At 37.0% G+C, this 72,089-nt stretch overlaps 1 protein-coding gene and 1 pseudogene across 1 annotated transcript; one reads left to right on the top strand and one right to left on the bottom strand.

Annotated features, from left to right (window-relative positions):
* The first annotated feature begins 29,185 nt into the window (after positions 1 to 29,185).
* Positions 29,186 to 37,395, top strand: LOC122041275 (polypyrimidine tract-binding protein homolog 1-like). Its single transcript, XM_042600909.1, has 10 exons — positions 29,186 to 29,505; positions 31,392 to 31,601; positions 32,328 to 32,390; positions 32,468 to 32,541; positions 32,616 to 32,711; positions 34,440 to 34,497; positions 34,572 to 34,676; positions 34,754 to 34,835; positions 36,467 to 36,579; positions 36,782 to 37,395. The coding sequence occupies exons 1-10, from the start codon at positions 29,320 to 29,322 to the stop codon at positions 37,103 to 37,105; spliced, it is 1,311 nt and encodes a 436-aa protein (XP_042456843.1). The 5' UTR covers positions 29,186 to 29,319; the 3' UTR covers positions 37,106 to 37,395.
* On the bottom strand, positions 33,827 to 34,002 carry LOC122044490 (annotated as a pseudogene).
* Positions 37,396 to 72,089: the final 34,694 nt, after the last annotated feature.

Raw genomic sequence — 72,089 nt, forward strand, 5'->3', positions numbered from 1 at the left:
CCGCCGAATCAATGCACCAAGCATTGGAACCTATCACAAGGCTCCCCCTACACCTAAGCTCCCCATTGAGCTAGGATTTTTCCACAGGGCTTTTTAAGAACCTATCCCAAGGCTCCCCCTACACCTATGCTCCCCAATGAGCTAGGATTTTTACAACGGGCTTTTTAAGAACCTATCCCAAGGCTCCCCCTACGCAAAGGCACTAAAGGTTTTCCCAACTAAACCTTAATTCTCCCCCTTTGCCTAACATCCAAAAAGTTCTCCAACAATATCCCAATTGTTGAAAACTTATCATCCAAACTGACCCTAAACTCATGTATTAATCCCCCTTGATCTCATACATCTAAGTGAGTTGACATGGTCATAAACCAATGCTGAAAACAGTTTCAGACTGGTATCAGTCGACTGCCCTAAGTTCCAGTCGACTGCTCCCTTCGACACAACCTTACAGAACCATTCTGTGGTCGGGTATCTGTACCAGTCGACTGGTACCCTATTTCTGAAAAAATCAGTCTTTTCAGGCCAACTTCAGAAATGCACCAGAAATTCCCTAGACCTCTAAAAATCTCCAAATTTTGTGGAGAGGTCTATTATACCCTTGTCTACTTGGGAAAAATACATTACAAAATGTATCTATCACCAATCCCAAGATTGACACAAAATCCAAAACTAGCTAAATGGTTCAATTGAACCTTGACCTAAAGTCCTAGTTTTGGCTTCCTCTTGATGTATTTGCCCATACCAACCCACAATGCATCCCTAGCATTGGTTTATATGGCATCTATACATCCAAAACCAATTATCATGCAAAATGACCCTTAATGTCATATTTCCTTGCATGAAACATAAACCATGTGTGCCAAATCCCTGGGTTTGAGACTCAAATCCATCTCCAAACCTTTTGGCACACTCCATGGCTCCTCTAGACTCCCAAGTAGTACCCACCTGAGATCCATTGGCCATGGATCCCAATTTGACTCTTAGAGCTCCCCCTAGAGCTCTTAACCTTAGCCACATCCCTAAGTGACTCATCCACAATGACTAGGCCACATCGGTGTACCTTCGGTGACACTTGGCCTACAAACGTAACTTTATTAACCTTGGACACCTTGTCCTTGGTTAATTTCTTCTTACCATTAAATGGCTTTCCCATGCCATTTATTGACTTCTCCTTGCCATAGTCATATGCAACCCTAGCATAAGACTTTCCCTTAGCCTTGGAGGACTCTCCCTTGCCATGATCATTTGTCACCCTAGCATATGATCTCTTATTAGTCTTGGAGGGACTAGATCGGTATCTCAAGCCCGATCTATCATTGTTGGGTCTTTGGCTACCCAACATCATCCTTAATTCCTTTGATCCAATATTGAATCTCTTAAGGAATTGTTCTAACTTATCAAGCTTTTCCCTTAAAGCTTGATTCTCCTTTTCTAGGTTCCTAACCCTAGAGTTAATTTGTCCATATTGGACATTCCTAGACCTACCCTTCCTAGGCATGTGTCTCCCCTTCTTGGGATTAATGCCTTGGTTCTCCTTAGGTCTACCATTTCTAGGTTTATCATGTATTGGTCTCCTAGGGTTTTGATCTACAATTACCCTACTCCTATCATGATATTTAAATCCAAAATTTTGCATGGGTAAATAATAAGAATTATTCCTAGCATGCATCGAGGAATTTAAATTTGACTTCAAATTTAAACTAGGGTTTACCTTACCCTTTACCTTTGGAGCTCCCCCTTGACTTGAGCTCCTCTTCTTCTTCTCCCATTTCTTTAAATATGCAAGCTTCTTGATTTCCCTCTTCTTGGGGCATTTGGTGTGGTAGTGTCCCTTCTCCCCACACGTGAAGCATGTAATGCACATTCTCCTCCTTTGGACTTCTTCATTCCTACAACCCATGTTAGTATTCAAAATAACTTGATTGGGTTTAGGAGTTACCTTCTTCTTACCCAATGGACACCTACTCTTGTAGTGTCCCTTCTCATTGCACCCGAAGCATACAATGTGGTCCTTTGACTTAGCTTCAGTGGAGGTGCTCACTAGGTTGACCTCCAAGACCTCTTCTTCATCCGTCTTGGATTCTTCTTCAACCCTTGAGGATGTTGATGATGCTTCATCTTCCTTCTCCTCCTCGGATGTTGAGCGTGACTCAACTTCCTTTTGCTCCACCTCTTCTTCTTGAGCTACTAAGCTCAACTCCTTGGGCTCCACATCCGATTGGTCCTTCTTCTCCTCTTGGACCACTTCATTACTTTCTTCGGATTTTTCTTCTTCTTCTTGTGTAGGCAAAAATTCCTCCCATGGAAATTTCTTCACTTTGCTCCACAAATCATGGGCGTTCTTATACTCACCTACACCATTTATCACATTAGGAGGCAATAAATCAATTAAAATTGCTATTACCTTTGAGTTTGCCTCCGATCGTGAGGTTTGCTCCTCCGTCCAATGTCGTGTTCGGAGCTTCTTTCCTTTCTTGTCTCTTGGGGCTTCAAATGGTTCTTCGACGACCATCATTGTGTCCCAATCCGTGTCGAGGAAGCTCTTCATCTTCACCATCCAAAAGGTGATGTCCCCAAGGCTTCCTCCTTCAAATTTTGGAGGGATAATAAACCCGGCCATCTTATGCTTCCTTGGCGGTTAGTCCAACGGAGAGCGTCCTCTCTCTGATACCACTTGTTAGAGGATCTATGGCCGGCTTGAAGGGGGGTTGGATAGACGGCACCCCCGAATCGTTGCTTCCTATGATGTTAGCACAGCGGAATACAAACAAACACAAATAGAAAGCTAAACACTAAATACAAGAATGGAAATGCAAACCGCTAACACGTTCGTTTACGTGGTTCAGAGATAACTTGCTCCTACTCCACGGCTGTTCGTAAGGTAGACGATCCCTCAATCCGTCGGTGGATTAGTCCCCGGAAACTCCGGCTAGCACAATCCTCCTTGTCGGTGGAGAAACCTCGCCACAACTCGATCAAGAACACTTGGATTGCTAGAGCACTAGATGACTACTAATTAGGCTTTAACCAAGTCTAATTTCGTCGCCTTGGCCGGCCATACCAAGTTCCTTCTTATAGAGCTTGGAACAAATCAGAACCTGATTTGCCCGTTACCAATCGACTGGTCCATGCACCAGTCGACTGATGCCAGCCCAATGGCTCTCCAACGGCTATCTACCAGTCGACTGGTCCCAGGACTAGTCAACTGATCCCAGCTATTTCGGGCACAGAACCTCTCTGTGCTCACCCCCAGTCGACTGGTTCCAGTACCAGTCGACTGGTACAACCCTAAACTTAGGGTTTCCCATCCCGAGTACATTTCTCTCGCACTCGAACCCTCACGCCTCACTTGACTCTTCTTTGCAGTCTTGACCTCTTGCCTTCAAGCCTACTTCCTTTGGCTCTCGTCCCTCGGATGCATCCAAGCCCGCGGCTCGTCCCCAATGCCATCCTTCGCGTATGCCTCGAAGTCGCTTCCCTCGGCCCTTGTCCTTGCTGCCTTGTCCACGGTCCCTCGGATGCTCCATCCTTCACCGGACCCGAAGCCGTCAACCTGAGTCACATGTGTCACCTGCAGTCCTGCACAACTCAAGTACACATATCAAATAACGAGGGCAATCCTAACTTAAACTTTTTGCCCAAACACCAAAACACATGGTCCCACGGACCATTGAGATTGCTCCAACAGTCACAACTAGTAGTCACAAGGTGATGTTGGATCTCAACATTCTTGTAACTTGGGTAGTAATGATGTGTTGCTAGATACCGCTCATTACTTATGCTCCTAAATGGGTTTAGGGGCATTGCCAACGTTACAAGAACCTATAGGGTCACACACTAAGGACAATTAGATGGAGATTAGGTTCATATGATGAACCAAGAGGACTTGATTCATTTGATGGATCCAATTGGATTAAGAGTAATCCAAATTGGGCTAATTGAGTTAGACTCAAGTTGATTCATGTATACAATGAGTCTAATTTAGATTATGACTCATTAGATCAATTTAATTTAATGAATTAGATTCATTATATTAAGTTGGCTTGAATCAAATGGTTAGATTAGATCAACCATAGAAGAGATTTGGTCAAGTTTGACTTGACTTGAGAGGAAGATGAAAAGTCAAGTTAGACTTGACTTTATGCCACCTCATTGGTGAGTTGGCATCGATGTGGACTAATGATGTTACTCCACATCATCATTGGGTGCCACCTCATGAAAGTTACAAAGTCATTCTCTTTAATGGCTTCACATTAATGACACTTAATGCATTAATGTGGAGAGTTACACACATGATGGTGGCCGGCCACTTGAATGAGAAGAATAACTTTTCATTTTTGAATATTATTCTCTCATTCATTCCTTCTTCTTCCTCCTTGAGTTCTTCTTGCTCTCTCCCTCTCCTCTTCTTGCCGTGGCCTATCAAGGTGCTAGCACACCTTTGTTTAGGTCTTCTCCACCTAAGTTGTCCGTGTGGATACTTCTAGAGGACCGTACGCTTGACGGTCTAGAGATCCGGCATTTTGGACGAGCGGGATTCGCGTAGGGCGCGCATCAAGAGTATATATACATCTTAACCTTTGTAGATTTAGTGTAAATCGAAGTTTACTAACTCGTACTCGAAATTTTTCGAATTTTTCCTTTGCACGGATCCGGTGGCATGGGTGATTCGGGGTTTTCGCGACGCGAAAAGCGGTTTTCGCGGCCGGAAAAACCCAACAGTGGTATCAGAGCCACGTGCAAAGCGAGTACGAGTTTCGTTTCATATTTTTATGAAAAATATAAATCTGTAAACTTTCTGTAAATTGATGTTTTTATAGTTTTAATGGGTTATTTTCTCGTAGTAACGAAGCACAAGTGTTTAGACACTTGTAGGCTTCGACTACCGAGAAGTTTTTCACGAAAAGGCGAAGTTTCGACCCCAAAACGTTTTGGGACAGCGGACTTAGGCGCTATTGGATCGCTTAGGAGCAACTCGCGATGGTTAGATCGTGGGTAGGGGTACTTCCCCTAACCCCGCAAGGGGATTTGCTCCGCGATTGCGCCCGAAATCGCTAATCGGGACCGCCGGGAAAAATTTACCCATAAAATTGTAAAATTATGAAAAATTACAGAAAATTATGAAAAATATATAATTTTGAATTATATATTAATTTTGTGATAGTCATGGCCCAAATGACCCAAATTATATTTGGAAATTGTGTTGTAATTTATAATACGACCTGCGCGCCGTCATTTATGTTTGCGTGTGCTGTATATCATTCGCGACCTGCGCGTCGTGCCACTCTTTTATATATTCTTATTGTAAATTAGATTTAGACTCGAATGTAACTCGAGTTTCAAAAATTGTAATGTACAAAATTGGAGCGGTGGAAGGTCCACTCGAGACGGAGTTACGAGGAGGGCGCGAGCAACACAAGGTGGTCAAAAGGAAAGCGCTTAAGAAGCTGTTGACCCTAGGTTGACCATCCGATCTTCTCATTGGCTTGAGAAGATCGTAGTAGGGCCATGACTAAATCACAAAAATTATTTAATTAATTGATTTTGTGTATGTGATGCATAATTTAGTAATTAATTAGTGCCTTATGATTAGATTAGATCTAAATCGTGCACAAGATGCACCCTTACGATTAGATTAGATCTACATCATGTACAAGATGCACTCTATCGAATAGATTAGATCTATCGTGTATTTGATACACATCGACGTTTAGATTAGATCTAAATTACGTCAACTCTAATGCCTACCATGCCGTGATACCTACCACTACCTCGATCGCATGCTGTTGTTGAATCTGCCAAAGCAGAGCAACACATACTATCTTGGTAGGGTACAGAGGGACAATCTTGGTCCCGCCTATCAACGCATGGGTGAATACAAACTCAATTAGATTGAGTATTCCTAGTTTACTCGGTTGGATCGAGTACAACTATAGGCATTCTTCTAATGGTTGGAAAGGTAGGACAAAATCACGTTTATATTGATTCTCGGGCGTATTAGCCAAAGCTAACTCGAGTTTTAATATAAATGCGGATTTTATCCTATAAATAAGAGTTGCATAGAGATGTAATTGGTAATCGTTACCTACCGATCATACTAAGTCTTGGGCGTATTAGCCAAACTAACTCAAGGATTAGTATGATATGGATCTTGTCCCACATGAATTATAGAATTCAGTGGGAGCATCATTTACTTAAAGGCCTAATTAAATGATTTAGAATATGGTATTTATTTCTTCTTTTATTTCTGTTGTAGATTACCATGACGTCGAATACGAACACCTTCTCTCTGTGATCTGTCCTTGAGAAGGACAAGCTCAACGGAGCAAACTTCCTGAACTGGTACAGGAACCTGAGAATAGTTCTCACTCAGGAACGTAAACTATACGTTCTGGAGCAGCCCATTCCGGAGGCTCCTCCTGCCAATGCCCCGCGAGCTGACAAAGATGCTTACAAGAAGCATCAAGATGACGCATTAGATGTGTCATGTCTAATGCTCGCGACCATGAACTCTAAGCTTCAGAAGCAACATGAGTTAATGGGCGCTTACGATATGGTTGAACATCTTCGTCAACTGTATCAAGGTCAAGCGAGGCATGAGAGATTTGAGATCTCAAGGGCACTGTTTCAATGCAAGATGTCAGACGGGGCCCTAGTAGGCCCATATGTACTCAAAATGATTGGGTACATTGAGAACCTACAAAGGTTAGGGTTCCCTCTTGGCCAAGAGCTGGCTACTGACCTGATCTTGCAATCCTTGCCGGATAGCTACAGTCAATTCATTCTAAACTACAATATGAACGAGATTGACAAGCCACTGCCCGAGCTGCTTAGCATGTTGAGAACTGCTGAGCTAAACCTTAAGAAGGCTAAGCCCAACACTGTTCTGATGGTTCAGAAACATAAGGGCAAGGGCAAGCCCAAAGGCAAGGGAAAGTCCCAAGCCAAGGACAAAGGCAAGGCACTGAAGCCTAAAGGAGGGGTCGCCAAGGATGCTACCTGCTTCCACTGCGGTCAGACCGGGCACTGGAAGAGGAACTGCAAGGTATACTTGGAGGATCTTAAGAAGAAGCGAAGTGAGACTTCCACTTCAGGTATATATATGTTATAGAAGTCAATCTATCTATTTCTACATCATGGGTATTAGATACTGGATGTGCTTCTCACATTTGTACTGATGTACAGGCGCTGAGAAATAGCAGGGCATTGACAAAGGGCGAGGTGGACCTACGAGTAGGCAATGGAGCACGGGTTGCTACTATTGCTGTAGGGACTTACTTTCTATCTCTGCCCTCTGGGCTTGTACTAGAGTTAGACAATTGTTGTTATGTGCCTGTATTAACTAAGAACATTATATCAGTTTCTTGTTTGGACAAGAAAGGTTTCTCGTTTACTATAAAGAACAAATGTTGTTCCGTCTATTTAAACGATATGTTCTATTGTAGTGCACCTCTGATAAACGGACTCTATATTCTAGACCTTGAGAGCCCTATCTATAACATAAATACAAAGAGGTTCAAGTCAAATGACATGAACCAAACTTACCTCTGGCACTGTCGCTTAGGTCATATAAGTGACAAGCGCTTATCCCAGCTCCATAAGGATGGTATGCTGGACTCATTTGATTTTGAATTATATGAGGTATACGAGTCATGCCTACGAGGCAAGATGACCAAGACTCCCTTTAGTGGGCACAGCGAGAGAGCGACTGATTTGTTAGGACTCATACATAGTGATGTATGTGGCCCTTTCAATGTTGCTGCTAGAGGCGGTTATAGGTACTTCATCACATTTACTGATGACTTCAGTAGATATGGTTATGTGTACTTGATGACACATAAGTCTGAATCCTTTGAAAAGTTCAAAGAATTCAAGAATGAAGTACAGAACCAGCTTGGCAAGAGTATTAAGATACTTCGATTTGATCGAGGTGGAGAATACCTTAGCCATGAGTTTCGTGACTATCTAGCTGAGTGTGGGATTCTATCCCAACTCACTCCTCCTGGAACACCACAGTGGAATGGTGTATCCGAAAGGAGGAATCATACCATATTAGATATAGTGCGATCTATGATGAGTCACACAGATCTTCCGACATACCTTTGGGGTTATGCTCTAGACACGGCAACTTTTATACTCAACCGAGTTCCATCCAAGGCCTTGATAAAGACACCATATAGGATATGGACTGGGAGAGATGCCCAGGTGTCTTTCATGAGGATTTGGGGTTGTGAGACTTACGTTCGATGTCAAGTCTCAGACAAGTTAGGACCCAAATCTGACAAGTGCTACTTTATTGGATATCCCAAGGAAACTAAGGGATATTACTTCTACATTCCCAGTCAGCACAAGGTAGTTGTGGCAAAGACTGGGGTCTTTCTAGAAAGGGACTTTGTTTCTAGAAAGACTAGTGGGAGCGCGTTCGATCTTGAAGAAGTTCAAGATGCGAACAATAGCACTGATGCCTCGATGGAAATTGAACTGGAACCACAAAGTGTTGTGGATGATGTTGTTCCACAAGGAGTTGAGGAACAACAACCAGTTCAAGTAGACATACCTCTTCGCAGGTCTGATAGGATACGTCGTAAGCCTGAGAGATACTCAATTCTCTTGTCTGACCATGATGACGTTGTGCTCATAGAGGATGAGCTTACCACCTATCAGGAAGCTGTGATGAGACCAGATTCCAAGTAATGGTTAGAGGCCATGAGATCCGAAATGGAATCTATGTACACCAACCAAGTATGGACTTTGGTTGATCCACCTGAAGGGGTAAAACCCATTGGGTGTAAGTGGGTCTTTAACAGAAAGAATGACATGGATGAACTTATCTATAAGGGTCTCTTGGTAGCTAAAGGTTTCAAGCATATTCATGGTATTGACTATGATGAAACCTTTTCTCCAATAGCGATGTTTAAGTCCATTCGGATCATGCATGCTATTGCAGCATACCATGACTATGAGATATGGAAGATGGATGTCAAAACCGCGTTTCTGAATGGAAACCTACTCGAGGATGTGTACATGACACAACCTGAGGGTTTTGTAGATCCACAGCATACTAGCAGAGTATGCAAGCTGCATAGGTCTATTTATGGACTAAAGCAAGCTTCTCGGAGCTAGAATCTTCGATTCGATGATGCAATCAAACAGTTTGGTTTCATCAAGAACGAAGATGAGCCTTGTGTCTACAAGAAGGTTGTAGGGGATATAGTTGTCTTCCTCATATTGTATGTGGATGACATACTACTCATTGGGAAGGGCATCCCTATGTCAAGACCTGGCTAGGGAGTTGCTTCTCAATGAAGGACTTAGGTGAGGCATCCCACATTCTAGGGATACAGATCTATAGAGATAGATCTAAGAGATTGCTTGGCCTAAGTCAGAGTACATACATTGACAAGGTACTCCTTCGGTTTGCCATGCAGAACTCCAAGAAGGGATTTCTGCCGATGTCACATGGCGTGAGTCTTTCGAAGACTCAAGGTCCCTCTTCTAGAGAGGAGAGAGACCGCATGGATCAGATCCCTTATGCCTCAGCCATAGGATCGATCATGTACGCCATGCTATGTACTCGACCTGATGTCTCGTATGCTTTGAGCATGACGAGCAGATACCAGTCAAATCCAGGTGAAAGTCACTGGATAGCGGTCAAGAATATTCTTAAGTACTTAAGAAGGACTAAAGAATATTTCTTGATATATGGAGGCAATGATAAGCTAGCTGTAAAGGGTTACAGTGATGCTAGCTTCCAGACCGACCAGGATGACTATAGATCGCAGTCGGGGTTCGTATTTTGCATTAATGGTGGTGCTGTGAGCTGGAAGAGTTCGAAGCAGGACACAATAGCTGATTCTACGACAGAGGCCGAGTATATTGCTGCATCAGAGGCAGCAAAGGAGGCAGTTTGGATTCGCAAGTTCATCACTGAACTTGGGGTGGTTCCTAGCATTGCTGACCCTATTGAGCTCTATTGTGACAACAATGGAGCTATAGCACAGGCGAAGGAACCTCGCTCACACCAGCGGACCAAACACATACTACGGCGCTTCCATCTCATTCGAGAGATCATCGAGAGGAGATGTGAAGATTTGCAGAGTACCTACAGAGGCTAACATCGCAGATCCCTTGACCAAGGCTTTGGCACAGAGGAAGCATGATGGTCACACTAGGTCATTTGGGCTTAGAGCCTACACTGATTGGCACTAGTGCTAGTGGGAGATTGTTAGCTAGAGCCCTAGAGTCAATCATTTGATGATTGTATTTTGGACTTGTTGTATCATATTCTATATAAATAAAGGCATTTGGTTTTTGGTTATTATACTTACTTGTATTGGTGCCAAATAAACTAAGTATAGTAACGTCCTTGAGTAGAAGGTTCTTACCTATATCAATCGGTTAGTTGAACCGATAGTGAGATGATATAGGGAACACTACTCTAAATCATTCCTAGTCGAGTATTAACATTCAGGGACAATGTTAATGCAATAAGACTAGCATGTAGGTCAACTCGATGACTTGATCTCACAAGTCATGGATATAGAGATATCAAGTTGACACATGGGTATGCATTAGAGAATGTATACTGAATGACCCGCCATGAGAAAGTATCATGGATCGTTATATGAGTGTCATATACTTTCTCATGTGGCTATTAGTATGACTACTAGTCCTTAGACCTGAAGTCACCATGGTTCCCTACATAAGGAGTTATGTACTTTAGTTTCGTCAAACGTCACCCGTAACTGGGTGGACTATAAAGGCGATTACTAGGTATGTAACAAATTATGCAGAGGGATGTGAGTGATGTAGATGGGATCTATCCCTCCTATATGACGGGAGTGACATCGGTATTCTTGATAGAGTGAGATCACGAAGTGCATGGCCATGTCCAAATGAGTCAATATATGATATTGAGCTCATTTGATTTAGTGAGTCTACTTGGAGTTCAAGATTTAGATTGGTCAGAGGATGACACGGTCTATGTCTCACATTGGCCAATCTAGATGTCTAGGATAGAAGGACACTTGTCATATATTGTGAGGAGTCACAACTAGTAGTCACAAGGTGATGTTGGATCTCAACATTCTTATAACTTGGGTAGTAATGATGTGTTGCTAGATACCGCTCGTTACTTATGCTCCTAAATGGGTTTAGGGGCATTGCCAACGTTACAAGAACCTATAGGGTCACACACTAAGGATAATTAGATGGAGATTAGGTTCATATGATGAACCAAGAGGACTTGATTCATTTGATGGATCCAATTGGATTAAGAGTAATCCAAATTGGGCTAATTGAGTTAGACTCAAGTTGATTCATGTATACAATGAGTCTAATTTAGATTATGACTCCTTAGATCAATTTAATTTAATGAATTAGATTCATTATATTAAGTTGGCTTGAATCAAATGGTGAGATTAGATCAACCATGGAAGAGATTTGGTCAAGTTTGACTTGACTTGAGAGGAAGATGAAAAGTCAAGTTAGACTTGACTTTATGCCACCTCATTGGTGAGTTGGCATTGATGTGGACTAATGATGTTACTCCACATCATCATTGGGTGTCACCTCATGGAAGTTACAAAGTCATTCTCTTTAATGGCTTCACATTAATGACACTTAATGCATTAATGTGGAGAGTTACACACATGATGGTGGCCGGCCACTTGAATGAGAAGAATAACTTTTCATTTTTGAATATTATTCTCTCATTCATTCCTTCTTCTTCCTCCTTGAGTTCTTCTTGCTCTCTCCCTCTCCTCTTCTTGCCGTGGCCTATCAAGGTGCTAGCACACCTTTGTTTAGGTCTTCTCCACCTAAGTTGTCCGTGTGGATACTTCTAGAGGACCGTACGCTTGACGATCTAGAGATCCGGCATTTTGGACGAGCGGGATTCGCGTAGGGCGCGCATCAAGGGTATATATACATCTTAACCTTTGTAGATTTAGTGTAAATCGAAGTTTACTAACTCGTACTCGAAATTTTTCGAATTTTTCCTTTGCACGGATCCGGTGGCATGGGTGATTCGGGGTTTCCGCGACGCGAAAAGCAGTTTTCGCGGCCCGAAAAACCCAACACCCTCTACGGGGAACGTGTCCTCACCTACTCCACTCAGGAGATTTACCTGTTGCCAGTGCGATCCTCCAGATCGGCTGGACTTTTGCTCGGTGCTCGATGCTTCCGGACTTTCTGCTGGACTTCCGCTTCCCAGCTGGTCTAGTCTTTCACCTGGTTCGCGACACCAGGACTTTCCACCTAGGGTTACCCCACCAGGACTTTTGGCTGAAGCACTCGACCCTCCAAGACTTTCCGCATAGGGTTACCGCCCCCTATGATATAGGGTTACCACCCCCTAGGGTTTTCACCTTGCCTAACCACAGTTAAGGCTTTTGCCTAAGTACACTTAGGACTTTCCTGCAATCTCATTTAGACCATTAGATCACCACACATCTTAACTTTGAATTCTTTGTCATTATCAAAACTTAGGTTTGATCGTCGGATGCTTCCCACACCAACAATTATTACACTGTCGCACCAATCCCAAATTACATTATGGGCTCCTTCTTATTATGAGTGTGTTAGTCTCCATGTGTTTAAGATATCGAATGCCCATTAATTTAATTGAGTTACTGACAACTTACTTTAATTAATGTCTTAGTCTAAGAGTAGTACCACTCAACCTTATCGTCATGTCGGACTAAGTCCACCTGCAAGGTTTAACATGACAATCCTTATGAGCTCCTCTTAGGGGCATTCTCAACATAGATAACTAAGACACAGTTTTCCTCTATAATCAATAACACACACTATAAGTAATATCATTTCCCAACTTATTGGGCCTATTGATTTATCGAGCTAAATCTCACCCTTTGATAAGTTAAAGAAATAAATACTAAATATATATGTTTGTTATTATATTAGGATTAAGAGCACACACTTCCATAATAACTAAGGTCTAGTTCTTTTATTAAGTCAGTATAAAAAGAACTTACTTAAAATGGTCCTACTTAATACACTTAGAGTGTACTAGTGTAATTTATTAGTCAAGATAAACTAATACCTAATTACACTACGACTATTCCAATGGTTTGTTCCTTTCCATCATAGTCGTGAGCAACTATTTATAATTTATAAAGAACTGATAACATGATCTTCTGTGTGTGACACCACACACCATGTTATCTACAATATAAATTAATTGAACAACCTTAACAAATAAATATAGACATTTGACCAATGTGATTCTTTTATTTCAAAAATAAATATTTACAAAAGCTAGGCTTTTAGTATACACTCTAACACTTCTGTTAATTGGTAAAGAGGTTAAATTTGGGTTGATTAATTGAACATGACCAAATATGGTTAAATGATCAGATTTATTCTATTGGGTCAGATTTGATCAAATGATTAGATTTGTTCTAATCGATCAGACTTAAATCAATGGATATTGGTTTGATCAAATGGACCTGAGTTTGATCAATAAATCTGAAATTGATAGAAATGGACTTAGATTAAATGGTAACAGAAAATACGTGCAAAAACCATGTCCAATTAGATTAGTTCTAATTAAGGACAATAGACCGAGTTTAAGATCTGGATCCCTAATCAACCGATCCAATGGGTCTGACCAATTAGATTAGTTCTTATTATTGACTTAGACTCCTGAAAATCGAGAAGATTTATTTTTCTTGATTTATTATGTTGGTACTATGCCTGTATAAATTGAATTACGCTGGTTTTGTATTGGTTAGTCAGTTTTGTACTGACTTATTTAATTTCAATTTTTCAGATGGCACGGATGATTACCACATTGACTTATCACGAAGTGCGACGAAATCAGCTCAGGGAGGATCTTCAGGAGATAGAGTATAACTCTATTTATGGAGTCGATGGACACATTGGACGACTTGATGATCTATTTTGGAAACTTGAGTGAGAAGAGTTTCCAGTCTTTGACAGTTATAGGATCTGGGCTTTGATATGTTCATTGCCAGAAAATCCGAGGATGATAGCAGACTATATTTGGGGGTGTCATCAAGGACACATCACATATTCAGTATTATGTGAGGAATTGCTTCACCATATGACTGAAGAGGATCCGGAAGAGTTCGAAGAGGACTCGAAAATGATTGAGGAGGATCCAGAAGAGGATCCAATTGAGGATCCGATAGAGAATCTTGAAGCTATCCTGCCTGAGATTACCCCAAATGACTCCAGGCTAAAAGGGATAATATTGGTCACTACACTAGTGTCTGTCCTAGTGGGAGTGGTAGTAGCCTATCTAGTTTACTAGAGTTCTATTATTGTTATTTTTCATTATGTGTGAACAATTTTAGTCCATTTCGTTCATGCCAGTCGGTTATATATTAACAATATGCAGCATAATTTTATATTAATGATATGTTCATTTATTTATGTTGTTTGCTTGACATGATGCATGATTAGTTCATGATATATTAAATGATTAGTTCATTTAATTAAATAAATCATGATATATTAAATGATTAGTTCATTTAATTAAAGAATTCATGATATTATAAGTGATTAGTTCATTTATTGGGATGTATGTAATAAAATTGATTAATATTGATTTGATTGGTCATACGAATGATGAGTGAAAACATGGTTGTCACTTGATTTTGTAAACTAACTCAAATTAGTATTGAGTCAATCATAAATTGCATGCATATGTATTATACTGAATACTAAATAATGTGTTTATTTATGATAGATTATGACAACCAAAAACATAATAGTTGAACTCAACAAGGGTGAAAAATTTAATGGGGATAACTATAAGATCTGACACCTCAGGATACAGTATATACTTGAGGAACAAGAATTTCTAGAGGCTGTAAATCAGGTTATGGAAGAACCTGTAGATGGTCCCACTACACAACACAGACGAGATCTTGATGCCTTTAAGGCATGGAAGAAAAAAGACTCCACTGCGAAGGGCATATTGATTAGTTCAATGGTAGATGACCTAGCTTTTGAGTATGAGTTGTATCTTTCAGCTCATGCAGTCTGGGTAGCCCTTAAAGAAAAATATAGTGGAGTAAGTCTGAGCAAGTTTCGACAACTAACAATCAAGTTTGACAGCTACAAGAAGCATCCGAATATATCAATGGTTTAACACCTCAGGGAGATGTCGAACATGATTCGGGAGCTTAAAACTGTTGGTCATGAGTTGACCGATGAACAACAGGTTCAAGTAGTTATTCGTTCACTTATAGATTCTTGGGAAACCATGAAGCAGACCTTAACTCACAGTGAAAGTATCAAGACTTTCACTGACGTCTCACGCCGTGTAGAATTGGAGGCGGAGAGAGTTGAATCCGCAAGGATTTCTGGACAAGCCTATGGGCTGCAGGTTCTGCTGGATCATTTGGATCCAAGAAAAAGAAATGGTTCAAGAAAGGGAAGGAAAAGAAGAGGGAAGCTGCTGCTGCTGTGGGACAGGGCCCAATCAAGAAGATAGTAAAGAAGACTGGAAAGAAACCTAAAATCAAGTTGACTTGTTTTAACTACGACAAGAAGGGTCACTTCGCTCAGGAATGCACTGAGCCGAAAAAAGGTAAATTTCAGCATGTCTTCTTTTTCTGAGCATTTTGTTGCTAGCTCAGTGTTGTTAGCTGATTTTTATCCTTTGTGGATTATAAATTTGGGAGCAACTAACCATGTAGCTCGAGAGCGAGTTACATTTGTAGAGTATCGTCGGGTACCAGCTGGCAACATGTGGATCTATGTGGGAAACAATGCAAGAGTTGAAGTCAAAGGAGTCGGCACTTGCAAACTCAACCTCCATGGTGGTAGAGTTTTGTTTCTACATGATATCCTGTATGCTCCTGAAATTCGACCGAATCTTATTTTCGTTATGTGTCTTCTTGATTTAGGGTATTATATTAATTTTTACAGTCGATGTGTTGAACTTAAGATTGACTCAGTGTCAATCAGACATGATTTTTTAACAAATGATTTTATGATTCTTGATATAGAACCATATGTCAATTATGCTATTGATGGTTGTTTTTTCAAACATTGATCTAACTAGTGATGCAAATTTAACTGATGAGGTTTGACATGCTAGATTAGGACACATAGGACAAGAATGTATGAATCGGTTGGCTAGAGAGGGTCTATTGGGCACTCGGGCTAAGATTCAATTGTCTATATGTGAGCATTGTCTTGCTGGAAAAGAAACTAGGAAATCATTTGGTAAGGCTATTAGATCTGAATCAGCATTGCAGTTAACTCATTCAGATATTTGTTGTCCAATGAATGTGAAGGCTAGACATGGAGCTTCCTATTTCATTACATTTATTAATGATTTCTCTAGGTTCGGTCATGTGTATTTGATTTCTCACAAATCTAAAGCATTGGATTGCTTCATTCGTTATATGAACGAAGTTAAGAATTAAATGGGACGTAAAGCTAAGACTTTACGCACTGACCATGGAGGGGAGTATTTGTCTGATATGTTCAAGACAATATGTTATGATAGAGGGATTATTAGACAGCTGACAATCCCTAGAGCTCCACAGCAAAATGGGGTAGCTAAAAGAAGAAATATGACTCTTCTTGAAATGGTTAGGTCTATGATAGTGCAAGCTAATTTGTCAATCTCCTATTGGGGAGATGCATTATTAACTCCAACCTATATACTTAATAAAGTACCTTCAAAATCAGTTTCATCTACCCCATATGAACGTTGGATAGGCAGAAAACCATATTTAAGTAATATGAGACCCTGAGGGTCAGCTGCTTATGTTCATGATAGTTCTCACAAGTATGGAAAACTATGACCTACGGGTAAGAAATGTATCTTTATAAGATATCATGAGACCTCCAAAGGTTATGTTTTCATAGGTGAGCAACTAGATAAAACTATCTCCGAAATAGACTCGAGAGATGCGACTTTTCTCTAAACAGAGTTCCCAATCAGAGGTGATATTGATAAAAATGTTCTTCTATTTGAAGAGGATGAGATATTATCAACAAGAGAGGTGTCAAAAGGGATACCTGAGTCTAGTCAACCAAGTGGGAGTGATATGCCGAGTCATGAGTTGACTTCTCAACAACCCAACTTATGACGAAGTGTTCATAAGATTAAACCTAAGAAGAGGTTTGATTTGAGAATGAGGCATTGATTACACTTCCAATTGACGACGACGAACCTCAATCCATTGAGGAAGCATTGGGATGTAAAGTTAGAGAAAAATGGAAAGCTGCAATGGTTGAAGAGATGGAGTCCATGATTCAGAATCATGTTTGGGACTTAGTCGATCTTCCTCCGGGCCGAAGGACTATTGAGAATAAATGGATTCTCAAAATAAAGAGGAAAGCTGATGGATCGATTAACAGATACAAAGCTCGCTTAGTTGCAAAAGGATATATCTAAATGGACGGTATTAACTTTGAAGAGACATTTTTTCCCATAGTGAAATTTGTGTCAATATGAGTTATTTTAGCCTTTGTGACACATTATGACTTGGAATTACATTAAATAGATGTAAAAATCATTTTCCTTAACGGTGATCTTGACGAAGAAATCTATATGGTTCAGCCAGAATGTTTCATTGCTGAAGGCCAAGAGCAGAAAGTATGTAGACTTAGAAAGTCTATATATCAGCTAAAGCAAGCGTCAAGACAATGGAACATAAGATTTAACGAAGTCGTTTTATCTTATGGTTTCGAAATGATCAATGAGGATCATTATGTTTTCTTGAAAAGGGAAAAAGGAAAGTATGTCATTTTATCATTATATGTTGATGATATGCTGATAGCTGGAAATAACATAGAATATATGAATGAAGTCAAGAAGTGGCTATCATCCCAATTTGATACAACGAATATGGGAGAAGCTGAATACATCTTAGGAGTGAAGATCATAAGAGATCGTCCTAAAAGACTTTTGGGTCTGTCATAAGAGTCTTATATAAATAAGATATTACATCATTTCAGCATGTCAAATTGAAATGTAGAGCATACACCTATTGTGAAAGGTATTATTTTGAGCAAAAATATGTGTCCTAAAACTCCAGAGGAAATAGCTGAGATGAATAAAAAATCATATGTCGGTGCTATTGGTAGTTTGATGTACACTATGTTGTGTACACGTCCCGATATTAGCTATGTTGTGGGCTTAGTCAATCGCTTCCAGTCAAATTCAGGATCGAGACACTGGAAGGCGATAAAAAGGATATTCAGATATCCGAAGGCGACAACAGATTATTGTCTCTGTTTTCAAGGATCATATATGAGTCTGAAAGGTTATTCAGATGCAGATTAGGTTGGGGACCTGGATGATAGAAAATCCACATCAGGCTATGCATTCTTGCTGAATGGTGGCGTCATCTCCTGGAACAGCAAAAATAAGCTTGTGTAGTTTTGTCGACTATGGAAGCTGAATATGTGGCATGTTCAGTGGCTGTGCAAGAAGCAGTCTGGTTGAGAAGGTTCCAAAAGCATCTGAAAATTACTGAGGATAGTGGGAGTCCAGTAACTATCTACTGTGACAGTCAAGCTGCAATAATTTTTTTCAAGGATCCCAAATATCATAGCAAAGGCACATATAGAAATTAAATATAATTTTATAAGGGATATTGTGGCTAAAAGAAAAGTAATTCTTGAGTATGTCCCTACACATGCTATGCTTGTAGATCTTTTTACTAAGCCAATGACTAAAGAGTCATTTAAAGAACATGTAAAGTCTTTGGGACTTCGTAGAATGTAATAATAGTGAAATAATAATCAAACTTTGTGATTTGATTGTGTCATTTGCCATAATTTATTCAGTGTATATGTTGTATTTGTTACATTCATATAAGATCTTGGTGAGCATGTTGGCAGGTGGAGATTGGTCCACTCACATGGACAATCATCTCTGTTTGTTAAGTACAAATAGGGGTAAGATCGTTACTTATGGAATAGCTTATGTACCTTTAATTAGAGACAGATCCATAAGTTGAGGTCACCTTGATAATTGTGTCAAGATGAGATCATTTATGTGTTAATAATGATCAAAGTAAATGAACTCACCATTTACTGAACCTGTTAAAGGCCAGATTAGAATTCATTTGTTGAATTCAGGATTAGACATTAGGTATGTCTAGATCAAAATCTGTACGATGTTAAATTTGAAGACAACATGCACTCTTTTTCGTAAAGAGAATAACATCGTAACATGTGATTCATACCACATGTGTTATTGCGACAATAAAGGTAGTAGGAGAATGGATCCCTGTTTCTCTATTATGTGAGACCTTTGAGATTATAAGTTAATCTCAGTTTTTACCTTAGTGACTATTTAGCTGTTTATTTGAAGTTTTAATCAGTATCTGCTACTTTAGCGTGTATCCTATGGCTATGGATGATTCGGTCTATGAAGCATAATTAGGAAAGCGACTGATTAAAATGAATAGATTCTACCTAAAAAGGAAGATTAAATATATATACATCTTTTGATATTATTCACTAGTCGACCCATTTCTGTTATGTATAGAAATGAATGTGAATATTGGATATGGAGCATGCTCTTGACATAATGGTCATTATAAGGAATTAGAGATGTTCATATTGATATAAATGAAAATTATATAATCTGGGTAAATAGCAAGACATGAATATTTCCAAAATAATAGTTGTGTGCCACTTGAAGATTGGATGGATCCTGGATAAAGACTATGTGCCACCAGGAAAAAAGCTATGTGTCATGAAAAGTATGTCTTTAATTTATTTGAGCAGCTAAGTGTAACAACTTTATTAGCATTGATTGCTCAAAGAGCGGCTAAGTAAAGGTATAACAATCTTCTTAGCAACTATTCTCAGTGTGTTTGCTGTCGCACGAACCATTTTCTCTAAGTATGGATTGGATGTTCTAATATGGTCTATGTGACCAAACTCTCAAATAGTCTATGTGACTTATTAAGTCTTTGTGACTTACCTGAATGAACTAGTCTTAGTGACTTACCTTGGATGAGTGGGAGATGTAGGAAATGGAGAAAGTGGGGGTGTGGGAACATGCTCACGTTCCCCACTACTCTTGATAGAAAAGACCATCATACCCCTAGGTCATTTCTATTTATAAATAGTACGTCCAAGGATCATCAGGGTGTGAGAAAGGAGAACATCTGAGGCGGTGGGATTTGGTTCATAGAATTGCGGAGGGCTTTCTGATCCTGTGATCGCTTTTCCGACAGTGAATCTTATTGACGGCAATTGTAGATCTGTCGGAGATCGATATAAACAATTTTTTCTTTATCTTATTAATTCATATCCATGCATTTAGAATAATCAACAAAGATATCATACCCCACAACCTATACTAATCTCCAACGGGGATAAATGCCTCTAAGATCCACTGTATTAAAAAAAATGAATGAGAAAATACATAGCTTAAAGAGAAATGCAAATAAAAAATCTTGTTTGCATTTAACAATTTACTAACCTATATGCAGAAGCATTGCAGTAAAGATGATGTGTCATTGCTTCCATAAGGAAAAGGGCAAGAATCTATTTTATGTAATACTAAATGGGTTATTTCTCAATTTAGTCCTTCGTTATTTAAGGCGGTGTTGATTTTGTCCCTAATTTTTTAATTGATCAAATTTAATCCTCCAATTTTCGAACATTTTCCCAAATTGATCCTTCTGTCTAAATCCCCGTTAAAATAAATGGGAAGACTTGTTTAACCGGTGGAAGTGACCGGGATAATTCCTAATTTTGTCCCTCATTATTTGACGTAGTCCCGATTTGGGAAAATGTTCAAAAATTGGAGGATTAAATTTGATTAATTTAAAAATTAGGGACGAAATCGGGACTACGTCAAATAATGAAGGACTAAATTAGGAATTATCCAGATCATTTCCACTGGTTAAACAAGTCTTCCCGTTTATTTTAACGGGGATTTAGATGGAAGGATCAATTTGCGAAAACGTTCGAAAATTAGAGGATTAAATTTAATCAATTGAAAAATTAGGGATGAAATCAGCACCACATTAAATAACGAGGGACTAAATTGAGAATTAACCCAATACTAAATTATTTGGCCAAGTGAGTAGTTCTTCTGGGGGATATCTATCTACAATCATAAATAGCAAGAAAAATTAGATAAATGAAGATAACCGTGTATGCTTTTGTTGAAAAGCAGCACTGTACAACTTTAGTTTTGTATCAAATATAAGGCAAGATAAATCAGGTATAGAGTCTTCACAATAGATAATTAAAATTTCAAATCAAATGTCCATTACAACAAACAATAACATTCACATATAGAGAAGATAAAATTTAACTTTTAGCAAACTTTCACAAACCTCAAATAGATAATGATAATAATTGCAAAGCAAATATGGAAAGCAAAAATACATCTCTCATATATATATATATATATATATATATATATATATTTTTATTGAGCCGAGAAAAGAGATAAATAAGGACTAAATAGATTAAGGAGCTAGAAAAATGAAATTACATACTTAATTTAACCTTATAAAGCTTACACAATTTTTAGACAAATAAGAAAGGAAACTGTGGAACATGGTGATAAAAATGATCAAGGTCAAGTGGCTCAATCACTCTGAGAAGAAAGCTATTTGGGAGATAGAGGAGGACATGAAAAGTCACTTCCCAATCTTGTTTGGTAAGTTTTAATTTCGATGATGAAATTTTATTTGGATTGCACGTATATGAATTAATACATAGGTATTAAATCATTTAATTATTGGACCTAACATTGGACCTAGTTTCAGAGTCATAAATAAATAAATTTGGTAATAAATCATTTAATTATTAGACCTAATCTTTATTAATAGGTGTTTGATAAATCTTTATTAATTGCACGTAAATTTACGATATCTTATAGGATTTAATATATTTGGTATTAAATAATTAGACCTAATCTTTGAGCCATAAATAAATAAATGTGGTAATAAATTATTTAATTATTGGATCTAGTCTTTATTAATAAATAAGTGTTTGATAAATCTTTATTGATTGCACCTAGATAATATATTTGATATTAAATCAGACCAAATCTCTGAGTCATAAATAAATAAATTTGGTAATAAATCATTTAAATATTGGACCTAGTTTTCGAGCAACCAATAAATAAGGCATAGGGAAAAAGAGAGTTGTCATCCCTACCCTATAGGAGAGAGAAACTGCCTTCCCCTATCCTAAAGGACAAAGAAGCCATGGGTTTTTGTAGTGAAAAATTGAAGGAAAAGTCATGTCCTGACCATACCCCTAATTATCTCGCGCCCCAAGTGGATTCTACGGGCATTTAGACACAAAAGACACATTCAATACCTCTTTATTTATTTGCTTAATGCATTATCCAGAATATATAGGGTGTAAATATCATGCTTAAAGAATACTTATGCATTGATCTTTTTATATTGTTTATGTACATGTTTCTTGATGCGTTATCTAGAACATTTACGCTCTGTTTACTTCAAGGTGTGAATTAAAAAAAGAAAGGAATCTATAGTGGAAAAAATTCTTTAGGGAAAAGGAAAAGAATTCTTTATTTGGTATGCTTATTTACTACAATTGGGGAAGAAGAATGAGAGGAATCCATTACCTCGTTTACTATAATAAAAAAAAGAAAACTAAATAATATATTACCCAAAACACCCTTTTTATTTTTTCCCATTTTTAGATAAAAATATAAAATTCTTTATTGAACTAAAAAAAATATAAAACGTATTTATAATTATGTTCTCAAAATCCAATGTTTTTATATTTATTTTTAATTTTTTATATATTGTCTTATAATTGTGAATTCAAATAATATATTTTTAACCTGATAAAAAGTTCCTATGAAAGAAATAGAAAAACACTGCATATAAGTAGAATAAAGTGTGAGGAAAATATTACATAGAAGAGGAATAAAATATTGATCAAGATAAAGCTAGATGTCATAAGAATGCTATCATATATTAAAATAAAAAAACTTATACCATTATCATATATTAAAATAAAAAATTATCAACAATAAACATTACCTAGAAATAATCCATAATTATTACAAAATTATTATCAACTAAAAAATTAAATTGACTTTCATATGCTAATAATTACTAATAAACCTATATAACCCTATACTCTCAATACCTATCCAAATCTTGCAGATTGCAATTATTCAAACAACACAATTCAAAATTAGAAAGAAAACATCTTCTTCAGAAGAGCAAGTCTCTTCTCCACTGGACATCCAATAACAAGCATCATCTTCTCCTTATTCTCTCCTAGGAATAGATAAACATTAGGTATATTTTCATCTGGAACACCAACAGAAACTAAATCTTTATAGAGTTTCTCATTTAACTTTTGTTGATGAAATGGCTTATTCTCGATAACTAGACTTGAACGGTCAATTGCAACAACTCCTTCCTTGATACTTAAGTCGAGGGCTAAACTTTTCTTATTGTCATAAGCATCAACAGATGTAATTTTTCTCTTCTTTAATCTTTCGACAAATGGTGAACTATCAAGGTCTACTTCAGAACTCACATGTATGTCATCTCTTTGTTCTTCCTCTTGAATAATTTCAACATTTCTTTCGGCGGCAGTGGAAGCTCCTTGACCATTCGATATGTCATAAGCAAATAACTCAAACAGCTTCTCATAATGAGGTGCAGGGGTATATCTCCACTTCTTAATTGATGGATTAGCCTAGATAAAAATAAAATTAATCATAAACATAATGGTTATATAAACTGACAAAATATAAAATGAAATATCTATCATTAATACTTACATCAATAAGTTGCTTCCAAACTTCTTCCTCGGCCTCAAATCTCTTACTCTCAGCATGCCATTGAACTCCACTTGCATTTTTAAACAAATCGTAACATGAATTAAAGTTAGTCTTCAATGTTTTCATTCTATTCTTCAAATGGTCCTTTGTCAATGAAATTTTAGTCTTCTCATGGCAAATGACAACCATTTCTTTGTATGCAGTAGACGTGAAAGTGCTACCTACTCGGTTGCCATTAACTTGTCGATCTAACATAACATCTATAAAAATTTTATCCATTTCATCAGTCCACTTAATCATATCCTTTTTGACTTGTTCGACCGTAGAACTCATTTCTACTAATACCTGCATCAAATTCACATGTGACCATGAAAAAATAAATAAATCTTATTCATAGTTATAAACTAGTAACATTCAACTATATAATATTGGATTAACAAACATAATCAATGCATAAAAATTCATATTCAATAATAGAACATCCAGTATTAAGATTTACCAATAGCATGTTCAAATCATCACATTGTTCAAATTAAGCATTATTAATTAGTATGCTACATCAAACCGCTCTCATAATTTTCTTAATAAAACCAAATAAATCTTCTTTAGTTATTATTGTAATCCGACCACATAACATTAGCTATGTTATCCCTAATCATATTATCTTGACTCCAATCATCATCTTATCTCTCATTGCAACTCACTTCATTGTCATAATTTACACTCAATTTATGATCCACTTCACTAATCAACCTCTCATCTGGATCCACACCCATTAAGAAATTATGAAGAATACAACATGCTAAGATACTGTCTGTGCGAATGTTAATTTCATAGTGAGGTTCTGTTCCGCTAGCAATAATGGAAAACCTCTTCTTTAGAACCCCAAAAGCTCTCTCGATTGCATTGCAAAGAGATGCATATCTAAGATTGAATAACTCTTTTGCATTTGTAGGGCCACATCTCGAGTATTCCTTTAAGTGATAACGAATTCCTCGATAAGGGGTAATTAAACCCCTCTTCAACATAAATCCAGAGCCAACTAAATAGTATTTACCTACAACAAACAAAGGATATAGTTTAATCGTATTTACTTCCAAACATTGCCCACCAATGAACATTAATTGTAAATTAAATATCATGAGGAATTAATAATTTATCACGTCTAGATAGAGCATTTTTGACGATTCGAGAATCAGATGCAGTTCCTTCCCACCCAGATAAAATATATGTGAACTTCAAGTCGAAGGAGCATGCCGCCAACACATTTGTAGTTGGCCAATCCTTTCTTCCTCGATATCTAGGTGCATCTTCATCAGATACCTTAACACGTATATGAATTCCATCTAATGCACCAACACAATCATACAATTAGGAGACAATGAGCATATTTAGCTACAAAGTACCTTACAAACCTTCTAAAATTCAAAATGAGTGTTATCTTGAAGTAAGGGTAGAATCTATTGCTACTCTGTATAAGTGGAGGGATTTCAGAACCATCTAGTTGCTTTATAAATTCAGCATGAAGTCCAATAATGCCTTTTAAGACTTCATGAAAATGATTATTAATAGTCCTTGTACTTTGACGGAAAAAAAAACTCAACTCTCGATGCTTGACATCATGACCAAGCAAATATAAAAACTTAGCAACCTTCTCTTCAATACTTGAATTCCTATTGGCTTTTACCCTTGTGTTGTGCTTTAATAGTTCACACAAGCGAACAAAGCCATCCACACTTACCCTAAGAATGCTACGACATATCTCATTAGATGTCATAAGGTTGTGCAACAAAATACGTCTTGCATCATCTTTTTGCTCATTATTCTCCATTAGATCTTTATCTATATACTTATTAATATTCTTCAACATCATCCCAAGAATAACTAAACAATTTCTATTTATGAAAACTTCATCATCTGAACTCTCATCTAGAGTATCATTATTCTCCTCATAATAATCATTAACATTCGGATAATCTCCTTCACCATTATCCCACTCGATCTCATCAAATCCATTGAAAGATAAATAATAAAAATAGATTATTATAATAAATTCAACAAGGTTGCTATCAAAAACGTTATATTTCATCTAAACAATAGAAATCAGTAAAATAAAGATAAAAATAAAAAAACGAAGATAAAAATTAAAATGAAGGCAGAAATCAGAGTTTTATTTCATCTAATAAGAGTTATAGAAATTAGGAAAATTATATTTCCTCTAATTAGAGTTTTCTAATTAGTGGTAAGATCAAAACGAAGATAGAAATGAGTAACTCAACAAGAAGATAGAGCAAACTTACTGCAATCACAAGAAGGAAAACTCAACACAAATCAGTCGCTAAGCAATCATAGAAGAAGAGCACTTACAACAGTTGTGAATCAATCTTAGCAACAATGTTGGAGCAACTGCAGCAATCTCGGAAGAGAAAAAGAGGGATCGACAAAGGAGTCAATGGGTGAGGAGGAAGAAGAAGAGTCCGCAAGTGAGAAGAAAGAAGAAATGAGTAAAATCAAACTTACTGCAATCACAAAGAAGGAAAACTCAACACAAAGCATCGGCTAAGCAATCGCAGAAGAAGAGCACTTACAACAATGTCGGAGCAACTACAGCAGTCTCGGAAGAGAAAAAGACGGACCGAAGGAGGAGTCGACGGGTGAGGACGAAGAAGAAGAGTCCGCAGGTGAGAAGGAAGAAGAAATCGACGATTTAGCGGAGGCATCGTTGGGTGTGGAGGCAGAAATCACCGTTGGGTGTGGAGGCAGAAATCGCCGTTGGGTGAGGAGGCAGAATCGCAGATTTGGTGGAAGATAAAAGGAAAGGTTAGGGATATTTATGCGATTTCATTTTATTTACTTTTCTTTCCTTTGTCTTTCCGTCTGATTTGGATGGGATAAATTTTCCTCAAAAATATATCCGCCGAAGGAATACAATTTCCATCCGCTTTAAATTTTAATCAAGTAAATAATAAAAAAATTTCTAGAAGGAAAACTTTTCTCTTATTTTAGTTTCCTTACCTCTAAGTAAACAGAGGCTTAGGGTGTAAATACCATGCTTAAAAAACACTTAATCTTTTTTATGTTGTTTAAGTACTTTTCTTGATGCATTATCTAGGCCATATAGTATATAAATACCATGTTTAAAGAGCATTTATACATTGTGGCTAGCACATGAGGTGTTGTCACCAATGAGGTCTGGGATTCGAATCTCGGCAAAGCCGAGGTAAATGCCTCCCTTATGTGTTAATCACTATTCCAAAGGTTAGTAGTCGTCCGTGATTTACCTCCTCCGTGTTGGCCCTGGGATAGGTTGGCGGGGGCGCTGGGGGCGAGCGTATTCGTCTTTTTTTTTTTTTTGCCACCAATTTATACATTGAACTTTTTATGTTGTTTAAGTACTTGGCAGTCACGACCAACATTTTGGATCTCGACCATATTTTAATGATTATGTATACTATGGATTTATGAAAAAGTTATATGCACATATGTATAAGGCTAGGAAATGTTCTTGAGGAATGCGATTTGAGTATGGCCAAACTATGCTTACGTATAGGTAAGGCATGAACCAGGGACTTAAGCCCAAGGAGCTTTCCAAATTATGGATGAGTTGTTATGAACCGGGGACCTAAACCTGGAGAGCTTATAAAATTATGTATGAGTTGAGTTATGAATCGAGGAGCTTGCCAAACTATGTATGGATAGTGATTTCGTTCCAAGGTTTGGATCCCTACCAACCTAGCGTTAAGGTAAATGTTTAATCAAATGGTTATGTTACGAGGTCACTTTCATTAAACTGAACTCTATTAAGGATGTTTATATTTATGTTTAGTTATACCACATTTATGTTAAACTCGATAGTAATATGATTTATTTTACATTTATGACATGACGCATTTATGTTAAACCCGTTAGTAATACAAGTGTTTTATATTTATGTTATGTCGTATTTATGTTAAACATGTTAGTAATATGATTTACTTTATGTTTATGTCATAAAGCATCTATATTAAACCCGTTAGTAATATGATTTTCTTTATGTCATGTACATTTTTATTAAATCTCTTAGTAATACGATTTATTTTATTTTTATGTCATGTCACATTTATGTTAAACTCATTAATAATATGATTTACTTTATGTTTATGTCATACAATATTTATGTTAAACTCGTAAGTAATATGATTTGTTTTATGTTTATGTCATGTCACATTTATGTTAAATCTGATAGTAATATGATTTATTTTATGTTTATTACATGTTATATTTATGTTAAACTTGTTAGTAATACGATTTATTTTATGTTTATGTTATAACACATTTATATTAAACCCGTTAGTAATATGATATACTTTATATTTATGTCATGCAACATTTATATTAAACTCGTTACTCATACGATCTACTTTGTATTTTACGTCATGCAAGTGTAGTTCAAACGTGTTGAGTCTTTGGACTCATTAGATCTAATTGGCGCAGAAGGTGAGAGTTGATATTGGAGACCTTGATAATTGAGAAAGCTCGAAATGCTAGCAATACGATCCAAAGGCTTTCCAATTTATGTTTCCACATTTATTCAGTTGTTTCTACTAGAAGATTAATTATTTATAAATTTGAAAAAAAAAAAGAAAAATTGACATTAATTATTCAAACGTAGATTTAGGGATCCTACAATTAGTAGAGGTAGAGTAAGGAGGAAGGAGTAACTAGCCCAGTAATAAATTACTGTAATAAACTCTCCCTCATAAAAAATTAATTTAATATTATAATTTATTTTAGCTAAAAAGTCGAGAAAGATATACTTTCTAACTGCCGACATAAGGTATTTATAGAAAGTTCTCCGTTCACAGTGTTACTAATTTTAAAATGTGAAATTAAAAAAAACTATGATACTAAGATAGTAAGATTTATTATTTTAAAAAGTAGGGTGTATGCTTTGATATTTGAAAAATTTTAGGTGCTTAATTGGGTAAATCTTTAAAATTTGGAGGAAATGGAATTTAGGCACGTTTGTATTCAAGTTTTAAATCCATATCTATTACCCCAGGGTGCATAGAAGGTCGATGCATGTCCCCAGGGCGTAGCACAGATGGGGAGTGCATGGTTCTGTGCTGAAAGGTCCAAGGGTCGATCCCCGGAGTATCCCTGCCTGGGGTTAACGTCTCCGCCATATACTTTCCATCTGTGTACCTGCATTTACCTCCCTTCATATCCGTGGGACCGGCTCTAGGGGGCCGTTGATGTGACGGTTCCACATTTTTTTTTTTTTATAGAAGGTCGACACATGATATTTCTGATGTAATGATTCCATCATACATATGACTTCTGCATATCCATATACCTAAAGCTGACATTAGGGGCCGTATAGCGGATATATATATATATATATATATATATATTTTAAAATCCCTATCTATCTCCGAGTCGAATCCAGAGCCCTTCGATCCTTCTTTCCCCAAATTACTGGATTTGATCTCATCAAACCACTTTTCCAGATTCTATCTTTATCGTCTCAGCTCGTTAAGTTGATCGTCGTAGATTGGGATCGGGACCCGTAGATGTCTTCTTCGTCGGGGCAGCAGCAGTTCCGGTACACGCAGACGCCGTCGAAGGTGCTTCACATCAGAAACCTACCATGGGAATGCACGGAGGAGGAGCTGATCGAACTCTGCAAGCCGTTCGGAAAAATCGTCAACACAAAATGTAACGTGGGGGCCAACCGCAACCAGTCTTTTGTCGAATTTGTAAGTTTTTTTTTTCCTGATATATTATGCTCCCGTGCATCTTTCTTCTAAGATGGTTGTGCGATTTGCCCGTTTGGATTTTCCATTTTGAAGAACGTACTTTAGATCTGTCAGGAAGATGAAAAATCTGTTTTTGATGCCTGAATTCGTCGAGTTCCATCGGAGAATCACTGTTTCCAACAACCTGTCAGAGGATTGCAGGAAAATTATTATAATTTTCCGCCCTAGAGCTTGGTGGTACCCTGCTGATTGTGGTGATCTACCAGTTTGAGATCGTTGCATCTTTTGTTTTCATGAATTCCCTGCATTTTGCAATTCTATGTATTTTTTCTTGGTTAGAGAATTCTGGCATTATGGGGTCTGCTCAAGAAGTACCTCAAATAATTTCTGCTATTTATCCATGTTAAACTTATAGCATTAACACATTCTTATACTTCCAAAAGTCAAGGTACTGCAATGGAAAGATTGTTTCAGCTGTTTGTGGAGTCTCTTACAATATGGATTCAGTTCTATGCCTGTGAAATACTGCCGGAGACTTCTATGTCTTAGCAAAATTCTTTTTGTCTGCCGTTTCAGCCTCTTGTATAAGATTTAACAAATATTGGATTAAATTGCAACTCTTGAGACCCAGTAACTGCTTTCAAAATGGCTTTTGCTGGGCACTTCAATCCACTTGTCTTTAGATTCTCTTTGCTACCTGTCTTTAGATTCTCTTGTTTTAATTAGGCATTTTGGCAGATTCAATTTTTATCTACCATCTGTGTGAATTGAATCAAATTAAATCAAATAGCCTGAGACGACCGAGTTTCTATTAGCATGGTAGATGAGTTGTTGTTATGCACTTGCTCCTGTAGGTATTATGTTTTTATCTGAACCGTGATTACTGATAACAGTGCACCTCATGATTCTTCACCTTCTGACCATCTTATTCTTTTGCATTCTATCTATGAAGATTATGATTTGCCTTTTTTAGACTTTTTCATTTTTGATTGTGCAGTCTTATCGTAGTATCTCCCAGGCTCTACATTGCATTTTTTATTGTTTTTAAGGCATAGTTTTTAAAATTTGTAATTGAGTGAAAGTTTATGGAAGCCGGAATGCATTGTGCTTGGGCTAGGGAAGAGAAGTTTATTAAAATTTGTAATTTTTTATTGTGCTTCACCATCGTATTTTAGGTGATATTTCTATGTCCTTGTTGACGATGTCAACTTGGCACCAACTAATTAGCAGATTAGCAATTTGAGAATTGAGAGCTGAGAGTGAGAGTGAGTGAGAGATGAGAATGAATGATGAAAAATGAAAATGAGATTTAAGGTGGGGGATATTGGAGAATGAGAGAATAAGAGAAGTCATGAAGATTTGATGGATGAGGGGTGGAGTGGAGGTATTTAAAGAGGGTTTTAAGAAATTTTTAATATTTGTTTTTGAGTTTTTTGGATTATTTGCTTATTTTAATAATAAAATGACCAAAATGCTTGTATTATTTAATTTTTAAATAGAAGATAAGGGTACCATTGGGAAATTTGGGGAAAAAGTGTTGGTTAGGCCTGGGCTAGCCAAGCACAACCTAATATAGGTCTGATAGCCCATCGAGCTGAAAATGGCCCAGGACAGGCTGGGCCACTCTTTGGTCAGGTCTAGCTGGAAATATTCTTCCTTGATTGTCATTTGAGAATGCTATGGAGGGATTGTGCTGTCCATAGATGTGTGTCTGGAAATTGGGATCTAAATCTCTCATTCTTTCCAGCTATTTTGTAGGAAGCTTTAAATAGTTCATTTTTGTTTGTTGTCTCTGAAAACTTGTTTGCCAATGTTGGATAACATTCTTTGTTGATTTTCTAAATCTTTGAAACAGAATAATCCAAACTCAGTTTTGATACCTACAGGTGGACCTTAATCAGGCTATCTCTATGATTTCATATTATGCCTCTTCATCTGAACCTGCACAAGTTCGTGGCAAAACAGTTTACCTCCAATATTCGAACAGGCAAGAAATTGTGAACAATAAGTCCACTGGAGAGGTTGCTGGAAATGTTTTGCTTGTAACCATAGAGGGAGTTGAAGCTGGTGATGTCAGTATAGACGTTATTCATTTGGTGAGTTGTTTAACAAAACCACTCATTTATACAATTTTTTATTACATTAACATGAGCCATTCTTGCTTTAAGTATTTGTGACAATGCAAATTGTCCTAAACTTGAGAGGTTGCAACGGAATTCTGATGTAATACCTGTATATCAAATTAGTCTTGTTTAAATTCTTTGACTTTTAGTAACATACTCTGAATGGGTTATCAGGTCCATGTTAACACGGAGTATATCTCGTTATCAGCATCTGCTTTCGGAGACATACCATGTTTGTTTTGCTCTCTCACCTTTTGCCTATTCTGTTGTGAGATTCTGAATCTTACTGTTGAATGAATGCCATTGCTAACTATTTTTTTTCACCATCCTTAAGTTGTAGGTTATACTCAACTTATATGAAGCCGTTTTTGGAGGTTATATCTCTAGGATCTTAATTTCCTATTCACAACTTTTTCTATGACTCCTCTAATTGATAGTTGGATATCCTAATTATTTTTCTAGCAACGTATCTGTTTAGGTTTTTTGCTAAAGGAGGATAATTCTGTGAGTTGTTACCTATCCATCATGTACATATTATTAAGGAAAAGTTTGCTTACATTATTTACATAGTCTTACAGGTGCAATTCTGCACATCAATGCAATCACATTATTGTTCTTTTTATGATCTTAAGTTATTTGTTGTTAGAGATTGATTACTTTTAACTACTAACAGTACTAACCCTTCTCCCTGTTTTTTAGGTCTTTTCTGCTTTTGGTTTTGTCCACAAAATTGCCACGTTTGAGAAGGCAGCTGGTTTTCAGGTTTCTTATATGCCAACTTTTTTGAATTATCAGTTTAGGAATGGAACTCAATTTAGTTGGCTGCATATCTTTTCTAGGCTTTGATCCAGTACACTGATGCAGCAACTGCTTCAGAAGCTAGAAATTCATTGGATGGAAGAAGCATCCCAAAGTGGACTTTATCTCAGTTTTCGTTGGGAATACTCAATGTTTTATCCTCTCACTGATTGTATGTATGATTTTCAGGTACCTGCTTCCAGAGCATATTACATCTTGCCACCTTCGAATTACTTTTTCAGCTCATACAGATTTGAATATCAAGTTTCAGTCTCACCGCAGCAGGTCTTTACATGCAATTCACACTTCTTGGTTGTTGGTTTAAAATTCTATTTTAGCCTTGAGCTTTTCTGAATGCAAGTTTCTTGCTCTCAAATATTTTTCAGTTGTATCTATTTAGCGAATAAGTCACCAACCTTGATATCTTCAACTAATTTCAGTCTATTAATCTAATAATTTTTCCCTCCATTGAATTAATAAGTTTCTTGCTCTCATAGTTTTAGCAAATAGGTCACCCTGTGCTAGAGCCTTATGGTCACTAACTCAAGAGGAAGTGTTGGAAGAGAATATTGAGGAGGAAGACACTCTGATTTCACTCATAAGAGGAGCGATGAATTGGAAGAATTGGTAGATGCCTTGGCTTCAATTGAGAGAAGACGAATGCTTTGCTTGTGAGGAGGAAGCTTCTTCAATCTTGAGCCAATAGAATTCATTATCAAATTAATAGTTAATAGAATATTAATGGTACTGATAAAATAGAGTAGACTCAATCCTTGCACCACCCGGAACCTTGCACCCCCTCAAAAGCAACTCTAATCTTTGGAGCAACTCCCATTCTCAGTAGTCAACATCCTTTTCATCATTAATTTTAATAAACAATAATATATTACACAATATAATTAGTGAGCGAGGATGTATAAATAAAGATAATTACTGAATGAAAAAAATAATTAATAAACAGGTTGGTATTTACAAAATCAAACATTTACTGGAAATTTTTGGCTTGAATCCACCTAATCCATTAATTCCTTTATATTGATATGTTTTACTAATAGTTAATATTAATTATTCCAGTAATAATTGCTAATAATTAAATAAGACATACAATAATTTAATTATCATTATACTAAAAATTAATAGTATATTGTTACACTAATATAATTGGTAATGCTACACTAGTATTAGGCTATCTGTAAGGCAAATTTATATTTGATATTAAATAATGACAAAAATAGGGGTAGAATGGGTGTGTATAATCTTTTACCTTTGTAATGCTTGGTAATTAATCTGCAATTTCTAGTTGTTGCCTTATCACAACTAGTCAGCGCGCTCACGTTGCATGTGTAATATAATACATGAATACGCGTAAATTAGTACCCAAACACGTAAATTGGACTTGGTAATGGTCCGCTAGGCCCATGCAGTAGTGCAATGCAAGAGCGATGCTCGAGAACCATAACAGCAAGAAACGGACTCTTCCTCATAAAAAAAAATTAATTTAATTTTTTATATCAGATATTAAACTGATAAGAACAGATACTACACTTTATTTTAACCAAAAGGCCGAGAAAGGTATGCTTTCTAACTTCGCCGACCCAAGGTATTTATAGAAGCTTTCTCACTTGCGGTGTTGCCAATCCTAAGAAATGAGACTAAAGAGAACCATGACAGGGCATATGTTCTTATATAAAACAATAGAAAATTACTAATAAGCCTTAAAATTATTTTCCAGTGTAAAAAAAGATATTAATGTAATTTAATTTTGTGTTTCACCAAAATTAGTTATTAAAGGGCCAGATTCTTAATAAAATAGTAAGATTTATCACAATCATACTCTTTGTGCAACATTAGAATTACAAAATGAATTCTTAAAATCTCGATGACTAATTTTCAGAAGGGTATCAGTTTTCCATACATTTAGTTCTTATTATCTTAATATTATTTGTTGTAATTATTTTTTTTACTTGCTGAATTGAGTATTTACTATGGTAATTGATGTCTGATGTCATGCAGAGATTACACTAATCCTTACCTTCCTGTCAATCCTTCGGCGATCGATGGTACTTTACAGGTTTGTTTTCTCATTGCAAAATCTTTGTTTTATTGTTCTAGTTAATTTTATTGACAGCAAGGATCTATCTTCAGCCTACAATTGGTCCTGATGGAAAAATAAAGGAACATGAGAGCAATGTGCTACTTGCGTCCATAGAGAATATGCAATATGCTGTCACAGTTGATGTTCTTCACACAGTGAGATATTTCTTCTATGCTCATGAGTTATACAATAACTTAAATTGTTGTTCTTAGCAAAACTTTTATTCATTTAGGTGTTCTCAGCATTTGGAACTGTACATAAAATTGCAATATTTGAGAAGAATGGTGGAACTCAGGCTTTAATCCAGTACCCAGGTCAGCTCTTTTTGCTTATGATATTTTTTGTTCATTTCTATTATTTCCTTTTGTATCAACATCATTTTTCTATTCATTTCCACTGATTGATTGAGGATGTGTATCTTATGATGTGCCTAGTTGAGTGATAAAGTTCTTAATGTCCACTTAGCTCTCCATTCCTTCACCCTCTTTCCCCTGTTCATTTAACTCGACTCCCCATCATATAGAAGTTGAAACAAAAATCCAACCTCTATTTTCTTATAGAATCAGATGTTGGGAATTTTGGAACAGATATGTATAATGGATTGCATTGGATGTTCAAGTTTAGAGTTTTATGTTGACTCTATTATCATTATCACTGAACTGTGTTTGCCCTAACTATTTGAGGTCAGCTGTCCAAATTTTATCATTCCATTATGTTAGATTTCTGCATACCATGTAATAGATCATTTACTAGAGCTAGAACTCTCTCAAGATTAGGTTTTCAGATTGCTGATTACATTGTGATAGTGAACCCGCCATATTTCTTCCCTAAGTTTTGCACATCCTCACCCTCTCTCAGTGATCTTCGTCCTTGATTCCTGCTTGCTGTGGGAGAAGGCTCCATGAATCAATGCCAAAGTCATTAATAGCATCATCAACAAGCATCGACTCCTACTCGGTATGGTCTCCACTGCCCCTTCCTCTCTTTCCTCTGTGCACAAATTGTGCCTCCTCCATGCAAAGCAAAGCAATCTGAGTTCCTCGTGCATGTGAGCAAACAATGGGAGATCATCAATCTTCCTTTTGCTGCACCTGTTCTCACTACCCATTTGTATCACCAGATTTTCTTATTTCCCTCCCGATACAGCACAAGGAACAGGAATCATGGAGAATAAAACTCATGAAGAGCATGTTGCTAAACTGAAGAAGATTAACATGAGGGATTTTATTTCCTTTGAAAGATTTCAACTCAAACTAATTGAAATTAAATTAAATATTGTAGAAAAAATAATCTTATGCCTAAAATGACTCAATCAAACATTGAATAAATCCCTTATTCTCTAACCATATAATCACCCAATCAAAAACTTTCCTAGTTAACTTATTATATCTTTTTTTATGGACACTTTTTCTAGTTTTTGTAATAAGCTGGACATAAATAATATTTATGGTTTAGCTCGAGGAATGGGTGCTGGAGTTATTAGGTCACCACTTTGGATGTTTCTAGGTTTAAGATTTCATGTCGAGTCCTATTAGGTGGCTGTTGATATTAATAACTCTTACAACATTATTTTCCCACTTCAAGGGTTTCATGATGCTTCATTTCTGGAATACACCACCAAAGGATGGATAGATTTTAAATTGTGTAATTCTTTGTAGAATCTTTTTCATCTGCTGAAATTTTTATCTACCTATTTTCTTTGCACTATTGGTTACTTAATCTCCTATCACAGTTTAACCAATAGTTATGGCAAATAAATTCACTTGATCTTTCACCCAAAGAAAAAACAATAAATTCACTTGGTCATTGACCAATAACTGTCTCAGCATATGGATATTGGTGGAGATTATCTTTTCGGTTAGCTATTGTTCTAGCAGTTTCTACAATCTTTTGTTCATGGCTGCTAAAAGATTTGATTTCTTTTTTGCTTTTCTTCCGTTGGTAGACATGACGACTGCAGCAGTTGCCAAAGAGGCTCTCGAGGGGCATTGCATTTATGATGGCGGCTATTGTAAGCTTCATCTGTCATACTCTCGTCACACCGACCTCAATGTAAAGGTATATATGTGGAATTTCTTGGATAAATTCTCTTATCCCTTATTTGGTCTTCTCTTGTGCTTTAGAGATAAAATCATAAATAATATGTCGGGAATTGAGAACGATAGCAAACATATTGAACGAATTGACGCAATTATTTCCATGTTTCGGTAACTGGTTTTGAATTCTTAGCGTCCTGCATTAACTGTATTAGTGTCCCCAGGCCTACAGTGACAAGAGCAGAGATTACACAATCACCGACACCGGAATCCTTACGACTCAAGCTTCCTCTGTACCGACTGCGCCCAGTAGTTGGCAAACGAACCCTCAAGTAGCAGGGACTTTTGTTAGCAGTGCCGGCATGCAAGCATCAGTTCCAGTGGGCCAGCCTTTTGTTCCTCTTGGTGCCCCATATCTGACCTCATCTGTTCGCCCGGCAGCTTCAGTTAGTTATCTTCAGGCTTCACAGCAGGTGGCTCAATATGGAATGCACCCAAGTCCTGCTGGCGCTGCACCAAACGTCGGACAGCCGCCTAGATATTTCTAATCATTCATTCGTTATCTGATGCTCTTTCGTCGCCGACCTGCACCAGTTAAATGATCGATCATGAATTAGCGTATGCCCATGTTGTAGAAGAGCTCCTGCGACTTGTCTTTTACTTGCTTTGTACTGATGCAAGCGACTTCAGCGTTTTCAGTGTTTCGAGTGCGCTATAAAACACAACTTTTTTAGTGTTTCTATACACTAAGCACTAGGTAGTTCTTAATTGAAGTGAATCAACAGCTCACATTTTCGTTGGAAGTCAATGAAATTTTTGGTGTTCTTGATTGTTTTTACATAATAGTGTGTTTACTTCATTGAAGCTGCATATCTAAATTATGGAGAGTTTCGAATATTTTTCATAAGTAGCAGGTCAATTTTTTTTTTAGATTTGTCGTGTTATATAGAGTTGAATGGTCGACAATAACTTGAGTACTTGAAGATGAGAGTTATAAAAATGAGGATGTTAAAGTGAATATATAAATATATGAGAATGAACAAGATTATAAATGAAAATATTAAATATAAAGTCGAGGTTGTATTTATTAAGGGAAAATTTTGTGAGACACATTTAAGGTGTTATGAACATATTCTTAGATGATTTATTCAGTTAAGAAATCTAGATATATATTATTTTTTAAATAAAAATATGAAATCTAATTAAAATTTATTTAAATATAAATGATAGATAGATATTTTATATATATATATATATATATATATATTTTAGTCACCTGAATCTCTTATAGCCTTGTTTAAATCTCTCATAGTGTTGTGAGGCACATGTGCTCACACCGATCAAATTAATCGATTTTGTATTAGTTTGGTTTGTTCGATTTTAATAATAGCTGGTAAAAAAATAATTAGTATGATTTTGAGTGGTTTGGTTGGGTTGAATGTGATGGGTTGGATTTTAACTGAATATTTAATCTTAATTTTTCTATAATTCAGAAAAATGAAGGAAACGTAGTTTTATGTAAAAAACATTAAGAACAACACTAAAAAAATTTATTTACTTTCCATGAAAATTTTGAGTTGTTGGTTGACTTCAATTATCAACTATCTAGTGCTTTGTGTATAGACACTAAAAAAAGTTGTCCTTACATCTATAACAAACATTTTGCCAACTAATAATTTCTGTGTTTCCAAATGAAAAATAAACTTTGACCTGATTCTTCACAAAGACATGTTCTTTGAATAAATTTTCAATAAAACTCAGCTCTGACCAGTTGAAAACTCAATCGAAAAATAAATATAAATTCAGTTAATTTTATTAACTATTCATTCATAAAATGATCAATCTGTATTCATAGAATTTTTTTATTAACATCAAGGTAAATTATGAAAACTCAATCGAAAAATAAATATAAATTCAGTTAATTTTATTGACTATTCATTCATAAAATGATCAGTCTGCATTCATAGAATTTTTTTATTAACATCAAGGTAAATTAAGAAATACGCATGACGAATAACTCAAGAGCTAACATCCTTTGATTACTAATCTCATTTGGAGAAAAAATTCTTATAAATACATCATAACTGAGGATCGAACCGTAGATATATGGATGATGACCTAAATATCCTACCGTGATACCATAACCTCGGGGACTAAAAAAATAATACTCCCAATTAGCTTCATTGATAATCCCTAGAGTGATCAATCCGATCCCACGAAAATTTTTCACCGGCCATTAGATTAAATCAGAAAGCGCATGTGATGATCAGTCTAAAAGTCCAATATCTTTTAATCGTACCTTTTATTTGAAGAAAAAATTCTGACAAATATATTGTAACCCGTCAAAAAAAAAAAAAAAAAAAAAAAAAAAAAATCCATCGAGCACGTTGAACACATTCTTGTGCGAATTCAAATGTCAAACATTATACTTTGGTCAAAATATGGAAAGGCAAGTCCATATTTTGACCAAAATTTAATGTTTGACTTTTGGTGAGGAAATGAATGGTGTTTTTCTCAAATATGATTTTTCTTTTTCTATACTGTTTTTAGACTTTTGTATCCTTGAATTGAACAAGGAGAGGAAAAAAAGATATTGTCGGCAAAAACTGAGCTCCATGAACTCAACAAACTTCGAAAAATCAATCTTCCCATCTTCGTTCTTATCGTAGACTTGAATCATGTTTCGGGATTCCTCCAACTCAGCCGCGTCAATGAATCCATTTCCATTCTCATCCAACATGAGGAAGCTAAGGCTTCCTTCACCTCCTCCAAGCTCAATTCTTTCTCCTCGAACAAGCCACAAAGTTGGTTGGGACTACACTTCATCGCGCTCTGAACTCGTTCCAATAACTCCCGTGACGATCTCCATCTCTTACCTCCCTATTTGATATAGGTCACCGTCAATTAGGGATGTCAATTCTGGTTGATCAAGTGGATGAGTTTAGATCGAGTTGAAGCAAGGGATATTATAAAAGAATTCCCAATGTAAATCCGAACTAACCTAAAAACTATAAACCTAAATCTGAATCAGATCAAACCAAATCCGAACCAACCCAAATCCGGACCAACCCATAAGGTTGTAATGAGTCAAAGTCAGTCAGGCTTTATTGTATTCAATTTTGTTTGATAAAATAATCGAACCATGTCGAGCTATGCTTAAAATGAACCAACCCGTTGAAATAATTATTCAAGCAATCAAGTTTGACTTGGTTTATTGTTTATGAGTTTGAGCTTGGTTTAAGCTTGAGTTAGCTTAAGTTTGATTCACGTACATGCTATAAAGCTCTCAATTCAAGTTTGTTTGATTAGTTAAAAATTTTACATTTTAAACTTGTTTAATTTATCATTGAGCTTGATAATATAAACTTGTTTATTCATTTTGAAACTTTGTTTTCGTTTATTTAGTATGATAAGAGTTTTATTGATAAATATTATTTACAAATATGTTAACAAATGGTGTTCACAAACATTTTACAAACATTACTCACGAGCAATAACAAGCTGAATATATGTGTTCAAACTTGTTTATTTAATTTAACGAGTTATTCAAAATTATTCATTTAATTGATCTTGAGTATTTTGAACGAACATAAATAAACTTTTATCAAATCGAATATCAAACTTGTTCACTAATATTTGATTTATTTACAACCCCACCCCAACTCGATCTTATTTTTTACTATACAATATTATTCTTTTATTCTTTAACAAAATAATTAAATCAAAAATCAAAGCACATAATAATAATAATAATAATAATAATAATAATAATATTATTATTATTATTATTTTTATTATGTAAACACATAATAATATGTCTCGTCTCGTTGTAATTATATTTGATGGATTTAAATATCTAAATTTAAGAGTTTAATTATGTAAACTATTAATTACTAAAAAAATTATTTAGAATATTAAATCTTTCAAAAAAAAAAAATACACCATCAATTATAAATTTAAAAAAGTCTCTCCGTCCAACGTCACAAAATAATAACTTTGTTTCAAACTTCATTTCTCTATCATCAATTCGGATCGAATCTAATCTGAATCCAATGCAATTCTTTAAAAAAAAATCTGAGTTAGATTTCAGATCCAATCCAACCTTATTCAAATCCTAAAATCTCCTGTCCTAATTTGATATTTTTTTTATATTGAATTGGATCCAAATGGGTCATATTTTCAATGTTTACACTTTTACCGTCAATGTCCTCGCATTTTACCGTCGGAGCGCTCAAAGTCTCAGAGGGATTAATTAAATAGATTTTTTATTAAATAATAAAAAAAATAAAATATTAATTTTTATAAAAAATATTTATTACCCAATTAATTGATTTTAATAGCAAAATTTAATTAAAAAAAATTTTGATTAGTTCTATTTGGATAATTCGGTTCGATTAGTCACGTGTTTTTGAAATGGAAAATAAACTCAGATTTGATTCTTCGCACAGACATTTCTTTGAATTTTTAATAAAGCTCAACTTTGACAAGCCATTAAGCACATTGAACAAACACATTGTGCAGAATTCAAAAGGCAAGTTAACTTGCTGAACTCAAAATCACATGAGCATTCAATTAAAACTGATTTATTCAAAATTCAATTAATTAATTATTTTTTTTAATATTTATCTTCCGGATTAATTGGACCCAAACTTAGATACCTAGATTTAAAAAATAATAATTATTTTTTAATAAACTTCTGGTTATCTTAATAAACATTATAATATATTTTTTAAAAAATAAATAATCTATTTTTTTTAAAAAAAACGTCTTCACTTGTTTTTAAAATATAAAAAATAAATATTTTTAAAATTAAAATAAATTCTGAAAATTAGCAATTTGAACCTGATTGAATAATTTTTTAATTGAATTACAGTTGTTCAGTGCCTTAAAATTAAAATTCTTCCCAGAGTAATTAAGTTGTGTACGAGAGCACTGTATCCATCGTCAACATCATCGAATTTATTGTTAGAGAAATACCTATATTAAAATTAGATCAACAAAATCTTTCAGAAGCACTATCGATCTTTTTCGACAGAAGAAAACGAATAAGAAGTTTTCAAAAAAGAAGTGGAGAGAGAGTTTATTTAATAATCTTTTCAAAAATGATTACTTATAGTATTCAAGAAATATGAAGAGGCATTACCCTTCAAACTCGTCATTAATTATTATGATGGTGACGGTTTGAATTTTTCATTAATTATCATAATTGTGATTATTCTAATTCTCCATTAATTAATTATGACTATACGAATTCTCCATTAATCATCATGATTGTGACTATTTTAATTCTCTATTCTAGTTTATGATATTTTAGAATTAATTAATAATCTAATTAATTATAATTCATAAATAGTCAAATTGATTAATTTTAGTATCCACTAAAATAATCAATTATAGATAATATTCATGTCTACATACTATATATGTGCGCGACTCTCTAGGTTTTATACATGAAGGTAGTGTAAATCTATACATAGACTACGATAATCATCTAGTAACAATTTGTAGTTACTCAACGTAATAAAATTAATATTAGTCATAAACTATAAATCACCATGAACCAATTACTGTGTAATTCAATCTCTTCATCTAAATCTATATCCCAATTAATTAAGTACATTATGTATCATTACCAAATTAATTATTTTATTTAATTTTCAAGATATAATAGACTCTTGAATGATAAATCATTCTTTTCATAGCCATGGATATTTCGAGTCATTAATACTTCTAACAAGCGGCTAGGATATTAACTTCTAATCTAAGATAACGATGAATCCTCTATTGACTCAATATTATTTTCTCTACGCTTTAATTTGTTATACACCCAACAACGGTATTAATCATAATCTGATTAAAGACTACTTTTAATGGCATTAAAGTACATAGCTCCACGCATACAATAAATGAAGGTCTCAAGTCAAAAGATTATTTACACTTGTTCATAAGAGGAATGATAATGATGTTTAATATGTGGTCTCCTCTTAAGTGAGTTGTGTCTAGTATACCTCTAAACTCAAGTCATCCCTAAGTACAACTTGGATATCCATCTCTCGGTCTATCTCGACTTAGTCATACTCAGCGTTGATCTAGATATCTATATCCTCTTCAGATATCTATTCGATCAAGAACTATTTTCAGATTAATATACTCATTAATCTGTGAAACTTTAACATTAATCATATACGTGCAGAAAAGTAAATGTTTAACGATAAATACTTGCCTTTATGAAATAATTATCCATAAAATACATAAGGAGTGTTTTGGCTTATAAGTGCACACACTAACACACTAACACCTACTCCATACCATGATGCCACCGTAGTTCGACGCTTGTTAGATCCCTTGCAACAATTATGACGTGAGGTCGCTCGGAGGGATGTACTCGCTCCCTATAGTCCCCTCCCCGAGATCCAAGTGTAAATCCGACCCTGCTCTAAACTCGTTCCAATAGCTCCCGTAACGATCTCCATCTCTTGCCTCCCTATTTGATGTAGGTCATCATCAATTAGGGAGTGTCAATTTGGATGAGTCATGGGAGTGGGTTCGGATCAGGTTGAAGAAGGGGTATTACAAAAGAATTCACAATCCATATATGAACCAATCTAAAAACTCTAAATTCGAACCCAAATCTAGATCAACCCAAACCCAAACCCAAACCAATCAGATCTAATTTTTTACTATACGATATTAGTCTTGTATTCTTTAACAAAATAATTAAATAAAATTTAAAACATATAATAATAATAATATTTTAATTTAAACACATAATAACAAATTTCATCTGGTCATAATTATATTTCATGAGTTTAAATATTTAAATTTAAGAGTTTAATTATCTAAACTATTAATTATTCAAAAAAATATTTAAAAAATAAATCTTCCATAAAATAAATATTACATGATCAATATAAAATTAAAAAGTCTTCCAGTCAAGCATCCCAAAATAAATGTTTAAGTTTTAAATTCCATTTTTCCATCTTAAATTTAGTTAATTCGGGTCCATTTCAATCCAATCCAAATCTAACTTATTTTTTTTTAAAAAAATTCTAAGTCAAATTTTAGATCTAACCATTACAAAAAAGATAAGGATTACGGACGAAAAATCTATGTATTCATTTAGTGATAGAATTATGATGGAAAATTATTTGTTAGATAGTTATTCATCGGAAACAATTTTATTTTATCGATAGAATTTAAATTCTGTTGTAATATTTTCCAACAAAAATTTAATTTTCGTAGCAATTTTCCTGAACGAAAATACTATTTCTATCAATAGTTAATTTCGATATCTACTGACAGAACAGAGTTTCTAACAGTAAACTATGTCGATATATACCGACGAAATACCGATTCCGTCGGTATTCTATCAGTAATATAAAAAAAAAATCACAAAGGCCAATTTATATATAGGATCTATCTTGTCTATAATTTCTATATCTATATAAATCATCACAGACGATAATATTTCATAATCCATACAAATAAATAAACATAATAGTTATACATTCACAATCCATACATACACAATCCAAACAAACAAACATCATATTTCATAATCCATACAAACATCCATATTATCATAAATATCCATAATAGAAACAATCATAGTCATCCATTTTTAAACAAATCCAATCTAAGCAAATGACAAACACAATAATAGAAATAAACTAAATTATCTAAATATTCATATCTAAATCTAAATTTATAGAATCAGATATCTAATTACATATCATCATAGAAAATATTCCAAATAAAACAAGAAACACAAGGTAGTAATAGAAAATCCTGCAGAAAGTCAAATACGATATATTATTATCAGATAGATTGATGTATAATTAACAATTTTGCATGTAATAAAAAGATAAATGGATAGAAATAATCATATGATGATGATATAGTAATATAATATTTAGAAATGCACATATTAGAATATCAAAATAGAATAAATGTATTTTACATGATTTATGTATGATAAATAAAAAAATTAAGTTGTAGTTAAATAAACCTTAGAAAAAACTAATCAATATGGTCTGATAGGTCTTGAGTCTCCTATGACTCAAAATCATATGGTGTTAAGATTTGAGTGAAATTAGTCACAAGCGCTTGCATATGGGACTAGAGAGTTTCATTATTCGCGTCACATTCGGCCCTCCTCCGATCTTCCTCAGTTCTCCTCTGATCCTCAGCGGCTCTCCTCTAGTTATCAGTGACCCTTTTCTACTCCTGAGCAGCCCTCCACTGATATATATTTGCCATCCTTTGATCCATTGAGACCAGTTGAGTGCATAGTTATTGGTTTTCACATATTAAAGACTACACCTCAAAAGAAAAAGAAGAAATAGCATGACCCCTAGGAGTCCTCAACTGATCAAATGCAACTTTGGCATATGAGACAAGGTCTCAGAGGGTGAATTTTTTTATCCGTCCACCGACAATATCATAATAAATCTCATTTAGTGTATCAGTGGATAGAGGTTGTGAATCCCCCTCTGTTGGTGGCTGAGATGGCTAAGCCTCTCTATTTGTCATTTACTCATGTGTGAAAAAATATAATATGATTAATATCTGTTGGAACCCCAAGATGTTTTGATATGATCAAACAAGTTAAGTTAGGTCTTGTTTGGTTTAACCCTTGTGCCTAAGTATGCAAGAGCTTAGGAGCATAAGAAGTCGAGCGAAAGACACGGCTAGCGAGAAGGACAACACAGGGAGAAAGCCGACTGGCTCGGTGCGTCCGAGGGATGAGGTGCCACGGAAGAGTATACCAGTGGACAAGAAGAACGTACACGACGTTCGAGGGACGAGAAACAGGGGAGGAAGGCTGCTCGAGGAGAAGGCCGGAACTTGGGTTCAAGTGAGCTCTATTCCGGATGACCGAGATCACCCAAGCTAACGGAGCCGAAGCGGAAGACCCGGACCAAGACAAGCTAAATCGGAGCAGAGGAATCGAACCGTAAAAAGTCAACTTGGTTGACTTATGTGGTCCGAGCGCTCGGAACCCTTCCGGGCACCCGAAGCCTTTAATGTGGTTCGTGTTAGAATGTATACTAAAAACCTAGTTTTTTATATAAACATTTATTTTGAAATGAGAATCACATTGGTCAAATGTCTATATTTAGTTAAATATAGTTATCCATTTAATTTATATTGTAGATAACATGGTGTGTGGTGTCACACAAAAGATTATGTTATCAGTTCCTTATAAATTATAAATAGTAGCTCACAACCAAGATGGATTGGGACAAATCATTGGAATGGTTATAGTGTAATTTGGTATTAGTTTATCTTGACTATAAAATTACACTAGTATACTATGTGTGTATTGAGCAGGACCATTTGAGGTTGTTATTTTTATACTGACTGCATAAAAGAACACAACCTCTGTTATTATGGATGTGCATACTCTTAATCTTTATATAATAACAATTACATATACTTAGTATTTATTTCTTTAATTTATCAATAGGTGAGATTTATTCGTTAAATAATATACCCGATAAGTTGGAAAATAATATTATTTATATGGTGTGTTATTGATTATAGAAGGAAACTGTGTCCTATTTATTAGGATGATGATGTCCCCTTGAGTAGCTCATAAGGATTGTCATGTAAACCCTGCAAGTGGAATTAGTTCCGACATGATAATGAAGTTGAGTGGTACTACTCTTGGAGCTAAATATTAATTGAGTTGTCAGTAACTCGTTTAATTAATAGACATTCGATATCTTAAACACAGGGAGATTAATGCACTCATGATAAGAAGGAACCCATAATGTAATATGGGATTGGTACGGTAGTTCAATAATAACTCTTTAGTGGTATAAGTTATTATTGATGAACTTGAGTTGGGTGTTCGGGTCGAACACAGGAAGATCAAGCTCATCAGGAGGCCAAAACAAATTCCTCCTCTCGATCCCTGTTGTAGCCTCTATAAAGCCTCGCATTCACCCGTTTTGATTTTCCTTCCTACTTAAGTGAGGGGTCGGCCACATCCTTGCTTGGTGCCCAAGCAAGGGGTCGACCAAGGCTTGCTTGGTGCCTAAGATGTGGGTCGGCCAAGCCATGCTTGGTGCCCAAGCATGGGGCCGACCATAATAGAAGAGAAAAGGAAGTTTTTATTTAAAACAAAATTTTGTTAAAATCTTTACTTTTATAGCTTTCTACAGAGGATTAAAAGAGATATTTTAATTTTGTTAAAATGTTTCCTTTTTATAGTTATCTATAATGGTTTTAAAAAAATATTTTAATTTTGTTAAAATCTTTCCTTTTTTGTAACCAACCATTATAGGAATAAAAGGAAGATTTTGTTTAAAACAAAATTTTGTTATAATCTTTCCTTTTATAGCTATTTACAATGGTTTAAAAAGGAGATTTTAATCTTTCCTTTTTTGTAACCATCCACAATAGCAAATAAAAGGAAAATTTTGTTAAAACTTTCCTTTTTTAGCCGCTAGCAAAGAATATAAAAGAGGAGGAGGGTGGTGCCCAAAAACATAACCTAAGCTCTCTCTCTTTTATTCTCTTGTGTGGTCAGCCCTCTTCTATTGTTTTCTTTCTCTTGAGGCGGGCAGCACCTTGCTTCAATCTTTGTGGCCGGCGGTGCTTGGAGGAGAAGAGGTTTGGGTGCTTTGTCTTGGTAGATCGTCACACACACGACATCCAAGAGGAGGAGAGAAATACAGCAGAAGATCAAGAGGTCTTTGTCTACGAAGAAAGGTGCAACTAGTTCTTTATGTTGGTTGGTCCTAGGAAGATCGTACCGGTTCCATGTACAAAAATTTTGTACAAGTGTCGAACCTTTCCTAACAACCTATTGTGTTATTTAGAAATTAAATTCGGAATCGCAAACGGAACTTAACATTATTGATTCCAAATTTAACTTATTTGTTCTTAATGGTTTAGACTTAGATTGCAAGCGGAACTTAACACTATTGATCCAAATCCACCTATGTTATAAATTATATTAAATATTAATTTCGAAAATTGACTCCCATGTCAAACATGGCGAGACACATGACATTGACAAAGCCTCTTAACGAAATTCAATATTTAATTTCCTAAAATAACATTAGGTTTAACCAAAAGGAACAATCGAATCACAAATTTGAAAAATAAAAAAACACAAACTCAAATAAAAAATTTGAAACTCTAGAATCATATGCCTCTTGTGTTTGGAATTCATACAAAGGAAAACTAGCATGATGCGGAAAATAATTACTAGTTATACCTTTCTTTGTATGTAACGACCTCTTGATCTTCTACCATATTCCTCTTCTTATCTCGGACGTTGTGTGGGCAACGATCTACCGAGATGTGAACCACCCAAGCCCTTCTTTCTTCTTCACCAAGTTTTGGCCATCAAAGCTCCTCCAAGGATGTAGAGGTTCGGCCACCACCACCAAACTCCAAGGGATGCTAGAAACAAAACCTCCTTTATCTCCTTCTTCTCCTAGCTTGAACCGACTACCAAGGACTCCTCTTGTGTTGATGTCGCCGACCACAAAGGAGGAAGAGAAGAGGAGAAGAGGTAGAAACAATGGCCGGCCACCACCAAGGAAGAGAGGGAGGAAAAATAGAATAGAGTTGTTAGCCATGAAGGCACCCCTACCCCCTCTTTTATAATCCTTGGTCTTGACAAATAAGAAAATTTAATTATAATTAAAATTCTCTTTATTTTCCTTGCCATTGGTTAATAAGGAAAATTCAATAAAAATTCCTTTTAACCTCTATCATGGCCGGCCACCTTAAGAGCTCCAATTTAGGCAAGTTTTAAACACAAAATTAAAACTTCCTTATTTATTTTCGAAAATTTTAAAATTAAAATTTCTCTAATAATTTTTCCCTTCATGGTTGGTTATAAAAGAAAATTTTATAAATTAAAATATTTCTTTTAAACATGTGGATGATTTCTAAAAAAGAAAGTTATCTTTAAAATTAAAATATCCTTTCAATCTACAAATAAGGAAAGATATCAAATCTTTTCTTAATCTTTTGTAGAAACTTATAAAAGGAAATATTTAATTTTAAAACTCTCTTTTAAAATCATAAACATGGTTACAAAAAAAAGTCTTATCAAAATTAAAATCTTTCTTTTAATCTACAAATAAGGAAAGATATCAAATTTTTTCTCAATCTTTTGTAGAAAGCTATAAAAGGAAAGATTTAAATTTTAAACTCTCTTTTAAAATCATGGAATCCCCATAAGAAAAATTTTAAAATAAAAATCCTTTTAATTTTCTTAGGGCCTGCCACACCATGCTTGGACTCCAAGCATTGGCCGGCCACCTATTTGGCTCATCCTATTGGTCTTGGTCGGCCCCTAGCTTGGGCTCCAAGCTAGCTTGGCCGGCCCCATTAGGATAGGTATAAAGGTGAGTATAGGTGTGTATAATACTTTATAAATAAGAGACTACGATAGGGACCGAGAGGAGGAATTGGTTTTGGTCTCCCGATGAAATTAAGCTTCTCGTGTTTGCCCCGAACACCCAACTTAATTTCATCAATAATAATTCATTCCACTAAAGAATTATTATTGAACTACCGCACCAATCCCAAATTACATTTTGGGCTCCTTCTTATCATGAGTGTGTTAATCTCCCTGTGTTTAAGATGTTGGATGCCCACTAATTAATTGAGTTACTGACAACTCACTTTAATTAATATCTTAGTCCAAGAGTAGTACCACTCAACCTTATTGTCGTGTCGAACTAAGTCCACCTGCAGGGTTTAACATGACAATTCTTATGAGCTCCTCTTGGGGATATTATCAACCTAGATTACTAGGACACAGTTTCCTTCTATAATCAATAACACACACTATAAGTAATATCATTTCCCAACTTATCTGGCCTATTGATTTATCGAGCTAAATCACACCCTTTGATAAATCAAAGAAATAAATAGGGGGAGAATGTAGGGTTTTGGATGTGTAAATAACGTTAGGTAACTCTTCAGGGGGAGAGTTTTTGATGTGTGCCAATAGGGGGAGAATGTAGGGTTTAAGTTAGACCTTCATTACCTAAGAGAGAGTTTGCCCTCTAGAAAAGGAGGAGAATGGAGGAATCCTTATTCATATATTAGCATGAAGGAGGTTGAGGCTATGAGATTAGCCTAACTTAAAGGAGGTATTGTCAAACATCAAAAAGGGGGAGATTATTGGTGTAATATTCCCTAGGTCAAGGTTGACCTGGTTGATTGAGGTTGAATTGGTTCAAGCTCGAGTCTTGATATTTGGGTTTCGATGTTTGACAATACATGGAGATTGCAGGTGCAATTGTTCATGTAGGGAGATTATGAAGGAGAGTCAAGTAGGTCAAGGTTGACTGGATACTTGACTGAAAAATTCTGGTGAGTGAAACCAGATAAAAGTCCTAATTGGGAGGTTAGGCAGAGTTGAAAGTCCTGGTGAGTGAAGTCATGTGAAAGACCTAGTGAGTGAAGCTAGATAGTATGGAAAGTCCCGGTGAGTGAAGTCGGGCAATTGGAAATCCTGGTGAGTGAAACCAGGTGAAAGACCTAGTGAGTGAAGCTAGGCAGAAGGAAAATCCTGGTAAGTGAAGGAAGGTGAAAGTCCTAGTGAGTGAAGCTAGGTAGAAGGAAAGTCCTGGTGAGTGAAGCTAGACAGATTAAAAGATCTAGTGAGTGAAGCTAGGCAGAAGGAAAATCTTGGAGAGTGAAGCCAGGTGAAAGTCCTAGTGAGTGAAGCTAGGCAGAAGGAAAGTCCTAGTGAGTGAAGCTAGACAGATTAGAAGTCCTAGTGAGTGAAGCTAGGCAGAAGAAAAGTCCTAGTGAGTGAAGCTAGGCAGAAGGGAAGTCCTGGTGAGTGAAGCCATGCACGGGAAATCCAGGTGGATCAAGGTTGATCGAACACCTGGTGGAGATAAGTCCAAGTGGGTCAAAGGGATTGACCGGACACTTGGTGAGGGAGTCATAGCAGGCCGAGGGTGACCGGATGCTAGACATGATGTACCAACAAGTCATGGTTGACCGGATGTTGGTTTAGGGGACTTTGGACTTAGTTTTGGGCAAAAACCATGAGCTGGATCGATCAGCCGATCGATTGGCTCATGCCCAATTGATCGGCTGATCGATTGGGTGAGTCCCCGCGACAAGCCTCCTCCCAATCGATCAGTGGATCGATTGGGAGAAGCTCGTGATCGCACAGAATAGCTCTGGATCGATCGGTCGATCGATTCAAAGCCTCCAATTGATCAGTCGATCGATTGGGAGCTGCGATTTCGCGCGATAACCCCTGGATTGATCGGACGATCAATCCAGGCAATTCCCGAGAGTACAGAGGCACTCTGGATCGATCGGTCGATCGATCCAAAGCCTCCCCAATCGATTGGGAGTAATCCAATCGATTGGGATCTGACCGTTGGCGCTAGATAAAGACGTTGACGTGCGATTTGGTCGACAGAACTCTCAGCTTTCTTCTCCAGCGACACCAACGATTCCATAGCTTCTTCACAGAGTTTTCATCGCCAGTTCTTGAAGATTCTTGGAGGCTTGTGCTGGTGCACGTCCAAGTCAAGAGGCGAGGAAGAAGTTAGGGTTAGAGTTTCTTGTGCAAACTTGTAAGATCTTATTGTTTTTTGTTTCCCTTTCCTTTCTTCTTGTACTGAGAGCTTGTAAGGCTTCCCCGCCTTTGGTAGTTACCGAAAATGAGTGTTTACATAGTGGAGGGTGCGTGAGTGTGTAGATCCTTGGACTAGTCACCTCTTCTTGATGTGGATACCAAGTAAATCCCTAGAGTTAGCGTTGTTGTGTTGTCTCGTATTTTCCGCTGCTATCATCTTGAAGAAACAATCAATGACAAGCACGAAATCGCGTCGAGCTATTCACCCCCCCCCCCCCTCTAGTTACATTTTCGGTCCCAACAGTTACGTTGCTTCTCGTTCCAGAGATATTTCTTGATTTCTTCTCCATTCGTTGTCCTTGATGCTTCATAACCTAATTTCATAATTAATGAAATACCAAAATCTGTGTTTAGATATACCTTCATGCATTGCTTCCATAAAGTAAACTCCCTCTCGAATGCTGGTGGGTAGATGCTAGCTCTGATCATCGTTTTGTTACTTCAGTCGGCGGTTAGTCCTTCTGAGGCGCCTTGGCCTTGATACCACTTGTAGGACTGGTGGCGGCCGGCTTGAAGGGGGGTTGGATAGCCTGCAAACACAAAAACAAAAACCAACCCTTCTGGAACTCTCAACAGAACACTTGCATAAATAAGATAAACAGAAAGTAAATCAGAAAAGTAAAAGGCACACCGGGATTTACTTGGTTACAACCGGGGAGGTTGTTAATCCAAGGAAGATGAAGCACACTAGAATATCTCCTTCAGGCGGAGAAGCCTCTTACAGCGTTTAAGCACAGAAACAGAAGCTCAACTCTAAACTTAATGCACACAAGCGTTGGAATTACAATTCTTGAGTTCGTTCTGATTGTTGAAAAAGCTTCTGGACCAAGGTTATATTTATAACCTTGGTCAGGGCGCCCCAAAGGGTTCCGGGCGCCCTGGGGGGGATAAACTTTATCCCCCAACATTCAGATCGAGTCAAAACTCGATCTTGTGAAAAAGTCAACTCTGGGCGCCCGGAAGGGTTCCGGGCGCCCCGGAAGGAAAAGCCAACCCCGTTGACTTTTTCCAGCTCGGGTCTTCTGCTCCGACTTCGTTCGCCTTTAGTCTGGGTCTTCCGCTCTGGATCTGCTCGCTTGAGTGATCTCTATCATCCGAAAAAGGGCTCACCCAAACCCAAGTTCCGGTCTTCTCGAGCAGGCTTCCGCTCCGTCTTCTCGTCCCTCGGAATCGCCGCGTGTTTCCTTCTCGTCCGCCAGTGTACTCATCCGCAGTCTTTGTCCCTCGGTCGCACCCCGTGCCGACCTTTTTGCTAGCTACATCTCTTGCTCCCCGAGAAGTCTTCTGCTTCGGCTTCTCGTCCCTCAAAACCACGGCACGCTTCCTTCTCGTCCGCCGGTGTACTCTTCCGCAGCGCCTCGTCTCTCGGATGCACCGCGTGCCGTCCTTCTCGCTAGCTGCGTCTTCTGCTCGATTACCTGTGCTCCTACGCTCCTGCACACTTAGACACAAGGTTAGAAACACACAGGACCTAACTTAACTTGTTAATCACACCAAAACAACCTTGGGTTCCAACATATAATTCTTCCAACTCAACAATCAGAAGTTGCAAGAAAATATCTATTTTATCTTTGAGATTGGTTGGACTAGGAATAAGTACAATAAGGATTATAAATTCATCTTTCATGCACATCCATGGAGGTAAATTGTATGGTGTTAATATAACCAACCAAGATGAATATTATTATCTCGAGTGACCAAATGGCTGAAATATATCAGTAAAAAGTTTCAATCTCGCATTATGTGGTTCTATTGCGAAGGAGAAAAATACAGTATTAAGATGTTTCCATACAGGGGAATCTTAAATATGATACATTATACCTCCTTCGTGCTCATGCTTATGATGTCACATCATGTGACAAGCTGTAGTGACAGATACATACAAGCATTGAAGTCTAGTAGTTAGGTAAGTAATACATCACTTTCCAAGCAATATTTTTCTTCTTCTTCCCTATTATGCGAGTATGATGTTTATAATAAGGGTGAGTAGATATTTTGCATTCAATTAGTTCGTTATCTTTATTCTAAAATATCATGCAGTTATTTATACAATAATCAATCTTCTCTACAAGCAAACATAAACCTTTAATCAATTTCTTTATACTGTAGAAGCTATTAGTTATTATATTATCAGCAGGGAACATGTCTGACAACAATTAACATATGTCAGTTGGAGCAATATCCCTCAGGTCAAGGCTGACCTGGTTGACCAAGCTTGAGTCTTGGTTTGAGTTTCGATGTTTGACAATGCAGTTGTTCATTTGGGGAGATTGTTTGGTGCAATTCCCCTCTGATCAAGGTCTGATCAGGTTGGTTGAAGAAGAGTCAAGTAGGTCAAGGTTGACCAAATACTTGACTGGGAAGTCCTAACTGGGATGTTAGGCAGAAGGAAATCCTGTTGAGTGAAGTCAGGTGAAAAACCTAGTGAGTGAAGCTAGGTGAAAGTCCTGCTGAGTGAAGTCAGGCAGAAGAGAAGTCCTAGTGAGTGAAGCTAGGCAGAATGGAAGTCCTGGTGAGTGAAGCCAGGCACGGGGGAAATCTAGATGGGTCAAGGTTGATCAGACATCTGGTGAAAGTCCAAGTAGGTCAAAGGATTGACTGGATACTTGGCATGATGAAAAAAAGTCCAAGCGGGTCAAAGGGATTGACCAGACACTTGGTGAGGGAGTCCTAGCAGGTCAAGGGTGACCGGATGCTAGGCATGATGAACCAACAGGTCATGGATTGACCGGATGTTGGTTTGGGGGCTTTGGGACTTGGTTTTGGGGCAAAAACCAGCAGCTGGATCGATTAGCCGATTGATTGGCTGGAGCCCAATCGATCGGCCGATCGATTGGGGTGTCCTCGCGAGAAGCCTTCGTCCCAAACGATCAGTGGATCGATTGGGAGGAAGTCGCGAGTGCACAGAACGCCTCTGGATCGATCAGCTGATCGATCCAGAAGTCCCAATCGATCGGTGGATCGATTGGGAAGGTGCGTGTTGTCGCGATAAGGCCTGGATCGATCAGCCGATCGATCCAGGCAAATTCCTAGAGCACAGAGGCGCTCTGGATCGATCCGTTGATCGATCCAAAGCCTCCCTGATCGATTGGGAGCAATCCAATCGATCGGGATCCGACCGTTGGCGTTGTATTAAGCTGTAGGCGCTCGATTCCTTAAAAAAGCAGAACGCTCGGCCATTTCTTCTGATCTTCACCAGCGATCACAGAGCTTCTCCACAGGGTTCTCACCGCCAGTTCTTGAAGGTTCTTGGAGGTCTTCCAAGTCAAAAGGCGGATCTACAGCTGAAGAAGAAAGCTAGGGTTAGGGTTTTCAGTTGTAAAACCTGTAAGCTATTGCTTGTATTTGGTTTCCTTTCTTTCTTCTTGTATTGTGAGCTTGTAGGACTTCTCCGCCTTCGGTAGTTACCGAAAATGAGTGATTTCTTAGTGGAGGGTGCGTGAATAGGTGTGGATCCTTGGACTAGTCACCTCTTGTGAGGTGGATACCAAGTAAACCCTTCTTGTTAGCGTTATATGTTTTTGTTTCTTGTATTTCCGGGGCACACCATCAAAGAAACAAGCTACAACGAGCACCTAGCACGCGATGAGCTATTCACCCACCCTCTAGCTACTTTTCGGTCCCAACAAGTGGCATCAGAGTGAGGTTGCTCTTCACCGGAATCATCGCCGGAAGGGGCAAACAAAACAAGCAAAGCTAGAGGGTGAAGAAGTTGGAGTAAACTCATCAAAAGTCAAAGAATTCAAGAAGCTCAACTTCAAGATGCAATTCCAAGATGGACTTGGATTTGACACAAGGGTGGCTCCACCGTACACATCCACAAGCTTCGATTCTTGGAAATCAAGAATCGAAAATTTTCTTATGATGGAAATAGAGCAATGGTTTGCTCTTATGGAAGGCTTCGAAGCTCCAACGAACTCAAAGGGAAAAGTCCTCAAGAAAAGTAAATGGAGCAAAGAGTAGATTCAAATGAGCGAGGCAAATGATAAAGTGACCAAGCTTTTGGTCAACTTATTACCTAGCCACATTTTGGCTCAAATTGGAGAATTCAATGATGCCAAGGAGCTTTGGAGCAAATTGGCAGCAATAATCCATGAAGAACCCTCCACTGTACCAAATCAAGAGGAATCCAAAGAGGGCGACTCATTGGAGCAAGATTAAGAGGAAGAGGACTCCGAGGTTGAGAGATGCTCAACTTCCGAAGAAGAAGTCCAAAAAGCCTCATCTTCAACGGAATGCAATGAAGAGGGCAAGGAGGGAGCATACTTCTTGTTCCATGTACAAGATGAAGATGAAGAAGCCTCCACCTCTAGGATTGAGGGGGAGTAAATTTCGGTGACACCGGATCAAGAAGGAGAAGCCTCCACATCCGGGTCAAAAGAAGAAGAGGATGAAGGAGCTTCCACCTCCACAAGTCAAGCTAAATCAAATGGAGGAGCATCACTATCGGATAAAGAGGAAGCCTCTACATCCATATCACATGGAGGACCAAGTGTCATCCCTACATGTGAAGGTCTAAACATCTCAATTAAAAATAAAAATCATATTATATGTTTTGAGTGTAGAGAGCATGGGCACTACAAGAGCAAGTGTCCTAAATTGGCCAAGAAGAAGGGCCAAGTGGCACAAAAGAGCAAGGAGAAGCCCAAGGAGACCATTCCTGGAACAAAGAAGAGCAAGGAGCACATTGTGTGCTTCTTGTGCAACCAAAAGGGGCATTACCGAAGTCAATGCTCTAAGGGTAAGAAGGTGGTCAAGGCTCAAGGAGGAAACTCAATTCAAGGGGGAGCCTCCAAGGTAAAAAAGAAGGTAACTTTTATTGAGCCTACTCCCTTGAATAATGGTAAAAAACATGCTAGCTCTAACTTATATCATTTTAATGCTATTTACCATGAAAATCGGAAGCATGATAAAGTTAAGGAAAATCATGTAGCTTATCATACTAAAACCTCTCAACCTAGGTTCAAAAAGGTAGATAGGAATTTAAGCAAGAACCCTAAGGATTCTAGGTATTTGCCTAAGAAGAAGAAAAATCAAGGTTTTAGTGAAAACCCTAAGGTTGAAGAATTATGGAAGGAAAATCAAGTCTTGAGGTCAAGATTTGATAAATTAGAGAGGACTCTTAGAAAAATCACAAATATGACACAAGGGTCCAAGAGTCAAAACTTAGGTCTAGAAGTATCAAAATCATCCAATGGTCATAAGGGTTTGGGATACAAACCTAAAACCAAAAAGGATGTAATTTCTTACCATAGGGTTGCATATAGCTATGGAACCAACCCTAGGCCTAGTGGGCAAGCCAAAAATAATAGGGAAGTCATCCCTAAGAGTATTTTTGCAACAAATGTGACTAAGACTTCTAAGAAGTCCAAGAAAGTCACAAAGAAGGTTACAAGGAAAGCAATCCATAGGGTTGACCTAGAAAATGTGACCAAGGCTTCTAAGAAGCCAAACAAGGTCACTAGGAAGGTATTTAGGGAAGTTATCCCTAGTGAGTACCTAGAGCATCCAAGGAGCACAAATAGGTTTTGGGTTCCTAGGAGCATTTTCTCTACCCCATAGATGGGTTAGAGAGTGTCAACTCTAAGAAGAAGGGTAGTTAACCCAACTTTGAAGAAATTGACACTCAAGGAGCATTTTCAAGGTTATTATTAACCTTTGAAAATGAAATGGATTTATGATTTACTCTTTGGAAGAGTAATATGTGCCAAAAATTGAGAAGTATTGATCTTATTTTAAAATGGCACATATTGGGAAAACATAAGGAAATACCAAGTTGAGATTTTGGTATTTTCTTAGTGCTACTCTTGATGGAAGAACGAAATATGCCAACATTTGAGGAATAAGTTTAATTTCAATTGGCATAAGTAAATCAAGAGAACTAAAATGCCAATTTAGGTTTTGGCATTTACTTGGCACGTTTAGAGGGCAATCTAAGTTTAATTTTTAATTTAGCTAAGGTTTAAGGATACTTAGATAGGTAATCTAGGTATTTTATTTATGCTAACTTGCCATGATTTGTCTGCCCATGATGTGCTATGACATCATATTTAGTTTTGTATTCTGCATTCATGCCTTATTTTGAAAAACACAAAAATACCATGTCATGACATATATACATCATGTAGTTATAGGAAATTTTTTTTGAAAATTATTTCTTTTTGATGTATGCCATAACATTATCATGCATTATGTTTATTTCCTTAAAATTAAGGACAAAAGACATTTATCAACAAGTGACATCCTAAGTGGATGTTCAATATCCACAAAAATTCATAGATAGATATGCATGATCCCTAGATTAGGGCAAAACCAATTTGTACATCTCACAAAGACCCATAAGGTGACTTGCATATGTTTTAGTGCACATTATATACAAGTGAGATGTTAGGATGATGAACAAAACTCAAGATGTTAATTTAGTGCATTCTTTTGAGTTTTAAGTTCATCAAAACACATAGTTATGTGTGTTCCCATCATTGGGAAAGCTAGTGTACAAGTCATGTGCATTAAGCCCAAGGAACATGATGGGATATTGGTTTTGGAAATGATTTTAAAATGATTTTGGAAAACCTTGGTGAAGGCTATCTTTTGATAGTAATCACCATTGAATAGTTAGACACAAACTTAAAGAAAACACTAAAGTTTTTGTAAGTTTTCAAGTTTGTGTCAATCTTTAAAAATATGATGTATTTTCTTAGAAAACTATTTTTCCTTGAAAATATATACCCTAAATAATGTCTACACAATTTTCACGATTTTTGAAATTTTGTAGAATTTTCTAGGGGTTTCTGAAGTTGACTGAAATGAAATTTCAGCAACTACCAGACCTCAATCGATCACCCGATCGATTGAAGGGTCTCAATCGATCGAGCGATCGATTGAGAACAGGCTTCTCGCGAATAGAAGCCGTCTGGATCGATCCACCGATCGATCCAGCCCTCCTGAATCGATCAGTGGATCGATTCAGCATGGTCCGATCGATTGGGACCCAACTCCAATCGATCAAAGTTGCTGATTTTGGCTGGTAAAGCCTGATTTCAATATTTTTGAACCATGGTTAGTCTAGGTAACCATTTCTAACTCCTTAAAAATATATTTGTATACATAAAAAGAGTGTTTTCATGTTGAAAACAAGGATGGATTGGTTACGGGAGACTAAGTAGAAGTTTAAGTTGAGGTTTGCTTCAAATATTGAATATTTGAACCTCAAAACTTCTAAATTTGGGTTTCCTAAAGGTTTAGGGATTCCAAGTCATTGTTGGTGCAATGACAGAAGTTACCACCATGTCTTTAGGGGAGAGACTCTTTAAAGACATGAAAACTATTTTTCATGAACCTTGGAAGGTGGTTAACCTTCTTTTCAGAACATGCTCAAGGTTGAGTGTTTGAACTTTAATAGGGAGTGGATATCCTCAGTGTTCAAGTGGTTTAAGTTAAAAATGCTCAAGGATGAGCATTTGACTACATTAATGGGAGAATGTAGGGTTAAGGATTATGAAGGGTATGAGACTTTCATTATCGTGTTGATCACAATGAGTGAAGTTGTAAACAACGATGAGCAACTCTTCAGGGGAAGTCTCAAAGGGACGAGTTTTCAACAAGTGAATGTGTTGATGTGTGCCCAAAGATGGAGCATTTGTTAATGTGTGTCAATAGGGGGAGAATGAAGGGTTTAAGTTAGGACTTCATTACCTAGAGGGAGTTTGCCCTCTTAGGAGGAGAATGAAGGGTTTAACTTATGCCTTCATTACCTAGTGGCATGAAGGAGGTTGAGGCTATGGGATTAGCCTAACTTAAATGTGGTATTGTCAAACATCAAAAAAGGGGAGATTGTTGGTGCAATATCCCTCAGGTCAAGGCTGACCTGGCTGACCAAGCTTGAGTCTTGGTTTGGGTTTCGATGTTTGACAATGCAGTTGTTCATTTGGGGAGATTGTTTGGTGCAATTCCCCTCTGATCAGGGTCTGATCAGGTTGGTTGAAGAAGAGTCAAGTAGGTCAAGGTTGACCAGATACTTGACTGGGAAGTCCTAACTGGGATGTTAGGCAGAAGGAAATCCTGGTGAGTGAAGCCAGGTGAAAATCCTAGTGAGTGAAGCTAGGTGAAAGTCTTGCTGAGTGAAGCCAGGCAGAAGAGAAGTCCTAGTGAGTGAAGTTAAGCAGAATGGAAGTCCTGGTGAGTGAAGCCAGGCACGGGGGAAATCCAGATGGGTCAAGGTTGATCAGACATCTGGTGAAAGTCCAAGTAGGTCAAAGGATTGACTGGATACTTGACATGATGAAGAAAAGTCCAAGTGGGTCAAAGGGATTGACCGGACACTTGGTGAGGGAGTCCTAGCAGGTCAAGGGTGACCAGATGCTAGGCATGATGAACCAATAGGTCATGGATTGACCGGATGTTGGTTTGGGGGCTTTGGGACTTGGTTTTGGGGCAAAAACCAGCAGCTGGATCGATTAGCCGATTGATTGGCTGGAGCCCAATCGATCGGCCGATCGATTGGGGTGTCCTCGCGAGAAGCCTTCGTCCCAAACGATCAGTGGATCGATTGGGAGGAAGTCGCGAGTGCACAGAACGCCTCTGGATCGATCAGCTGATCGATCCAGAAGTCCCAATCGATCGGTGGATCGATTGGGAAGGTGCGTGTTGTCGCGATAAGGCCTGGATCGATCAGCCGATCGATCCAAGCAAATTCCTAGAGCATAGAGGTGCTCTGGATCGATCCGTTGATCGATCCAAAGCCTCCCTGATCGATTGGGAGCAATCCAATTGATCGGGATCTGACCGTTGGCGTCGTATTAAGCTGCAGGCGCTCGATTCCTTAAAAAAGCAGAACGCTTGGCCATTTCTTCTGATCTTCACCAGCGATCACAGAGCTTCTCCACAGGGTTCTCACCGCCAGTTCTTGAAGGTTCTTGGAGGTCTTCCAAGTCAAGAGGCGGATCTACAACTGAAGAAGAAAGCTAGGGTTAGGGTTTTCAGTTGTAAAACCTGTAAGCTATTGCTTGTATTTGGTTTCCTTTCTTTCTTCTTGTATTGTGAGCTTGTAGGGCTTCTCCGCCTTTGGTAGTTACCGAAAATGAGTGATTTCTTAGTGGAGGGTGCGTGAGTAGGTGTGGATCCTTGGACTAGTCACCTCTTGTGAGGTGGATACCAAGTAAACCCTCCCTGTTAGCGTTGTATGTTTTTGTTTCTTGTATTTCCGCTGCACACCATCGAAGAAACAAGCTACAACGAGCACCTAGCACGCGACGAGCTATTCACCCCTCCCCCCTCTAGCTACTTTTCGGTCCCAATAATGTCATCGTAACATCTTTCTAAAAAATAATGTTATACTTTTATATTCAATAACCTTGTAGTAGCTAATAGTTATGAATGACCAGAAAGAATATCTTCTCACACTTCTTTTTCACTATCCTTTAACATTTTATATAGTTGCTGATATTCAAGTGTTGGTATTTCATCTATATTGGAGTAATCACTCCATTTATCGCATCGTGAACCATTGATTGCATTACAATATCATCAGTTGATGATTCCCCAATAACACTTATGCCAGATGATGAATCACCAGAAGACCCAATTGATTTATACAAATAAGGCTCCCTATGACAGCACCAGTTGTAGTAATTTGGTACAAAATCATTTCTACATATATGTACTTTCATAATATCCTCATTATGCAAGACTCTATTTTTACATCTGGAATGATTATACGAACATTGTAACTCGACACCATTCATACATTTTGAATGACTTTTAGCAAAGTTTACAAACTGTTCAATTTCAACAATGAAATCATCTCTAATAAATCTATTTTCTAATTGATTATACATTCAAACTTTGTTTATATACATTGTTACCTAATGAGAATACAAGTAAGCTAGGACAAATTCATGGAGGACTAAGTTAGCGGCCACAGTCTCACAGTTGGCCAACCTGGCGCTCGGATAAGCTGCCGGCTGCATGTTGGCGGCCGACCACTTGCTAGCGGTTGGCCACATTGTCAGCCGTGGCCAAGCTGCCAACCGTGGCCAACAGGTGGCGGCTGCTCAAGCGGTGACCAACCAATCAATCGGTAGCGAGCTGGTGGTTGGCCAAGTAGCCGGTAGCGAGCTGGCGGTTAGCCAAGTCGTCACCAGCGTTCCGGTGACCAGCCACTTGCTCAATAGCTACCGATCGCCCAACCTACAACCGTCGAGCGTACTAGTGGTCGATAAAGCCGCTAGCCGCATCCTAGCAGTCGTCAAAGCCGCATGCCGAGTGTTGGCGGGCGACACAGCCACAAGCCGACTGCTGGCAGCTAGCACAACCACGAGCCGAATGATAGCGGCCAGCACAGCCGCCAGCCGCTGCTGGCATCAGGAAGATGGAGAGACGACTAGGCGGAGAGCACTTATTGGAGAACCGTGGAGTCATAGGAGATCGGGGAAGAAGAGAAGTCGCGTGTAAGAAAAATCAGGGTCGTGTCCTAGATTTTTCTAGAAATTACTGACGTTAATATTCTGTCGGAGATTCCTCCGTCAGAGATTCTGATAGAAACACAAATTCCGTAACTAATCATGCTATATTTACCAACGGAATCACATTTCCGTCAGTGGTTCCCGTTTGATCTCCCCGACGTAATCGATAGAAGAAAGTGAAGAAAAAATCTTTAAGGGAGAAGTGGAGAGAGAGTTTTTTTAATAATCTTTCCAAAAATAACTACTTATAGCATTCAAGGAATATGAAGAGACATAACCTTTCAAACCCTTATTTGATCGTGATCTGTTCTAGTTTATATATTTTAGAATTAATTAATAATCTAATTAATTCTAATTTATAAATAGTAAAATTGATTAATTTTAGTATCCATTAAAATGATCAATTATAGATAATATTCATATCTACATACTATATATGTGCGCGGCTCTCTAGGTTTTATACATGAAGGTAGTGTAAATCCATACATAGACTACGATAACCATCTAGCAACAATTTTTAGTTACTCAACGTAATAAAATTAATATTAGTCATAAACTATAAATCACCATGAACCAATTACTATGTAATTCAACCTCTTCATCTAAATCTATATCTCAATTAATTAAGTACATTATGTATCATTACTAAATTAATTATTTTATTTAATTTTCAAGATATAATAGAGTACTCTTGAATGATAAATCATTCTTTTTCATGTCCATGGATATTTCAAGTCATTAATACTTCTAACAAACGGCTAGGATATTAACTTCTAATCCAAGAGAACGATGAATCCTCTATTGACTCAATATTATTTTTTCTACACTTTGTTATACACCCAACAACTGTATTAATCATAATATGATTAAAGACTACTTTTAACGGCATTAAAGTACATAGCTCCATGCATACAATAAATTAGGTCTCAAGTCAAAAGATTATTTACACTTGTTCATAAGAGGAATGATAATGATGCTTAATATGTGGTCTCCTCTTAAGCGAGTTGTGTTTAGTATATCTCTAAACTCAAGTCATCCCTAAGTACAACTTGAATATCCATCTCTCAGTCTATCTCGACTTAGTCATACTCAGCGTTACGTTGATCTAGATATCTATATCCTCTTCAGATATTTATTCGATCAAGGACTATTTTCAGATTAATATACTCATTAATCCATGAAACTTTAACATTAATCATATACGTGCAGAAAAGTAAATATTTAATGATAAATACTTGCCCTTATGAAATAATTATCCATAAAATACATAAGGAGTGTTTTGGCTTATAAGTGCACACACTAACACCTACTCCATACCATGATGCTACCGTAGTTCGACGCTTGCTAGATCCCTTGCAACAATTGTGACGTGAGGTTGCTCGGAGGGATGTACTCGCTCCCTATAGCCCCCCCCCCTCCCCGAGATCCAAGTGTAAATCCGACCCTGCTCTAAACTCGTTCCAATAGCTCCCGTAACGATCTCCATCTCTTGCCTCCCTATTTGATGTAGGTCACCATCAATTAGGGAGTGTCAATTTGGATGAGTCAGGTGGGTGGGTTCAGATCAGGTTGAAGAAGGGGTGTTACAAAAGAATTCACAATCCATATCTGAACCAATCTTGTCACGCCTCGGGCAAGTCCCTGTTCGAAGAAATTTCGGCAGCACCTTCCCTGTACGGGTGACAATCTGAAGCATTCATACAAAGCACTCAGGGCCACATATACCTCGGTCCACACGACCGGAACAATAACAGTAATAAAAATATAACACAAAGCCATCCACGCAGTTTATATCATCAGCCCACTCGGCTGGAACAAAAATCCAATACACAGCAGAAAACGATAGAAACCCAAATTACACGACATGCTAGCCGGCTAGGCTTACACCACACCACAAAACACCATTCCGGATACAAAACCGGAACACAAAGCTAAGTACACAAATACATATACCAAAAATAACAATAAACAAAGGCAGAGACAGGTCTTCTGATGTGACGTGGGGACCGGCAAGCAGGATACTCCAAGCGACACCAAAACCAACCTGGTACCTGAAAAAGATAGTGTCCACGGGGGTGAGTTCAACAACTCAGCAGATACCTAGTTGACATGTATAGTAAACTATAACAAATAGTAATAACTATGGAGTACAGTCTCATGAACAAAAGAAGGTAAAGCATAATAGAAAAGGCTGAAGAGTACTGTACTCACCAGGGCCACCTATCAGAATAATCAAGTCGTCAGACCGGAAGTGTCATAAATCCTGTATGCATGTCAAACATATGCATTCATCCAAATGCAGCATATAAGTGCAGCAAACACAAGCAGTAAATGCATAAATGCGTATGATGCCAATGATGCGTCCTGGTCACCCCTGACGCCAGTCAGTCATCTCACGCACAATGGTGAGACCGAGTGGGTAGGGCTGTGACAACCGTGCACTCTACCATCACTACATCTGATGAGTGACTGAGTGGACGGGATGATGTCGAAGTACTCCTGTCCTCTGACCCCAAATCATAAATGGGGGAGCTCAATGCTCTCATCTCCCGGTACACGATGACGGGGAGGTATCTCTGCCGGCTACCACGCTGAGTCACCTGACCAACGGAGCCAAACAGAGTCCACCGTCTGCCGGCTACCACGCTGCTACACTAAATGCCAGCGGAGCCAAACAGAGCGGAACTGTCTGCCGGCTACCACGCTGAGTCACCTGACCAACGAAGCCAAACAGCAGAACCGCCACACACCTGCCTGATATACCACTATTCCATGAGTGGTGGTGTGTGCAGTACATGTAACTGGCGATGTGCTCAACCATAGTGGAGCCGACAATCGCGCAACATGCAACCTTGATGCATGACACTAAGCATAGCAATAAACTGATCAACATAACCATATCCATATATATAAAATGAGTACCGTAATATCGATGGTTAAATACGAAGATCTAAAGTACACAGGTCAGATAGGATATCAAAAACCTAGGTCCTGAACATAACAAGCATGGTATGTCACTACATCACTGAGCATATATATAATCATATGAGTACTAGCATAAAATGCATAACAGGTGAGCAAACAAGCATGTAACGAGTATCCGGTAGTGACGTACCGAAACAAGGACGAACATAATTATTATTAAAGGTTATAACCTACTAGACATATCAACAAGACATATCAAAAAGATAAGTCAAGGTACTCGCCTCCAATGTAGATCGAATCAAACCAATCCAATGTCGAGACACCCGTCCCGAATCACAGTACTGCAGATAACGTGATATACAATTTAGCTAATTTTATAAACAACAACTAGCTAAATCCAACCCAACTTAATTAGAAAAAATCCTAATCGATCCATCATTAATTAATCCTAATTAATGACTAACTTGAATTAATCTTCTTAATCAATAATCCTCAATCAACACAATCATTTCCTTTCGCTGATCAACTTATGATTAGCAATATGATCATCTCTAATAAATCCAAGGATTAAATCTAATCCAACATAAATCAACTGTACTTAATTCATCACAAGTACTACAATAGATTAAGCCTTCCATAATCATATTAGGTTAAGTTAAACATGAATTCATCATAACTTACCTAAATCCACAATTAATCTAGCAACTGCAGGTTACAATATTTCCAACATAATCCGATACAAATGCATATCCTCCAAATACTCATAGAAATACAACCAAAACTCCACACATAACTTACCTTGAATCAATATCCCCAATACTGATCCAAAATCTTCACATTCCATATGCCTAATTGAATTCCTAATCCAAACAGAATAATCTAACATAAAAATCATAAGAGGGCAACCTTGCAACGAAACCAAGCCAACAAAGGGGGAAATGATTTGATGCATTTACCTCATCAGTGATATGATGGAACTGCTCCTTGTAAATCTGAAAATCAATTGGATAGTAGATGCAAGATCAAGCTCACAACCAAAACAAAGGTAAATGGATGATGAGTACGTGACCGTGAAGCCGCTGTTAGAGCTCATCCTAACAAGAACACACAAGAGAAACTAGTCCCAGTGAGGAAGAAAATCTGCTCAATACAACCACTCACCGGTAGTACAGGTGGCGATGACTAGGGCACCATCCAGAAGGGAAACCCAGGAATAAGTGGTCTACTGTGGGGTTGACGGTGCCTAGCTATAGACGGTGGCCGGCGTTGGGTCAGTTTCGGAACGCAGAGAAAGAGAGGAAGGGTGCCGGCGCTGAGTTGGAGAAGAAAGGCTAGGGCATGGTCAAGTGGAGAAGGTCGGCGCTGGGGTCGAGAGACGGCGACGTCGGCAAGCACTGTGGTGGTCGGCTAGGGCAGAAGGGAGGCCGACGGCACTGTGCAGGGATGCTTGGCATCGCTGGCGGCAGTGGGGAGGGGGCGGCGGCGCGTCCCGACCTCAGTGGCGGAGACAGGGAAGAAGAAAGGAAGAGGGAGAGAGAAGATAGTCGCCGGCTCTCTGTTCCCTGGTGTCATCGGCGTCGGGCAGAGGAGAGGGAAGCAGCGGCGGTTTACGGCGCCGGTTAGGGCACGCGTGAGGGGAAGAGAAGGCGCCGGGGGGGGGGAGTTTAGGGCACAACGACAGAAGAGGAGAAGAAAAAGAAACGGAGGAAATAAAATGAGAAATAAAATATATAAATAAAAATCAACTTTTCCTCACTAAAACAGGGTAGCCTAAACAGGCTTTTCCGGACCCCATTTTCATCCCCGTTAATTCGTCCGTACGAGCTCCGAAAAATTTCCAAAAATTTCGGAAAATTCTCTTATTAATTTTTGCCTATTTTCGATATTTTACAAATCTAAAAACTCTAAACTCAAACCCAAATCTAGATCAACCCAAACCCAAACCAACCCGATCTAATTTTTTACTATATGATATTAGTCTTGTATTCTTTAACAAAATAATTAAATAAAATTTAAAACATATAATAATAATAATATTTTAATTTAAACACATAATAACAAATTTCATCTGGTCATAATTATATTTCATGAGTTTAAATATTTAAATTTAAGAGTTTAATTATCTAAATTATTAATTATTCAAAAAAAAATATTTAAAAAATAAATCTTCCATAAAATAAATATTACATGATCAATATAAAATTAAAAAGTCTTCCAGTCAAGCATCACAAAATAAATGTTTAATTTTTAAACTCCATTTTTCCATCTTAAATTTAGTTAATTCGGGTCAATCTCAATCCAATCCAAATCTAACTTTAAAAAAAAAAAAAATCTAAGTCAAATTTCAGATCCAACCATTACAAAATAGATAAGGATTACCGACGAAAAATTATGTCACAATTTTGTCATGTATTCATTTAGTGATAGAATTATGATGGAAAATTATTTGTTAGATAGTTATTCATCGGAAACAATTTTATCGATAGAATTTAAATTCTGTTGTAATATTTTCCAACAAAAATTTAATTTTCGTAGCAATTTTTCCAAACGAAAATACTATTTCCATCAATAGTTAATGTCGATATCTACTGACAGAGCAGAGTTTCTGGCAGTAAACTATGTCGATATATGCCGACGGAATACCGATTTCGTCGGTATTCTGTCAGTAATACAAAAAAAAATCATAAAGGCCAATTTATATTTAGGATCTATCTTGTCTATAATTTCTATTTCTATATAAATCATCACAGACGATAATATTTCATAATCCATACAAATAAACAAACATAATAGTTATACATTCACAATCCATACATACACAATCCAAACAAACAAATATCATATTTCATAATCCATACAAACATTCATAATATCATAAATATCCATAATTGAAACAAGCATAGTCATCCATTTTTAAACAAATCCAATCTAAGCAAATTACAAACACAATAATAGAAATAAACTAAATTATCTAAATATTCATATCTAAATCTAAATTTATAGAATCAGATATCTAATTACATATCATCATAGAAAATATTTCAAATAAAACAAGAAACATAAGGTAGTAATAGAAAATCCTGCAGAAAGTCAAATACGATATATTATTATCAGATAGATTGATGTATAATTAAAATTTTTGCATGTAATAAAAAGATAAATGGATAGAAATAACCATATGATGATGATATAGTAATATAATATTTAGAAATGCACATATTAGAATATCAAAATAGAATAAATGTATTTTGCATGATTTATGTACGATAAATAAAAAATTAAGTTGTAGTTAAATAAACCTTAGAAAAAGCTAATCAATATGGTCTGATAGGTCTTGAGTCTCCTATGACTCAAAATCATATGGTGTTTAGATCTGAGTGAAATTAGTCACGAGCGCTTGCATATGAGACCAGAGAGTTTCATTATTCGCGTCACATTCGGCCCTCCTCCGATCTTCCTCAGTTCTCTTCTGATCCTCAACGGCTCTCCTCTAGTTATCAGTGACCCTCTTCTACTCCTCAGCAGCCCTCCACTGATATATATTCGTCATCCTTTGATCTATTGAGACCAGTTGAGTGCATAGTTATTGGTTTTCACATATTAAAGACTGCACCTCAAAAGAAAAAGAAGAAATAGCATGACCCCTAGGAGTCCTCAACTGATCAAATGCAACTTTAGCATATGAGACAAGGTCGTAGAGGGTGAATTTTTTAAACGTCCATCGACAACATCATAATAAATCTCATTTAGCGTATCAGTGGATAGAAGTTGTGAATCCCCCTCTGTTGGTGGCTGAGATGGCTAAGCCTCTCTATTTGTCATTTACTCATGTGTGAAAAAAATATAATATGATTAATATATATTGGAACCCCAAGATATTTTGATGTGATCAAACAAGTTAAGTTAGGTCCTGTCTGGTTTAACCCTTGTGCCTAAGTGTGCAAGAGCTTAGGAGCACAAGAAATCGAGCGGAAGACACGACTAGCGAGAAGGACGACACAGGGAGAGAGCCGACTGGCTCAGTGCGTCCGAGGGACGAGGTGCCGCGGAAGAGTACATCGGTGGACGAGAAGAACATACACGACGTTCGAGGGACGAGAAATAGGGGAGGAAGGCTGCTCGAGGAGAAAGCCGGAACTTGGGTTCAGGCGAGCCCTATTCCGGATGACCTAGATCACCCAAGCTAACAGAGTCGGAGCGGAAGACCCGGACCAAGACAAGCTGAATCAGAGCAGAGGAATCAGACCGTAAAAAGTCAACTCGGTTGACTTATGTGGTCCGGGCGCCCGAAGCCTTTAATGTGGTTCGTATTAGAATGTATACTAAAAACCTAGCTTTTATATAAACATTTATTTTGAAATGAGAATCACATTGGTCAAATATCTGCATTTAGTAAAATGTAGTTGTCCATTTAATTTATATTGTAGATAACATGGTGTGTGGTGTCACACAGAAGATCATGTTATCAGTTCCTTATAAATTATAAATAGTAGCTCACAACCAAGATGGATTGGGACAAACCATTGGAATGGTTGTAGTGTAATTTGGTATTAATTTATCTTGACTATAAAATTACACTAGTACACTCTGTGTGTATTGAGCAGGACTATTTGAGGTTGTTCCTTTTATACTGACTGCATAAAAGAACATGACCTATGTTATTATGGATATGCGTACTCTTAATTCTGATATAATAACAAGCACATATACTTAGTATTTATTTCTTTAATTTATTAATGGGTGAGATTTATTCGTTAAATCAATAGGTCCGATAAGTTGGGAAATAATATTATTTATATGGTGTGTTGTTGATTATAGAAGAAAATTGTGTCTTAGTTATCTAGGTTGATGATGTCCCCTTGAGGAGCTCATAAGGATTGTCATGTAAACCCTGCAGGTGGACTTAGTTCCGACATGATAATGAAGTTAAGTGGTACTACTCTTGGAGCTAAATATTAATTGAGTTGTCAGTAACTCATTTAATTAATGGACATTCGATATCTTAAATACAGGGAGATTAATGCACTCATGATAAGAAGGAGCCCATAATGTAATATGAGATTGGTATGACAGTTCAATAATAACTCTTTAGTGGTATAAGTTATTATTGATGAACTTGAGTTGGGTGTTCGGGTCGAACACAGGAATATCAAGCTCATCAGGAGGCCAAAACTAATTCCTCCTCTCGGTCCCTGCTGTAGCCTCTATAAAGTCTCGCATTCACCTGTTTTGATTTTCCTTCCTACCCAAGTGAGGGGTCGGCCACATCCTTGCTTGGTGCCCAAGCAAGGGGTCGGCCAAGGCTTGCTTGGTGCCTAAGATATGGGTCGGCCAAGCCATGCTTGGTGCCCAAACATGGGGTCGGCCATAATAGAAGAGAAAAGGAAGTTTTTATTTAAAACAAAATTTTGTTAAAATCTTTCCTTTTATAGCTTTCTACAAAGGATTAAAAGAGAGATTTTAATTTTGTTAAAATCTTTCCTTTTTATAGTTATCTATAATGGTTTTAAAAAAATATTTTAATTTTGTTAAAATCTTTCCTTTTTTGTAACCAACCATTATAGGAATAAAAGGAAGATTTTGTTTAAAACAAAATTTTGTTATAATCTTTCCTTTTATAGCTATTTACAATAGTTTAAAAAGAAGATTTTAATCTTTCCTTTTTTGTAGCCATCCACAATAGCAAATAAAAGGAAAATTTTGTTAAAACTTTCCTTTTTTAGCCGCTAGCAAAGAATATAAAAGAGGAGGAGGGTGGTGCCCAAAAACATAACCTAAGCTCTCTCTCTTTTATTCTCTTGTGTGGCCGACCCTCTTCTATTGTTTTCTTTCTCTTGAGGCCGGCGGCACCTTGCTTCAATCTTTGTGGCCGGCGGTGCTTGGAGGAGAAGAAGAAAAGGTTTGGGTGCTTTGTCTTGGTAGATCATCGCTTACATGACATCCAAGAGGAGGAGAGAAATACAACAGAATATCAAGAGGTCTTTGTCTACGAAGAAAGGTACAACTAGTTCTTTATGTTGGTTGGTCCTAGGAAGATCATATCGGTTCCATTGTACAAAAATTTTGTACAAGTGTCGAACCTTTCCTAACAACCTATTGTGTTCTTTAGAAATTAAATTTGGAATCGCAAACGGAACTTAACATTATTGATTCCAAATTTAACTTATCTGTTCTTAATAGTTTAGACTTGGATCGCAAGCGGAACTTAACACTATTGATCCAAATCCACCTATGTTATAAATTCTATTAAATATTAATTTCAAAAATTGACTCCCAGGTCAAACATGGCGAGGCACATGACCTTCTTGGATATGAGAGCATCCACTACTGCCTCGACAAAGCCTCTTAACGAAATTCAATATTTAATTTCCTAAAATAACATTAGGTTTAACCAAAAGAAACAATCAAATCACAAATTTGAAAAATTAAAAAAATACAAACTCGAATCACAAATTCGAAACTCTAGAATCATATGCCTCTTGTGTTTGGAATTCATACAAAGGAAAATTAGCATGATGCGGAAAATAATTACTAGTTATACCTTTCTTTGTATGTAACGACCTCTTGATCTTCTACCATATTCCTCTTCTTATCTCGGACGTTGTGTGGACAACGATCTATCGAGATGTGAACCACCCAAGCCCTTCTTTCTTCTTCACCAAGTTTCGGCCACCAAAGCTCCTCCAAGGATGTAGAGGTTCGACCACCACCACCAAGCTCCAAGGGATGCTAGAAACAAAACCTCCTTTCTCTCCTTCTTCTCCTAGCTTGAACCGGCCACCAAGGACTCCTCTTGTGTTGATGCCGCCGGCCACAAAGGAGGAAGAGAAGAGGAGAAGAGCTAGAAACAATGGCCGGCCACCACCAAGGAAGAGAGGGAGGAAAAATAGAATAGAGTTGTTAGCCATGAAGGCACCCCTACCCCCTTTTTTATAATCTTTGGTCTTGGCAAATAAGAAAATTTAATTATAATTAAAATTTCCTTTATTTTCCTTGCCATTGGTAATAAGGAAAATTCAATAAAAATTACTTTTAACCTCTATCATGGCCGGCAACCTTAAGAGCTCCAATTTAGGCAAGTTTTAAACACAAAATTAAAACTTCCTTATTTGTTTTCGGAAATTTTAAAATTAAAATTTCTCTAATAATTTTTTCCTTCATGGTTGGTTATAAAAGGAAATTTTATAAATTAAAATCTTTCTTTTAAACATGTGGATGATTTCTAAAAAAGAAAGTTATCTTTAAAATTAAAATCTCCTTTTAATCTACAAATAAGAAAAGATATCAAATATTTTCTTAATCTTTTGTAGAAACTTATAAAAGGAAATATTTAATTTTAAAACTCTCTTTTTAAACCATGAACATGGTTACAAAAAAGGAAAGTCTTATCAAAATTAAAATCTTTCTTTCAATCTACAAATAAGGAAATATATCAAATCTTTTCTCAATCTTTTGTAGAAAGCTATAAAAGGAAAGATTTAAATTTTAAACTCTCTTTTAAAA

This window comes from Zingiber officinale, chromosome 2A, assembly GCF_018446385.1.
Source record: "Zingiber officinale cultivar Zhangliang chromosome 2A, Zo_v1.1, whole genome shotgun sequence".
In the NCBI taxonomy this organism is placed as follows: domain Eukaryota; kingdom Viridiplantae; phylum Streptophyta; class Magnoliopsida; order Zingiberales; family Zingiberaceae; genus Zingiber; species Zingiber officinale.

Coding starts and splice junctions, on each gene's coding strand:
- LOC122041275 (XM_042600909.1), top strand. CDS start 29,320: ATGTCTTCTTCGTCGGGGCAGCAGCAGTTCCGGTACACGCAGACGCCG. Junction 29,506..31,391: donor ACCAGTCTTTTGTCGAATTT/GTAAGTTTTTTT, acceptor TGATACCTACAG/GTGGACCTTAATCAGGCTAT. Junction 32,391..32,467: donor AGAAGGCAGCTGGTTTTCAG/GTTTCTTATATG, acceptor TATCTTTTCTAG/GCTTTGATCCAGTACACTGA.